The following is a 72,089-nucleotide window of genomic DNA, read 5'->3' as shown; positions in this document are numbered from 1 at the left end:
GCATTCATGGTAAATATTTTCTGTACCCTCTTTAAAACATCCACATCCTTCTGGTCGTGTGGTGACCAGAACTGTATACAAATGTTCCAAGTGTGGCCAAACCAAAGTTCAGCAAAGCTGCAGTATAACTTGTCTATCCTAATACGCAGTGCTCCTCCCAATGTAGACCAGCGTGCCATTGACCTTTTTTACTGCCTTAGGTGCTGGCACCTTCAGTGATCTGTGAACATGTACACCCAGATCCCTCTGTATATTATGTTCCTTTGAGACTGGGAAGGAGTGAGGAAATAGACGCAATTGTGGAAGAGTCAAGAAGGAGTAAAGCAAGACAGAGAGAGAGTTTTGGAAAGGTATTAGTGGAGAAAATATACCTTTGCCACCCAACGCTAACATACTCTCCGTGTATCACATCATGAATAAAACAGCACACTGTGAGGATAATCAAAAGTTACAGCAAAATACTTCTTTTTGATATATCATAGCATGCAGAGCATTTTCATTGTGGTGCAATTAGGTATCCTGCTGCCAAAGATGTACTCTCTCTCTCTCTCTTTCTCTCTCTCTCTCTATCTCTCTCTCTCTCTCTCTCCTCATTTGTACAGATGGAGCCAGTTAGACTCTCACGGAGCCCCAGTTTATTTGGACTGTTCAGTAATGAGGAAATGCCGATGCTGGACTGGGGTACACCTGATGAAGGAGCAGCGCTTTGGAAGCTTGAGATTTCAAATGAACCTGTTGGGCTAGAACCTGGTGTAGATTGTCCTCTGGCCAGGCACAGTGAAACAGCCGCTTTGTAGTTACTATGGAGGATTTGCACAGCTGCTAAAGAATATGGGTAGTGACTCCTTCCATTAGCCACAAACACACCAGTAGTCATTCCAGTGGATTCCAGTGGGCATGACCAATCAGTTGCTTTGACCTAGTTTCCCCAGTTAATCAGGCCATGGCTGACCTGGAATACATTCTCCCTTTGTCCTCTAAACCGTACTGCCCTGAGTAACTAAACATTGAAACCCAACCTCAACAGCTTTTTAATTTTGGATTGAGGGTTCCATATTTCCACATCTCTGTCAGAAAGAATTTTTCCTGAAATCATCTGAATTACAATTCTAACAACCCTCTTGTCCTGGACTCTGCCACTGAAGAAAGCAACTTACATCAACATTATTCATCATCTCTGGGGAAAAGTCTCCTCTTGCAATCTGTTCTCTTTCATTAACAGTTTCTGATCTGAAGGTGACATGACAGGCTGGATACTGAGAGGATGGATCCTGTTATAGGCAGACGAGAACTGGAGGGCCGGTTTAACACAAACCAGTCTCCCGTTTAAAGGGAAGGAGGGGTTTTCTTGCTGAGGGTTGATACTCTGTGGAATTCACTTCTCTACAAAGGGAATGGAGGTTCACTCATGGAGTTGGCACAAGTTTGCAGTAGACAGATTTTTTTGATGAACAAGGAAATTAAGGATAATGGGAGGGAGTGGGGAAGTAGAATGTAAGGTGAGATCATAACCAGATGTGCAGTGATCTTCTTCATTGGCAGAGCAGCTCCCAAAAGACCTGCTCCTGCTCCTGGGTCCTATGTTCTGGCAGAGGCTGCAGCAATCCTGGACCCCCATCTTTCCTTTGTCACTCATTGACAAAAATGTAATTTTAAAATGAAAGTTATTTTCTTGAACAAGACCAACACAACTCTTGTTGCAGTCATTTTCTTTGCTGGCTTTTAATTTCAACAGGGTTTGGGAAACACGTCATTTGTCTAATGTTGCAGTGGAGACAGACACAAGGCAGTGAGGCTTCAGAGCTTTCACTCTGCACAATAAGGTTGTCAGCAGAAGCATCTGGTGACAGGATTGTAGGGGGTTGAAAAGGAGAGAGTCACGGAGAAAAGAGACCTTATAGTTCAAAATAAAACCTCTTCATATATTCCCACACTCAAATGAATTAATGTTAGAGGATTAGAAACCCATAACGGTGAGAGTGTGCTGGCTCAGAGGCTAAAAGGCAGACAGCAAGGAGCTGCATTATTCCTTCTTGTTATTATTTCTGCTTCATCATTGGCGAGCTTCATAATTATTGCCCACTCCCAGTTGCTTGGACTAAGTTCTTTGCTAAGTAAGATCAGGGGGTCATTAAAAATGGATCATGTCACAGTGGGGCAGGAGTCACAGATCAGGCTCCCTCGCCGAAAGAACATTTGTGAACATCACATTGAATTTCATGTCTATTTTGGACAGATTCCTGCGCCTTCCTTTCCAGATATTACATGGTTTACCACAGCCCTCTCCAGGATAATTAGCGGAAGGCAACCGATAACCAACATGTCAACGCCCGCCCCATCCCAGGAGAAATCATGAGAAAAGATGTAAAATTAAATGATCAAACTGAATTCATCTCTTTGAAAGTCTGGACTCTCAGCCAGAAACAGAGCCATGACAGGGTGACCCTGGTGTGTCAGACTGAAAGATGGATTGTCCTTTGGATTGACACTGGGATCAGCAAAAAATAAGTTACACTCAACGATCGAACAAACAGCTATCAAAGCATGTCACAAAACTGCAGAGTTCAGCACTTGCAACTACGCATCACCAACACTACCCTTGCTGTTGACCTTCCCTAACTGTCCTGGAGAGGGCGGTGGTGAGCCATGAGTTTCTCGAAGAGGATCTGACAGAGGGACAATGTCATGTCCTCGGCCTGAGCACAACTGCCTAACCTGCTGTGCTTTTCCAGCGCCACACTTTTCCACTCCGAGTAATCTATCCCTCAGGAAAATGAGCTGTGTCACATGGGAAAATCTGGGAGTATTGGAAAGGCACTGGCAGCCTGGTCAGCCTGCAGAGGGGCAGAAACAGATTTGATGAATGAGATGATATCCTTCTGAGCTGAAATACAGACTTAGGCTTTCAGAGCTACACAGTTTACATTGTTACTGACGGTGACTCCATGGGCAATGCTCCTGTTTCAGAGTCAAATGCTCATTGGATTGAAAGCCACCTCAGAAATGAGAACACAGAATCCAGGTTGAGACTGCAGTGAACTCTGACACAATGATATGGGATGTTCATTTAAAGCCCCACCAGCAACCCCCAGACCCCAATCCTTCCACCACAGGGGGCTCGATAAGATCCCATTCTGAATAGATTCCCTCAGGTATCCTGCTCAATATTCAACTAATGCCACCAAAAAGATTTGTCTCGTCATTCATTTGCTGATTTTGGGACCTCAGCAATTTGTCGTGTGAAGGTGATTACACTGCGCACGCAGCTTTAAATATCCTGAGACGATTAACAAAAAAAAAACACTGCACCAGCAAGTGTTCTTTCTTCCTGTCACCTAACAGGGGAGCAAATCAGTAACTGAAAGTCCACACTGAAGGCAAACACTGAAGCTTCAGCAGAAAGGCTTTTTGCACCATGTTAAACTGCGCCCTGGGCATTTTCTTCCAGTGTCCGAGATGATTATCAGGCTGGAATGGAGGCTTACAGGAGGCTGGAAGAACACAGCAAGCCAGGAAGAATCTGGAGGTGGAGCAGTCAACATTTCGGGTATCACCCTTCTTCAGAACTGCAGGTGGTGTCAGGGGAGCTGCAAATCAAGGTGGGATCGGTTGTTTGGGCGGATGGGGGTTATGGTGGAGTGGTAGGTATTGATGGATGAACACAGGTAGAGGGTTTGAAGTGGTTGGTTGATGGGAGGAATGAATCCATTTGGTGGCTGAAAGGGAGGGTCCGCAAGTGGAATAGAATGGAGGAGGGGGACAGGAAAGGGAGTCAAAAGTTGGGAAAGGGAGGTTTTTTGAAACTGGAGAACTCAATGTTGATTCCTTTGGGTTGTAAGCTACCCCGGTCAAAAGATAATTATTTGTTCCTCCAATTTGCAGTCTGATTGCTTGTGGCAATGGAAGAGGCAGAGGATGGTCATGTCAGAGAGGGAATAGGAAGGGGAATTGAAATAGGCAGTGACTGGGAGGCCAGATCAGCCTTTGTGAGCCTGGCTGAGATGATCATCAAAACATGTCCTTAGTTTACGTTTGGTCTCACTGATGCAGAGAAGACCACAACAGGTGCACTGGATACAATAAATTAGGTTGGAGGAGAGGCAGGTGAACCTCTGTTGGACCAGGAAGGACTGGGGACCTGGATGGAAATGACAGGGGTAGTATGTTGGCAGGTTTTGCATCTTTTATGGTTGCAGGGGAAGACACTAGGGTTTTGTTGGGAGTGGGTAGGTGTGAAAAGTGGTGAAAACCAAGGATTGGCAAAGGGAACAGTCCTTGTGGACGGCCGAGAAGTGTGGGGAGGGGAAGATGTTCTTGATGGTGGGGTCTAACTGGCGTTGGCAGAATTGTTTGAGGATGATACGTTGGATGCGGAGATTGGTAGGATGTAAGGTGTAGACAAGGGGTCCCTGTCTTTATTGCATTTTGGAGGGGGGGTGTTTAGATTTGGGGAGCAGAGAATGTAAGAGGTGTGGTGGAGGGCTTTCTGAATGGAAGAGGTGGGAAAAGTACATTGTTGAAAATAGGTGGAAATCTGGGACACTTGGGAGTGGAGCATCTCCTCGTTCGAGCAGATATGACGGAGATGGAAGAATTGGGAAAACGGGATGGTGTTCTTTCAGGATATTGTTTGGGAGGAGGAGTTGACCAGGTAGTTGTGTGAGTCTGTGGGTTTACAGTAAATGTCTGTTCCTCGACTGTCACTGGAGATGGAAATGGGGCGCTCAAGAAAGGAGAAGTATTTATCCAAGATAGACTACGTGAATTTAAGGGCAAGATGGAAAGTCAATGAACTGCTCCAGTTCAGCCTGGGTGCAGGATGCAGCACTGATGCAATCACCGATGTAATGGTAGAAGATTTGGGGAACGGTGCCTGTGCATGTACTGGTGAAGTGTTGTTTGATGTAACCGACAAATTGCAGACATAGCTGGGACCCATGGCTAACCACTGGATTTGGAGGAAATGGGAAGAGTTGAAGGAGACTGACAGATCACACGGAAATGGTTGGAAAAGGTTCACAAGGGCACAGTCCAGGCTTCCTGCAAATATCAGCCTTCCTTCTGTTGAAGTGCTTCCTCATAGGAGCTTCTCTACGGCGGTTTCAAGTACACATCCTCCGTGGAAATATCACAGACTTTACTGAAATGGAATGTACTGTAAGAAGAGAAGGAAATGGAAAGAATTAACCAGACAAGGGTGAGCATCAAGAGAGATGGGAGTGTGTGGAAGACTCTGTGCCATTAAAAAAATCCCAAAGGAGTTTCACAAGAAAAGCTCAAATCTTTACAAGGATATAACAGGGAGATGACTTACTGACATCAAATAGGTTGAGTGTTAGGGACCATGTGCCTCTGGTGCCTAACTCTATTTGAGAGATTACAGTTAAGGATGGTTGATGTGTAAATAAAGGGTGACTTGATGATGTGGACTTATTTCATGATCAATGACCGGGGCCAGAAGTTTAAGAAAAATGGCTGAAAATTAAGAGGGAATATGAGGAAACATGTTTTCGTGCAGAAAGGTGGTGGTCATTTGTAACTCGCTTTCTGAAAGTGTATTTGAGGCAGAAGCGCTCTCATAACATTGAAGTATTTCGGTGTGCAGCTGTGATGCCAAGGTATACAGGGCTACGGGCCAAGTGCTGAAACATGGAATTAGAATAGTGAGGTGGTTGTTTTGACTGACTTTGGCTCATTGGGTTGAAGGGGTCTGTTCTTGTAGACCTATTGTAGATGTCTGACTCTGCCAGGACTCCAGCAATGTGGCTGACCCTTACATGCCATTTGAAAGGTTAGAGCCAGTCACTCAGTTTCAGGGCAGTTAGAGATGGAGAACAAATGCTTGTCTTGCCAGCGATACCCACATTCCAGGAAACAATAGACGGCCTCAGTGATAACACCATCACCTGACCCTGCAGGTTTCAAGCCCCACTCCAGACATTGGAGCACTATCCTGAGGCTGGCAAAGGTAAAGACGCCATCTGCTGGATGATCGGTTAAACCACTGCCCTCTCAGGTCAATGTGAATATAAGGGCTTTGTGACCATCTCAGGGAAAATCTCCCCAGTGTGCTGGCCAATGCGTCTCTTATAACCAATGGCATTAAAACAGATGCAAGAGTAAAATACTGCAAATCTCAAATAGAAGCACGATGCTGGAGAAAGGGAACAGGTGGAGCCGCTTCAGAGAGAGGAGGGAATAATGTTTTGGATTCAGTGATGTTTTATCAAAAAGACACCACAGTTTTTGATGATTTTATTTAATTTTAAACTGCTTTATGTGATTTTGTTTTATTTAAATCTTGCTTATCAAATTTCAGCCAGCTTGATTGGCACCACATAGACATATATCCATTGCCTCCACACTGACCCTCAGGAACAGCTGTGTGCACTATCTACAAGAAACATTGCAGAGGTTCAGCAAAGATCCTGAGAGAGCACCTTCCAAACCCATGACCACGTCCATCAAGAAGGACACGATAGCAGATACACAGGAACACCGCTCTTTGCACATTCCCCTCCAAGCCATTCAGCATTCTGATATGGAAATATATCGCTGATCCTACATTGTCACTGGGTCGGAATCCTGCAATTCCCTTCCTCCGCACATTGTGGGTCTACCTACAGCAGACAGACTGCAGCAGTTCAAGAAAGCAGCTCAGTGCCACTGTGCACATGACAATGAGAGATGGGCAGTAACAAGGCTGGTGAGAAGTAAGAGCAGGTGTGATTAGGGATCTGAAAGTGAGAATGTGATGTTTCAGTTCTTCCTGGACACCTCAAAATTTGTATGAACTTTTGTTCTCCTAATTTAAGAAATAATATAAATCCATTGGAAGTGTTTCAGAGGAGTTTTACCCGATTGATCCCTGGTATGAGGGGGCTGTGTGGTGAGGAAGGATTGGAAAGGCTGGCCTTGATGTCACTGGAGTTTCGAAGAGTGGGGGCGGGGTTTCCTGTCCCACTATATTCTCCAAACCCTTATCTGACCCCCTCATGGTTCATACCCTCCTGCCCCTTACTAATATGGAATTGGACTGACCAGTCCTGAGGCTTACACCTTCCATCTGGAACAAAGTCTCCAGGTAGCTCTGACCCTCCCTGATGTATCAGGATTCTTGCAACTCAGCTTCCAATCCAAACCCCCTGAGTGGGAGTTGCTGTAGTTTTATACAGTCACTACAGATGTATTTACCCTGAATCATTTCAGTTTAATGAAAAAATGCTGATCTCACTTACAAATGAAAGAAATCAATTCTTTCATTAAACTAGTAATTGTCCTCAGTCTCTGGATCAATGTTTCAGTACTTTTCATTTCTTGAATTTCCATAATGGAGGTTTCGTAAGCATACTATTTATATGGTTCCTTACACAAAGCTCTTCCCAGCAGATATGGTCAACAGACTCCTGTGCTCTTGTTTTTTTTTTATGTTGCTATTATCAACCAAGTGCATGTGCAGGCTCCCATCAGCTGAAGTGACAGTTCCAAAACAGTTTGGAAAAGCAAAGGTAGACCTCTTTCCCGAGTTCACCGAACTCCCACATTGACCAAACTTCCCAGCATCGCCGTCTGTGCTAGCTGCACTGAGTGCCAACTGCAGGATATAGGCTTCCCTGTATGAATACTGGTGCTAATTTATATCACTTTGTTCTGTTGTGCTATTCAGAGTCATAGAGATGTGCAGCACGGAGACAGAACCTTCGGCCCAACTTGTCCACGCTGACCAGATATCGTAACGCAACGTAGTTCCACTTGCCAATGCTCAGGATCTGAGTGAAGCTCGGTCATTTCTCAGTCTGAAGCTTCCTTCGTTCAGCCTGAGAAATACATTACTTTTACAACTAACGAATGTGACTTTAATGATTGAATCTGTTTGAAGATTAATGGACTCAATGGATTGATTCCATGAGGTAAGAATGAAATACCTGTGACACTTGTTGTAATCCAGTCTTCTCTAACCAATCTCTTCAGGGGCCAGGATGAGTGTGATGAGGTTGAGTGTTGATGGAACTACCCATAGACTCAAGTCAAAAGAAGCAAAGAAAGAAAGACATGTGGATCGAATACAAGAGAGCACATTATGAGGGAAAACCAATTATGACCAAAGGAGAGAGCGACAACATTGACTTGCTTCTGGTGTCATCCTCTGTGCACTAATGTTTTGCAGTGCCAGCTCCACATCCTCCCATTGGCTTTGTCATTGAGAATCAACGGTTCCCTTCCCACAGCCATTTTTAAAATGACCTGCCCCAGGGAATCACTCAGACAGAGAATATTTCACCTTTTCTGGGAAGGTTGGAGAAATATTGGATGTCGATGAGCTGCTTTCTCAGACTTCAGTGTCTGACAGAAGGATGTGTGTAGGCTGTGGATTCTGGAGACAGATCACTGAGATGTTCCTCAATCCCATCAAACCTGACTTTATCCTGACATCAGTTTCTATTCTTCATTATAAAGTAGCCCCACCAGTTTCAGACTAGACATTTCACACCCAGCCCCCATTTCCTCACATTGGTGTTAAGAACTAAACTTGCCCTATCTCAGAATTGTCCTCTGAATGTGGAATCAGTGTGGTAATGCTGTGTTTGAATTAAAGAGCCATGGTGGAATCTGGGACTGAATCCAAGGGGTTTCTGATCCACCGGCAGCGTCCCCGCTATGTGAGATTCTGTTTGGTTATGATTTCAGCGCCAAGGTTCCCACTGATACGAGAAACATGGAGCGAGATTGCTGGAGCCACGTGTGGACTGAGGAACACAACAGTCAGGACAATGAGCTTCTCTGGAATCCACCCTGTCCCATGGATGGTTGTCACTGAGATGGTCCAGGGGCTACAGAATATGACAGCAGAAAGTGGAACCAGTTTATCATTGACTGTCCTCCCCAGCCATGACTCCCAGACTGAACATTCTCAATCTGACTCCAGGGACACACGGGGCAATTCCATCTCATTTGAAGAGTAAAGAAAACCCAGTTCTAATTTATGGAATATTTATTACCCAAACCCTGTGGAATTGTTATTCTGAGTTCCAAGATTCTGCTGATCATATTGATCAATAGTGTCTCCCCAGTGACCCTGATCTGAATTGCTTGGCTCAGGATCTTGCTGTCCCTGATGGATGGGTTGGTGTGGAGGGGGAATTGCCATCAGGATATTTAGTACCAGGGATGGATCAAGTCAATATAGTGGGTGCCATGGTGGCTCAGTGGTTAGCATTACTGCCTCATAGTGCCAGGGACCTGGGTTTGATCCCTGCCTCAGGCGAGTATCTATGTGGATTTTGCACATTCTCTCCAAATGCAAATCAAATACCATATGGAATATTTACTTTGCAAACCCTGTGGTATTGTTATTCTGGATAGCAAGATCCTGCTGGTCAAATTGATCAATAAAATGCGAACTGAACTGCTTGGCTCGTGATCTTGCTGTGCTGAAATGATGTGTTGGTGTTCAGGGGAATTCCTATCAGGTTATTGTGTTCCCCATTGCCCCCTCTATTCTCCCCTTCCTGCTTCATACCTGGGGGTGGGGTGGAACTTTTCACTTCGTACACCTATCCCTGAGGACTCCGCTATGGCCATTTCCAAAGCACACACGAGACAGAGACTGAATCTTCTTCATCTTTATTCCCTTTTCCAGATTGACATTGACAGAAAACAGTCAGCAATTAACAGCCCAGACAGAGGAAGCTGCACAAATTCACAGCCACAATGGAGCTTGAGGAAAACACTTGTGGAGATTTTCTCAATAACCTGATAATCCTGTCCCTTTAAACAGTCACAAAACCTTAAATTGGAACTGGCGGCTGAGCAGGAAGGAGGTCTGTCTTACTGAAACAGAGACTTATGAGGTTCATATTGTTTTTTGCACAGCGGACAGTCTTAAGCATCTTCGAGAGTTTTTACGTGACATCGCAAGTTAACACTGTCCCCATGAAACATATCCAGGTCAGGGAAAGCATGGGGCTAGATAAAGATTGAAGTTTTCTCTACACTATCCTAATGACCTGCCTTAACCCCTGAAGTTTAGAATTGTCTACAAACCAGTCCTGAGAAGGAAGAGAGTTGAAATTCAGTGCTGACAATGGCCTTTGACCTGCCAGCTCAGCCCTGTTCTATTTCAAGTTGTGTCTCCTCTGTGGACTGTCTCCAACACTCTATACACATTCTGATCTCCTGATGTTCTTGTTGACGGGAGGAGGGAGGGTCGCGTGGGCGACGGCACAGGAGAATCGAGCGTTGGACTCCCAGTCAGACCCAGAGAGGGTCAGCAGGCTGTTGACACTGTAGGTTCTGTCCGAAGCTCGTAGGTAGTTGATGGTCTGAATTCTACCCAAAATGACTGCACCATCTTTCTTCCACTGCACCTCCAGCTCATCAGGGTAGAAGTGATTGGCAAGGCACACCAGAGTGGCAGTGGCCTTGGCATTGACCTACTCCGGGGAGGGAGGGCAGCAGGGTCAGCTTGGGCTGAGAGTTGTCACAGCCTGAAAGACAAGAGAAACAATTTTAATCCTTGCCTTTTGAAGGTATATCCACTCTCTGAACATTAACTGGTAAAACATTTGAACATTTGTATCCAGTACCTAGCATACCTGACAAAAGCATTGGCATTTTAAAAATTGCTTTTACGGACATGTAGGGCACTGGCAGAGCCAGTTGCTGCCCATTCCTAATTGTCCTTGAGAAGGTTATGGTGACGCAGCAGAAAGATAAGGGACAGTCCTGGACCACCATTTAAGGAATGAATGTTGGCAGCTGGAAGGGCTATCAATGTGGGAGCATTTTAGTGACAGTGATCGGAACGCAGTGAGATTGAGAATAGGGATGGAAACGGAGAACTATGGCGCAAGTGTAAAAGTTTTCATTTGGGAAAAACCTATTTTATCAAACTGTGTAAAGAGTACTGGAACCATCGACTTGATGGGAGATCAGTGATAGGACAGTGAGAGGTCTCCAAGGATGAGACAGAGACAGAGATCATTCAAAATCTTTTCCCTGAAGAGAAGGAGTGGCACTCCAAAAGAGAGAGTCTCAGCAAAAATGAGAAACTATCGATATGATGTGGAGGCTCTGGTGCCCGACAGGGGTGGACATGTTCAGGAGTCAAATAACCCCAGGTTACAGTCCAACAGGTTTATTTAAAATCACAAGCTTTTGAAACGCTGCTGCATCTTTAGGTGAAGCGACTTCAATGCGGAAGGAACAGAGCTCTGAAAGCTTGTGATTTGAAACAAGCCTGTTGGACTATAACCTGGTGTCATGTGACTTCTGAAAGTTTCTGACCTCAAATGAAGCCCAGTTAGAGCACAATGAGAGAACTGTGTGCAGTTCTGGTCACCACGTTGCAGGAAGGATGTGTTTACCCGAGAGATGGAGACAGTGGAGTATTTTGTCCGGAATGAGGAGTATTAGATTTGAGGAATGATTGGTTTGGCTGGGACTGGTTTCTTTGGAATACAGGAGGCTGAGGGGAGATTTGATCGATGGTGTGTAAAATGATGAGGGGTCTGGATAGAATGAGTAGGAAGGACTGATTTCCATTGGCAGAGAGGGCAATAACCATGGGGAGAGATTGAAATGATTTGGGGACAGGGTTAGAGGGGAGTTGAGGAGTGATTGTTTTCACCCAGTGGCTGGTGGAATCGGGACGTCACTGTCTGAAAGGGTCAGAGCGGCAGAAACCCTCATCACATTGAAAAAACACTTGGCTAATCACTTGAAACACCAAAGCCTCTAGAACTATGGAGCAAGAGCTGGTATGTGGGGTGGAGCTCGACACCTCTTTAACACTCACAGCTCGGGAGAACTTTATCCAAAAACATTGGAGCAGAGTTGGGTCAGCACACTTCAGGAAGGAGTCACGTTGGGTGTCCATGAAGAAGGTTCTAGATTTTGTTTCAAATCTTCCAGCTCAGCGCTGGGGTAAGGTCGAAGCTAAGGCTGCAAAGAGTCTCAGTGTCCTTGGATCAGAGAGTGTCACTGCTTTTAATGATCCCATGTTCCCTGGAAGATGGAAGTGTGCATCCAATGGACAAGAGTCAGGTTCAGGAAACTCCAACCTCAAAGAAAGATTTGCATTTATGTTGCACCTGCCTCCATCTAAGGATGCTGCAGCTGCTCTTTCCATCAGACTGTGCTCACAAAGATCCCAGAGAGCTGGGTGACAATGAGACGAGGATCAGATTTGTAGTGATGCTAATTAGGGAATCAATATTGACCAGGACACCAGGAGACACCGTCCTGCTGTCTGTCTAATAGAGCAATGGAATGGCATCTCTGATATCTGAAAGGCTCCCAGTGCATCAAAAGAGTAACTTGTATGTCAGGCTCTCCCAAAGCATTTATAGAGAGTGAGGGACTTGTCTGGACACTGGTCACTGTTGTAATGCAGAAAACACAATTTGTACACAGCAATATCATACAATCATAAATGAGATTACGAAAAATGTTCAGTGATGCTTCAGGGATAAATATTGACCTGACGTCAACCCAAAGAAAAAGCAAATGGGTTCAGTTGCACAGAATGTGAGAAAATGAAAGGCACAAAAGGAGGGAGTCGTGGTTAGTGATGGGTTTGATTGTTACCAGAAAATACGAGGAAGGGTCAGAATTTGTGAATGTCATATTGTAACAAGGCAATACAGATGTGCAGGGAAACTTGACAATAGAAATAATTAAAAAGTCTTTGTATGAAAACGCATGCAGCATTCAGAATAGGATAGACAGTGTGATGCCACAAATTGAGATAATTTGAGTTCCCAAGAACTTTAAAATCATGAAAGTGACGCAGGGCTCAGGAGAGGTTAGTAAAGTTGCCAAAATAATTAATAGGACAGAGATTATGGAACAGGTCAGAAAATTAATTTTACGCACAGTGTATAAGAGGACAACTATGAAAAGGAGGGGAGTCAATGCAGGACAGATGGTGTTGTACCTGAATGCAGGGAGTATCCAAAATGAGGTAATTGAGCTTGTAGTGCAGTTTGGAATTGGCAGGAATGATGTTTTGAGTATCACAGAGACCTGGCTGTAAGGGCTTGAGAGCTGAGAATGAAATACTCAAGGATGCACATCCGATTGACAGGACATGCTGATGGGCAGATGGGGGTGGGGTTACATTCTTGGTAAGAAATAAAATGAGATCAATCACAAGAAGGGATTTAGAGTTGGAATGCATTTAATCTGTGTATAGGTGAGGAGTTGCAAGGGAGAAAGAGCATGATGAGAACTTCGCACAGGACCCCCAGCCGCAGTCAGCATATGAGGAAAAAAATAAATCAGGTAATAGAGAAGGCCCTGCTACAATCGTCATGAGGGACTTCAATATGTAGGTAGACTGGAAAATTAAGTTGTATGGGGATCTCAAGGGAACAATTAATGAAATATCTACGAGATAGTTTTTGGAGCAGCTTGAGGTAGTGATCACCATGGAATAGCTGAAAATGTGTTGCTGGTCAAAGCACAGCAGGTCAGGCAGCATCCAAGGAACAGGAAATTCCCGTTTCGGGCCACAGCCCGTCATCAGGAATGAAGGGCCCTGACCCGAAACGTCGAATTTCCTGTTCCTTGAATGCTGCCTGACCTGCTGTGCTTTGACCAGCAACACATTTTCGGCTATGATCTCCAGCATCTGCAGACGTCACTTTTTACTCGATCATCACCATGGAATAGTCAATTCTGGATTGGGTGATGTGTATTGAAGCAGTCCTGATTTAGGGAACTTAGGGTGAAGGAATCCCATGGGGACATTGCCCATAATATGACAGAATTCACCCTGCAGTTTGTGACAGAGAATCTGGAGTCAGATGTACCGGTAATGCAATTAACTTAAGGTAACTACAAAGACATGAGGGAGGAGCTGGCCAGAGTTGGTAAGTAGGTAAACTCAGCATAAGAGAGAATGGAGCAGCAATGGCTGGAGTTTCTGGAGGTAATTTGGGAGGCAGAGCAGGAATTCTACCCAAGGAAGAAGAAAGGTGATGAGTGGAGGCCAAGGCAACCATGGTTGCTGAGGGAAGTCAGGGTCAGCATAAAAGCAAAAGAAAAAAACATGCAATGCGTTGAAGATTATTGGGAAGCCAGAGGATTGGGAAGCCTTTAAAAAACAGCAGAGAGCAACTAAAAAAAAAAGTAAGGGTGGGCATGTAAATAAAATATAATGGTATTTGAGCTAGCAACATAAAAAAATTGCAAGAGATTTTCTTTAGATATATGAAAGGCACGTGGGAGTCAATAATAGAAATTGTACCACTGGGAAAGGCAGGAAGGCTAATGGGGAACAAAGAAATGGTGGAAGAAGTGCATCGGTGCGTTAGATCAGCTTTCACAGTGGTGTGACAATGCTGCTCATTTCACAAGGTTAAGTTATCCTTGGATTTTTTTTCAACAGGGGTTGAACAGGCAGCGGTTCCAATTTGTCTGGGTTAGGGACTTTGCTCATGGCTAACAGATACAGCCTAATGCAACAGTCAGGGAAAAGGCTTTTAGGTTTTATATTAAATACTTGTCCAATAAAAGGAGAATGGCCAGTTCTTCCAGTTTGCTGTTTTTGACAAACAGTCGGTTGGAAGCTCCTGGATAAAGAAAGCTGTTGGTGGGAATGGTTCCCCAATTCAACATTTTCCAGTGTGCTCACTGTCTGAAATTCCTCTCCTGTGAGAACCTTTGTGCATATATTTACTTTTTTAACAAAGAAGTTGCAGCAAATTGCAACAGCACTTTGTCAAGTTGCATTTTCTCGTCAGTTGGGTTTTCAAATCGTTAAGTTATTCTAAATTCTGTTTTCTTTTGATGGTTTGTAAATAAATTCTCTTTTCCTTCAAGCTGAGTGGTTTGACCAGTTGTATCAATCTTGGAATATCCAGGTTACATTTGCTTAACACAATTCGAAAAGGTAAGGTCTGGTCTGCATTCTTAAAATGTTTCGAAGGGTCTGGCCTGGTCCATAACAATGCCACAGAGTCCGACAGCATGGAGACTGGCCATTTGGACCAAACTGGTCCATGCCAACCAAAATGTCCATTCACGCTAATCCTGCACTTGGCCAATATCCTTCTGAGTCCTTTTCTTTGCTGTATTTGTCCGAATGCCTTTTAAATGTTATTAATGTACCCGCCTCAACCACTTCCACTGGCATCTCATTCCATATACGAACAATCCTATTTGTGAAAAGGTTGCCCCTCAGGTTCCCTTTTATTCTTTCCCCTCTAACCTTAAGCTGATGCGCTCTAGTTGATATTCGCAAACCGTCGGGAAAAGACTGAGTGAAGTCACCCTATCCGTGCCTCAGTCTCCCACACTCTAAAGAAAAAAAGTACTCTCCCTTTAACCCAAACCATTGAATCCTGGAGAGTCCTTGAAATTTCTTCTGCACTCTTTCCAGTTTTATAACATCCTTCCTGTAACAAGGTGAGCAAAACTGAACACAATATTCCAAGTGTGGCTTCACCAATGTCCTGTATAACTGCAACATAACTTCCCAACGTCTGTAGTCAATGCCCTGACTGATAAAGGGCACTGCAGAAAAAGCTCTCTTCTCTGCCCTATCTACCTGTGACACCATCTTCAGAGAACTGCTTACCTGAATTCTAAGGTCCCTCTGTTCCACTATATTCCTTAAGGCCCTATCATTCACCAAGATATTGTAGATAAGTTTGTAGATGACACAAAAATTGGTGAAAAGAGATTACAGAAGGAATTAGTCAGGCTGGGAGAATGTGCAAAGAAGTGGCAGGTTGAGTACAATGTGGGAACTTGTGAGGCTAGATACTTTGGTGTAGACTGTTTGCTAAGTGAGGAAAGATTTCAGAAATCTGAAGCACAACGAAAATTGGGAGTCCTTGCTCAGGTTTCTCTGAAGGTTAACATGCAGGTTCACCATTGGCAGTTTGAAAGGCAGTTACAATGTTAGCATTAACTTTAATGTCAGAGGTGTACTGCTGAGTTTGTATCATCTGTAATCAGACCACATTTGGAATTTTGGTCTCCTTATTAGGACGGATGTCATTGGAGAGGGTCCAGAGGAAAAAGACAGAAAGAATCAGAATGATCCTGGGAATAAAGGGGTGTCATATAAAGAGTGGTTGTGGATTCTGGATCTGTATGCAATTGTGTTTAGAAAGATGATGGGGGAATCTTCTTGAAACTACAGAATGTTGAGAGGCCTGGAGAACGTGGCGAAGGTGTTTCCACGATTAGAAGAAACTAGGACCCGAAGGCACAGCCTCAGAGTGAAGAATGATTCGTCAGAACTGAGATAAGGAGGCATTTCATCAGCCACAGTGTGGTGAATCTGCGAAATTCATTGTCACAGAGGTCTATGGAGGCCCCGGTGTTGAGAGTATTTAAAAGAGAGACAGATAGGTTCTTGATCTGTAAGGAGATCAAAAGTTAAAAGGAGAATGGGGTTGAGAAACACATCACACAAGGTCAAATGGCAGAGCGGACTCTATTCTGACTGGCCCAGTTCTGCTCCTATATCTTAAGTATTTTGGGTTTATGTAGAAGTTCCTTGAAACCCTGCAAAAGTGGAAGTACGGTCACTTAGTGGTTAGCTCTGTGCCTTACACCGATATGGACCCAGGTTTGATTCTAGCCTCGGGTGAATGTCTGTGTGGAGTTGGGTTCTCCCTGTGCTTGCGTGGGTTTCCTCTGGGTGCTCTGGTTTCCTCCCACAGTCCAAAACTGTGCAGGTTCGGTGAATTGGCCATGTTAAATTGCCCATAGTGTAGGTTTGGTGCATTAGTCAGGAGTAAATGTAAGTCAAAAAGGTAGGGAAATGGGTCTGGGTGGGTTACTGTTCGGAGGGTCAGCGTGGACTTGTTGGACCAAATGGCCTGTTTCCATACTGTAGGAATTATGTCATTCTATGGACATTGAAAGTACTGGATTGTGAGTCTTGCTGGTGCTGTTTCTCAAACGAACTTTGACAAAAGATAATCAGGGAGTGGTGAGAGTGAGCATCAGGCTGCATGAGGGAACTGCTTGTCCTGCTTCCTGGAATACCATGAGCACAGGAAGTATGGTCAGTGGCAGTAGATGCAACTCCGGGTTTTGGAGCTTGAGCAGCAGCTGATGTCTGTGTGGAGCGTCCGTGAGGCTGAGAGCTCCGTGGAGAGCACGATTCTAGATGTGGTCACTCTGCAGTTTCAGAGTATGCAGGGAGAGAGGGAATAGGGAAGCAGCAGACAGTCCAAAAGGATCAGGCAGCTAGTACAGGAATCCCCTGAGTGCTTCCCACTCTCCAACCAGGATTCAGTTTGGAATCCTGATGAGAATGAGCCAAGTCCCTAACACCATAGTGGGGGAGGGGCTCAGCTGTACGGGGTGGTGTGGTGTGGGGCACAAGGATGACTGGAAGAGCGATAGTGAGAGAAGATTCGAGCATAAGGACAATCCATAGGTGTTTCCGCAGCTGCAGATGGGAATCAAGGATGGCGTGTTGTCTCCCTGGTGCCAGTGTCAAGGATGTCACTGAGTAGCTGCAGAGCATCCTGAGGCGAGAAGGGGAACAGGCAGCAGTGGTGGTCCACATCGGTCCCAGTGAGAGAGGGAGAAAAGGGATGTGGTCCTCCAGTCATAATTTAGGGAGTTCCAGAGGGAATTAGCAACAGGAGCTCAAAAGTAGGAATCTCCAAGATTGCCCCCAGTGCACTACGCAACTGAGAATAGAAAGGGGAGGATAGCACAGGTGACGGTGGAACTGAAAAGACAGTCCAGGAGGAAGGGCTTTAGATTATTTTAACATTGGGACTGGCTTTGGGGGTAGATGGACATATACAGACCAGATGGATTGCTCCTGAACAGATCTGGGACTGAGCTCCTTTGAGGTGATTTGCTAGTGCTGTTGGAGAAGGTTTAAACTATCTTGGCTGGGCTGTGGGATCCAGGAGGCCATACCAGAGAGGAACACAGAGGTGCACAGAATCCTGGGAGAGATAGACAACACCAAAATAAGGAATAGCACTTCTTACCCAGCTTCAGAGTGAGGGAGAGAGAGTAATAAATTCTAAATCAGGGTCACTGTGTAAGCATGGGACTGCACGGAGTGTTGGGAATAAGACTGGGAAGGTACAGCCACAGAGTGCTAAGTGAAAATTTGATGTGTGTCTCTCACGTAGAAACATAAGATAATAAGAATGTTAGAACCAGGAACAGGAATGGGCTAACTGACCCATCGAGGATGAGGGATGTTAGCTATGAAGATAGACTAAAGAAGTTGGGACTGTCTTCCTCAGAGAAGAGAAGGCAGAGAGGAGATTTGATCGAGAAATTCAAAATCAGGAGGGTCTGAACAGAGTGAACCAGGAGAAAATGTTCCCACCTGAGAAAGAATTGAGGGGGAGAGGCCATGGATTGAAAATAATTGGTAAAAGAAGCAAAAGTGAGATGAAGGAAAAACATTTTCAGCCAGTGAGTGGTTAAGGTGTGGAATGCACTGCCTGAGAGTGTGGTGGAGGCAGCTTCAATTGAAACATTCCGAAAGGAATGAGGCTGTTATTTGAAAAGTGACAATGTGCAGGGTGAAAGGGAGAAGGCAGGAGAATGACACTCAGTCAATTGCTCATTTAGAGAGCTGGTCCATACAGGATGGGTAGAATGGCCTCCTTGTGCAATGTAACAATTCTGCAATTGTGTGATTGAGCAGAGTTAAAGCTGGGGGAGGTGGGAGCTTGGTGTCTCACTGTGCTGCTGCTGCTGCTGCTGCTGCTGCTGCTGCTGAGGTCAGTAAGATCAGAGACTGGGACAGGGAGCCAGAGCTCACATCAAACCCTGCCCGTGTCCGTAACACTGAGATTGGCAGGAGGCTACTCACTAATTTCACTGCATGCCGCAGGAATGAGACCACAGGCTGCAAATGGACAGAGCTTCTCCACACAGTGAGTAAAACTGACTGACTTATACCTTGCTGCTTAAAGGAGGCAATGGACCTAAAGAAATACAGCTGGCCACCCTGTTAGACACAATGATTCTCAATCAACCATTTCATATCTGCAGCTCCCCACTGACACCTGCATCAATTCAGCATTTGTGATTTAGAAAGTTTCAGTATTGAAAGGGTTAATAACGGAGGATTGAGGTTTACTTACTCAGTCTGAGTTTGGTTCCGTTACCAAACGTAAGCCGCAGTGAGAGCTCCCAGTGCAGAGGCTGTACAAAAACCTCAGCTCTCTGCTTCCCACGGTCACTCTCACCCTCTCCCTATTTCCCAGTCTGTCGGTCACTCTCACCCTCTTTGTGCCCCTATCAGTCTCTCCCTCATTCATGTGTCTTTCTGTCTCTGCTTCTGGGTTGTGAACTTTATTTTTTGTTGTTAAATCTTTCAGCTGCTCTTCACATGTGGCCATGGAGTGTAAGGGGGAAACCTGAGACCTACAGTGAGCGGTGGACACCACAGGGACTGGAGTGTGTAGGGAACACTGACAATTCCAGCATTGGGTAATGTGTTTAGTTTCATTTAGATCTAACTGTGGGATATGTCAGTTCAGGCGGTGGGATTGTGTGTCCATTATTATGCATTTTATACACCTGTGGATGTGTCAATACAGGAGGTGATTCTGTGTGCTTTAAGGTTTTTGTACGGCTCTGCATCACTCTGTGGGGGAGCTGTTACGTTGCTGACAGTAATAGTCAGCGACATCCTCATTCTGAACGTTGCTTATTGTCAGGGTGAAACTGCTCCCTGATCCACAGCCGGTGAATCACTTGGAGACTCATGTGAATCGATTTGTTGCAGCATAGATCAGGAGAGAGGGTTTCTGACCTTCTCTCTGCTGGTACCAAGCAAGATAGTTGCTAATGCTTTGACTGGCCGTACAGGTGATGGTTGCGGTCTGGCCCAGTGCCGCTGACAGCACCAGGGGAGACTGAGTCATGATGATGTCCCCACTGATACCTGAGGGGTCAGAGAGAAACACAGTGAAGTCAGAACTGTCACAGAAAGTGCCTGTCAAATGAGAGATTGTTGGAGACACTGAGCATTCCTCTGTTTTCAGTATTTTCCATTCAATCACAAGTCAGTGGAATTGGAATGAAATGGAGAGCAGCTAAAGATTCAAGGTGGAAAGAAAGAGATTTGTACCTGCGACACAGAATGGCAGGGGCCAGATCAGCTGCATGTGTGAAATCATGGTGTGTGCTCTTGTTCCTGTGCCTGGTTCCTGATAAACTCTCCCTTCACTGGGGTCTGCTTTATAAAGCTGCAGCCTGTGAGAGTCTGACTGGGTGATCCTCAGTATGTAAGTAGCATCAGGTAGAGAGAGCCACGTCAGCCCCTCACACTTCCTCTTTTCTCTCTCTCTGTCTGTCTGCGTCTCTCTGTCTGGGTATCAGAGAGTCAGTGATGTGAACAGCACTGAATGAGTCCATTTGGCCCATTGCATCTGTACTGGTCAACAGCGATCTGATGACACTAATCCCATCCTCCAGCTCTTGGCCCGTTACCCGGAAGCTACAGAAACATAAGGGATTATCTAAACACTGCTCCAATGTGACGAGAGTTTGAAACTCAACCAGCCTTTCAGGCAGTGAGTTCCAGACTCTCACCACCCTCTGGGTGAGAACATTTCTCCTCAACTCTCCTCTCACTCTCCAACTCGACTGGGCCTGGACTCACTCGAGTTCAGAACAATGAGAGGGGATCTGATTGAAATATGTAAAATTCTAACAGGACTGGGCAGGGAGGAAGTATCCTCTGGTTGGGGAGTCTGGACCCAGGGACACAATCTTGGGGGATATGGGGTAGACCATTTAGGGCTGAGACAAGGAAACATTTCTTCACTCAAAGGGTGGTCAATCTATTGAATTCTCTATCACAGGCAGCTTTGGATGACAAGGAACGGAGGATATTCAAGAAAAAGAGAGAGATAATTGTTTTGCATTTTAACAGCATGAAGGGAATGGAGAAAAAAAAAGAATATGGCTGTGAAATGGAGGGTCAGCCATTATCATACTGAATGACAGAGCAGACGCAAAGGGCCGAATGGCCTTCTCCTGCTCTGAGTTTCTAAGTGTCCATGTTTGTGTTAACTTCAATCTCTGTTCCTGGTTATTGAGTCCCTTACTCTTGTAAAAAGTGCCTTCCTACCCACCCTATCACTCGCCCAAATATTCTTATCTCCCTCTATCAGGTCCCCTCTCAAACATCACCGGTCCAGGGAAAACAACCCCAATTTTTCCAATCTTTCCTCACAGCATCCTGGGAACTCTTTGCACCCTCTCAAGTAAAATCACATCGTTCCCAGAATGTGGCGACCAGGACCTGTCCACCTCTCTCTCTCTCTCTCTCTCTCTCTCTATTTCCCTTTCTGACTCACATCTTCCACTTCTTTCTCTTCACTACTGTCTCTTTCTCCCACTGTTAATCTCTTTCATATTCTCTCTCTCTCTCTGTCTCTCTCTCTCTCACACACACACACACACTCTGTCTCATAGCCATTCTCTCCAACTCACTCACGCTTCCTCATTCCGCCGGATAACCTCTATTTCTCCAGCTGTCTCTGTCTCTATCACCCGCTTCAATTGAAAGACTCCAAATGTTATCTGCCCCTCTCTATTCCTCCCTTTGTCTCTCTTCCTCTCTCTGCATCCCAATCTACAGTCTCTCTCCCTCCCTCTCTGCCATTCTGTCTATAACCATACTCATCTCTCTCTCTCTCTCTCTCTCTCTCTCTCTCTCTCTCTCTCACTCACACACACATTCAAACCTATACTCTCTCTCCCGATTCCCTTCATTCTTGGTCTCACACCCACCTTTCCTCTTTCCCTCACTCCATCCCTCTCAGTCACATCTTGTTTCTATCCTTCAACCTTACCATTTCTACCTCCTTCTACCTCTCTCTTGTTCCCCTCACATATCTCACACTGTCTCAGATGTTCCTCCCTCTATCACACACACACAGACACTCTCGCTCTATCTTTCTCTCTCTCTGTCTCGCTTCTCTCTCTTACTCACAGTGTCCCAGGTGGTGACAGTTGAATGCAGGATAAATCTCCCTCTGCTCTACCCGACTAATGGATGTTAACACTTGACGCCAGAAGCCCTATTTCTCACATTGACCAGGGTTTGACCTCTCTCAGGAAAACGGACAGATTCTTGTTAAATGAAGGGCAATTTTGTGCTGTTAGCCTATTCTCACTGGGGATTGGTTTGGACACAAACCTCATTCCATCAAGGCCCAGCAGAGAGAGGAAATCCTCAGACCACCAGTGTGAGCTGGAGAGACAGGACAGGCTCTGACCCAATGACCCAGCCTGTCCATTCACAACATGTTCTAATCCTTTCCCCTGTCCTTCCCCTTCCATGATCAGTCTCTGAGTCAGGGTGTTTCACTGAGATTTGGGTTGGACCATCACACAATTACAACAGAAAGGAACTGGACCACACACCAACCATGATATCCATGAAGCACTGGACTCTCCAACAGAGTCCAGTAAACATGAACTTCAGTTCACGGGATTGAGAGAGACATGGGCCTCCTTCACACTAAAGCTCCCTGTAGAGACCAGTAAACATTGACCTCCGTCTGACTGGACTCTCTAAAGGAGACCGGTAAACATGGGCCTCCTTCCGACTGGATCATCCAAAAGAGACCAATAAACATCGGCCTCCTCTTCACTGGAGTTTCCAATGGAGATGAGCAGTTTTTGAAGAATTAATCAATAAGATAGATCAAGGTAGAGCAGTACACACCGTCTACATGGGCTTTAGCAAGGCTTATATAAAGTTCCCTATGGTAGACTGCTGAGTAAGATTATATCACATACGATCCAGGGAGAGCTCGCCAATTGGATATAAAATTGGCCTGATGATAGGAGGCAAATGCTGGAGAGAGACAGTTGTTCTTCAGACTGGAGGCCAGTGACCAGCCATCTGCGACAAGAATCGATCCTGGATCCATTGTTGTTCATCGTTTGTGTGAACAATTTGGATGAGAAAATAGGAGGAATGGTCAGTAAGTTTGTGGCTGACATTAAAATTGTCATAGTGAACAGGGAGGAAGGGTATGCAAGAGCGCAATGTCATCTTGATCAACTGGGCCAGTGGGTCAACAAATCCAGATGGAGTTTAATTTCAACAAATGCAAGGAATTACATTTTGGTAAGATAAACCAGGGCAGGAATTACACAATTAATGGTAGAGCCATGGAGAGTGTTGTTGAACAGAGAGACTGAGGGGTGCAGGTACATAGTTCATTGAAAGTGGTGTTACAGGGAGACATGATGATGAAGAAGGTATTTGACATACGCACCTTCACTGGTCAAAACGGGGAGTACAGGAGCTGGGACATCATGTTACAGCTGCACAAGACATTGGGAGGGTCACATTTGATCACTGTGTAAATTTCTGATCACCCTGCTATAGGAAGGAAGCTATTACACTAGTTTGGATAAAAGAAAGATTAACAGGGATGTTCCCAAGATTGGACGGTTTGAGTTGTAAGGCAAGGATGGATAGGCTGAAATGTTTTTCCAGGGAATGCAGGAGATTGAGGGGTGATCTTATAGAGGTTTATAGAATCATGAGGGTCATAGATAAGGTGAATAGTCAAAGTATTTTCCCCAGGGTAGGAGAGCCCAGTACTAGAAGGAAAGGTTTAAGTTGAGAGGGGGAAGAATTAGAAGGGAACTGAGAGACAACCTTCTTCACACAGAGGTTGGTGCGTATGTATAATGAGCTGCCAGAGGAAGTGGTAGCAGCGAGTATAATTACTACATTTCAAGGACACTTTTACAGGAACATGGATAGGAAGGATTTAGAGATATTTGGGCCAAACATAGGCAAATGGGATGAATTCAGTTTTGGAAACTTGGTCAGCATGGATGAGTTGAGCTGAAGGGCCTGATGCCATACTGTAAGCAACTATGACTCTTTGATGATGTATACATGGGCCACCGTCCCACAGGACCAGTAAACATGGGCCTGATTCTCACTGGAACCTCCAATATACACCATTAAACATGGGCCTCCTTCCCACTGAATGCTCCAGAAGAGACCAATAAACAAGGGCTTCCTTCGCAATGGACTGCCCATTACCTAAGCTGCAAACTCCACATCCTCCCTATCACGTAGGCTTCTTATTTCAATCTCAACGACATTGTCCGACTCTGGACGACATCAGCCCCTTGACCATAGAAACCCTAATTCCTACTCATCCCATTTTCTACTCTATGATTCCAATGTCCTCTCCCAGCTCCCTGAATCCAGAAACCCTAACTTGTCTGATATGGAGTAGTCCCTTCCCTGTCTTACTCATATTTAATTCCAGAATGACATCTGACCTCACTGCCCGCCAATTGCCTCCACGGCCTCCCTCCTCCCTCACTCTTTGTCCTGCTGCAGACTCACATTCCCTCCCTCCCCCTTCCATCTTCTGTCTCTGGTCTCCTGTCAATTGTTGCTTCCTCCATCCCACCATTGACAGCAGAGCCTTCAGACCCCGAGAGCATACTCACTGACCTCCTGCCCTTCATCGCTTCCCCTCTTGATGATAGTGCTATTGAATATACTGTTCAGTGTCATTACTTTTGGTTCGCTATTCCTTGCCAAAGCATTGCTGACTTATTTCAGTATATCTCGTCTGGTCAGTTCCCTGAGTTGGTTCAAATGTGTTTTCCTTGAGAAAACACTCTTCTGTAAACTGGGATGTCTGTTTCTCCAATTCTTTGTGTAAAGGTGAGACTAAGTGTGTGTCAGCACAGACAGAGGTCATTGGGCTGATTGTGACAGTTGGTCAAATTAGTCCAATGATTCCCATTTACCCAGACCTTCCTGTATAACCCTGCAATTGTTTCCTTTTCAGCTGTTTCTCCAAATGTCCTTTTGAAAGTTGCTGTTGAATCCACTTCCACTCACCTTGCAGACAGTCGTCATGAACTCGCTGGATGAAAATGCTCCTTCCTTCTCTCTTGTCCTTCAGACCCTTTCTGAAAAGCGTGCCCTCTGGTTGCTGACCCTCCTGACTGGAGAAACAATTTGTCCTGTATTTACTGCATCCAAACTCTCTAATTGTGAACCCCTCATTGAGTGAGACCTATTTCCAGCACAGGGGCCGAACATTCAGCCTGTCAGGTAAATGCTATCATTTCATGGAGCAATCCAGTCAGTCCCACCCCCTCCTCTACTCGAGCCCCAGAGCCTTGCAGGTTTACTTCCATCAAGAGCCCATCCACTCTGCCATTGCAGTCACTGAGTGTCTTCACCTGCCTCTCCCGAATGGACACTAATTTCCAAGCCATGAACTAATTGCTCCCAAAACTAAGTCCTTCCTGCTATCCCATATCTCTTGCCCAACAAAATGTAAGGTAATGTCAATGTGAAGATGAGGTTTTGTCTCCACACGGACAGTACAGTGGTCACTCTTACTGATACTGTCATGGACAGATACACCAGCAGCAGGCAGATTGGTGAGGGCGATAGTGAATATCTTTTTCCCTCTTGTTGGTTCCCTCACCACCTGCCCCAGGTCCAGTCTAGTAGCTGAGTCAGATGGACCTTGACCAGCTTGCTCAGTAGTGATGCTTCTGATCAGCTCTTGATGGTAAACTTTGAAGTCCCTTACTCAGGGTATATCCTGCATCATTCTCACCCGCAGTGCTCCCTCCAAGTGTTGTTCAACATGGAGGAGGACTGACTGCTCAGTTTAGGTTGGAGGGGAGGGCGGTGCTCTGTGCTAATCAGCAGGAGGTTTCCTTTCCCTTGTTTGACCTGCTGTCATGAGGCTTCACGGGTTCCATAGTTAATGGTGAGGACTCCCAGGGCAACTCCCTTCCGACTGTACACACCACTGAGTTGCCTCCCCTGCTTGGTCTATCCTGCCAGTTTAAAACTGAATGAGGGAACAATTCTGTGCAGGTTTCACAGCTTGGAGACAGAGCTGCTGCTGGATTCTGTTTCTGATCTCCGAGTGCAGGCGTGTGTGTTTGTGAGAAAGTGAGTGACTCTGTTTCCATCATTATGCAGCTTCTGCAAAAACAATTCCCCCAAACCAGCCTCATGTGCTGTTAGATTCCAGGGAGGGCAGATGGTTCACAGTTTTCTCCCGTCTCAGTAACAAACATCCAGCTGCTCCAAGCTCCTTCTTTCACTTCCTCTCTAGGTGAAGTTTCAACCTTGCGATCTGACAGTCTTTGCAGTTATTTTTTACACTGGGGCTTTCTGCTGTGGTCAGAATCTCTAATAATAAGTTTCCAATCAGTGACAATCACAGCAGCTAAGAGCAGTCAGGACTGAGGAGCCAGGCTCAATGGGAAACACACTGGGAAGATCAAAGCCATCCTCTTCAGCTCCCAGTACTAACTCCATCCCTCTCCCTGAGCACTGTCTGCTGCTCAACCAGACTCTTTCCAACCTTGGCATCGTCTTTGAGGCTGATCTGAACCCCATGTCCCCCACATCACAAAGATCAGCCACTGACAATCTCAGCCATGTTGTTGGGACTCCAAACATGACCATTCCAATGCTGTCCTGGACCATATCAGAGCCACCACATTCTGTAAATGTCAGCTCATCCCAAATTCTGCTGTCCAAACTCCCCACCCCCACCCCCGCCATGGTCACTGACCTACATTGGCTCCCAGTCTAGCAATACTTCATTTTTCAAATTGTCATCCTTGTCCTCAAACCCTTCCCTGCACTCCCTTCACAGCCAGAACATCCTTCCTCTGATAAGAAGACCAAAATTGCACAGAATAGAGTCATAAAATCACACTGTACAGAAGAGGCCATTCGGCTCATTGATCCTGTACCAGCCAAACAACACTAAACTTAAACGAGTCTCACTTTCTAACATTAGGCCCATAGCCTTGAATGTTATGACATTTCAGTGTTCAGACAAGGACATTTTAAAGATTAAGAAGTTTCCTCCTGCAACTACCCTCCCAGTCAATGCTTGCAGACCCTCACCATCTTCTCCTCAAATACGCTCTGAAGCTCCTGCTTTTCACAATGAATGTGTGCCACCATGTTATTTACTCTCTGCCTCCTGTGCAATGTTCTCATAACATTATACATCTCTATCAGGGACCACCGCAACCTTCTCTGCTACAAAGACAATAACCCGAGCTTATCCAGCCACTCTTCATCATTGAAATGCTCCATCCCAAGCAACTTCCTGGTTAATCTCATCTGCACCCTGCCCAGTGTAATCACAACCTTCCTATAGTGTGGTGACCAGAACTGCACACAATACTTCAGCTCTCGCCTCAGCTAAGTTCTGAACAGTTCCAACATAACCTCCCTGTTTTTATCACCCATACCTGAAATGAGAAAGGTATGTGTCCCATATGGCTTCATTCCCGCCCTGATAACCTGCTGTGTCTTCCACAGTGCTTCCCCTCACATTTAGCAGGGTTAAACTCAATTTGCCTTTGCTCTGCCTATCCGACCAACCCACTTATATCCTTCTGTAACCTAACACCTTCTTCCTCACTGTCAACCATCCACCAATCTTCATGTCATATACAAACTTGGTTTCATTCACTGACCCCACCCCTCACCCCATCACATTCTCATCCACATTCTTTCTAAGTATCACAAATAATAAGGGACCCAGCAGTGATCCATGTGGTATCCCACTGTAAACTGGATCCAGTCACGCAAACAACTTTCTGCCTCTACCCTCTGTTTCCTGTCATTGAGCCAAATCTTGATGGAATACTCCAGGTGTGATCTCACTATCGCCCTGTAAAATTGCAGCAAGACATCCCTGCTCCTGTACTTGAATCCTATCGCTATGAAGGCCCTCAATACCATTGGCCTTCTTCACTACTTGCTGTTCCTGCAATGCTTACTTTTAGCATTGGTGTATATTGCACCTTCCCATTCTCAGTATATCCCGATTCAGATAATAATCTGCATTCCTGTTTTTTATACTAAATTGAGTGACTTCACATTTATCCACATTGTACATCATCTGTGACTTACTCAACTCAATCAGATTCCACAGAAGGATCTCTACATCCGCCTCACAGCTCCTCCTCTCCACCAGCTTTGTGTCATCTGCTAACCTGGAGATATTAATCGTAATTCCATCATCTAAATATTAATATATCACGTGAATCATTGGTATCCAGACATGTGATCCAGATCTGAGCACATCTAGCCCTTTCGGAATAAGGCCCGTTTATTCCTACATTACATCTATATCAATGATTTGGATGAGAATGTACAAGGCTTGATTCATAAATTTCCAAATCACAATAAAATAGGCGGTATCGTGGACAGTGAGGAAGGTTATTAGAAATTGCAGCAGGACTTTGATCAGCTGTGAAAGTGGACCGAGAAATGGCTAATGGAGTTGAATGTAGATAAGTGTGAGGTCTTGCATTTTGGAAAGTCAAATCTAGGTAGGGGGTTCATGGAAAACGGTAGGGCCTGAAGGGGTGTAGTGATGCAGAAGGACCTTGGAGGTGCATGGTTCTCTGGAAGTGGAGTCACTGTTAGACAGGACAGTGATGAAGACTTTTGGTACACTGACCTTCATCAGTCAGGACATTGACTATAGAAGTTGGGAAATTGGTGAGGCCACACTTGGAGAATTGTGTTCAGTTTTGGTCACCTTGTTATGGGAAGGATATTATTAAACTGGAAAGAGTGCATTTAAATTTTACAAGAATGTTGCCAGAACTCAAGGGTCTGAGTTATAGGGAGAGGTTGGACAAGCTAGGACCTTTTTCTTTAGAGCATGGGATACTGAGGGGGAAACCTTATAGCAGTGTCTCAGATCATGAGAGGCATGGATAGGGTGAATGCACTCAGTCTTTTTCCCAGGGTTTGTAAATAAAGGAGGAGAGGGTATCAGTTAAAGGTTAGAGGGGAAAATATAAAAGGGAACTTGAGGGGCATTTTGTTACACAGAGGGTGGTACACGTATGGAATGAGCTGCCAGCAGAAGTGATTGAGGCAGGTACATTAACAATATTTAAAAGGCATTTGGCCAAATACATGGGTAGAAAAGGTTAAGAAGGAGATGGACCAAGTGCAGGGAAATTGGGTTAGTGTGATCCGACATTTTGGTCGGTGTGGGCTAGTTTAGGTCGAAGGGCCTGTCTCCGTGCTGTAGGACTCAATGACTCCATGACTTTGTTTCCTGTCTGCAATCAGTTCTCTATCCATATCAATACACTGCCCGCAATCTCATGAGCCTTAATTTTATATGCTATCCTGTTTTGTGGGATTTATCAGAAGCCTCTTGAAAGTGGAAATGAAGCACATTAATCCAGAATTAAGAATCTAATAATGATCATGCATCCACTGTTGATTGTTTGAAAAACCTATCTGGTTCACTAATGTCGTTTAGGGAAGGAAACTGCCATCCTTACCTGATCTGGACAACGTGTGACTCCAGACCCACAACAATATGGTTGACTGCCCTCTCGGCAATAAGTGCTGCCTATCCAGTGACACCCTCTTCCCATGAATGAATAACTAAAAAAAATCTACTAGCTTCACCTTATTAAATCCATTCCTTACATCCTCAAACAATTTCAATTGATTTGGTAAGTATGATTTCCCTTCCCTCAATCCATGCTGACTCTGTACAATCCTGTCACTGTTTTCCATGTGCTCAGCTATTACATCTTTTATAACAAACACAAGTATTTTCGTCAATACCAACATCAGGCTGACTGGTCTAAAATTCCCTGTATTGTCTCTCCCTCCCATTTTAAGAGTGAGGTTACATCAGCAACTCTCCAATCTGAAGGAATTGTTCCAGAATCAATAGAATCTTGGAAGATGGTCACCAACGTTTCCAGAATGTTTTAGCCATTTCCTGAATGCCTAGTATGTCGATTATCAAACATTAACCCCATCAATTTTCCCAAATTCATTTACCTTTAAAAACTATCCCTCTCTCGGTCCAGACCAGAGGTGAGGAAACTTTTCATGTTGGAACGCTGCATTATGTTAGTTGTAATCTAATAAGGCTGCACCAAGAAACTTCAATTATATCTTCTTGAAAATTCACATTTTTTAAATTGTGGCGGTCAGTCTGTGGGGATTATATTGTTGAACTTTCTTTTACCCTCTTTTATTTTAAATACATTAATTTTAAGATTAAAATAAAAAATAATGAAGAATGAAAAAAACATATTAATAAAAGATTTGTTCTGCAAAATTTTGATTCATTCAAAAGGCCACACACAATGGCCTAGAAGGCCACATGCGACCTTAAAGACGCAGATTCCGCACACCTGATCTAGACCCTGGTGACACAACAATTTGGGAATGTTTTCGAGTTTTCCTTCGTGTACAAAAACCCTGAATATATATTTAATTATTCTGCCATCTTTTCGTTCTCATTGTAACATTATAAACTTTCTGTGCAAATTTTCTTAATGCCTTCTGGAAGTTCATGTGAACAGCACCCATCGACATTCCCTTTTCTCACTCTTTAGTGACCTCTTTGATAAAAGGTAACTAGGTCAGTTCAAGGTGTTTGACCCTGAGAAAATCCATGCTGACTTTCGTGTATCAGTTCATGTTATTCTATCTCTTAAAAACAGATTCAATCACTAGCCAACCACAGACATTCAACAGAGATGTTCATTGTGAGTGATGTTAGTAACCAGCTAGCACTGACACAAGAGCTAAACACCCTCCTCCTGTGCTGCAGCCTTCTCTGTCTCCTTGATTGAAATATTCAGATAGGAACAGGAGCTGGCCTGCAGCTTCAACAGTGAGTTCAATGTGGACGGATGGAGTGTCATTTGTGGGGAATGTACAATGTACATTGTGTGCAGGAGCTTCTCGAAAAGATATCTTTCTCTTTCTCCCTTTTCAGCTCCAGGGCCATCATGAAAAGGAGCTGAAAGAATCTTTGGTGACGAAGTTTCCGGACAGTGAGGGCTATGTGAAGGGTTTCAACAGTGAATGATGATTGCAGCTCCTTGTTCAGTCTGCTCCTCACAAACCATTGACCAAGGCATCTAACCTCCTGTCACACTGAGTGACATTGCAATCAATATCATAGTGTCGGTGACAGCAAATAACAGCATCACAGTCTGACACACTGGGACAGGCATCACTGCCTGATGTCAAAGAACAGTGCCTGATATCCCCCCCCACCACACTCATGAACCCTACAGCATCAAAAAGCATGAGACCCAGCCTCTTCCATTAAGCATTGAATCCCAGAGAACCCCTTTAGAGGTAAAAGTCAGCACCAAGACTGAGGAAGGGCCGGGGTGGAGGGGTTGGGGGGAAGAGGAAGGGGGCGGGGTGTGGGGGGCGAGAGAGAGAGAGAGAGAGAGAGGTGAGAGAGAGAGAGACAGAATGACCTCCTATTCCTGTTCCTTTGGTTCTGATTATGGTGTCAGTGTGTGTTGATGAGAAATGGTGTTCCTCTCCTGATTTAATCATGGAGCTGGAAGCCAGGAGAAGCTGCAGAAGCTTCAGTTTCTCAGCAGAAACTGCCCACTCGGCCTTTTGGACACCATGAGTTGGTTTACCGTGCCCAGCGCCTATACGCCCTCCCGTCTTCTCTCCCTGACAAGGCTCTGTCTGCTTGGATTCTTAAGTTTGATGATGTAAATGTGTACCATTGCAGCAAAGACATTACAGATGGTTTGTACAGACGCCAAAGCCCAAACCAGAGCATTGTGTCGATCAACACAGAATTCTTGAAAACTTCAATAATACAAATATTAATGTGATTCTCGGAGATGTGTCATAATTCTCGTTTAAAACAACTCTTACCTAGTGAGGGTCCTGAAAGGCCTCTTCCTGTTCCAGAGATCTGTAGAATGTGTTCTAAACTCAAGTTCTCATACTTGAAGTAATATTCTCAAGTCTGAATCCTGGGATCACTTAGACAGTTTCAACACACACACACGCACACACAGACACACACACAGACACAGACACACACACACACACACACACACACACACACACACACACACTCACACACACACACACACACACACATGCACACACACCACAGACACACACACAAAAGGCATCAACATTGGCAGTGGTCCCTCCCAGACAAGGATGACTCTCTTCCACTCTCAGGGTGAGTCCATATGTGGCTGGACAGACTGATGTGGCTACAGCGGTTTCTGCTGTATGTAGTGCAGGTTGTGATCATGGGAATGGGTAGATGGGGCATTGGTGAGGAAGTGTGTTCCTTTCGCTGTTTTCAGCTGGCTTCCATTGTTTTTCCCGGTGGCGAGTCTCACGGTGCTCGATGCTCCTCCTCCACTTTAGACAGTTTTGGGCCAGTGATTCCCAGTTATCTGTGGGAATGCCGCACTTTGCCAATGAGGCCTTGAGGGAATCCCTGAACCACTTCCTCTGTCCACCTGGGGCTTGCCTGCCATTTCAAAGCTGGGAGGAGACCATTTGCTTGGGGAGGCTTGTGTCGGTCATGCAGTCGACGTGTCCAGCCCATTGTGGCCAAGCAAGATTGGTCAGTGCCTCAATGCTGGGGATGTTGGCCTGTTTGAGGACTAACTGGCGTTAGTGCATCTGTCTTCCCTGCTGACTCACAGGATCTTGTGCAGGTAGCATTGGTGATACGACTCCAATGCCTTGAGATGTTTGCTCTGTCAGTCCATGTCTCAGAGACCTATTGGAGGGTGTGAACCACCACAGCTCGAAACCATGAGCTTGGTGTTGTATCTGATGCTGTTGTCCTCGAACAACCTTTTGTTCAGGTGGCTGAAGGCTGCTCTAACACATTGGAGGTGATGCTAGATCTCTTCATCAACAGCTGCTTTGTCTGACTGAAGACTTCCAAGGTTTTGGAAGTGGTCAAGATTCGCTGAGGTCTCCTCATGAACCTTGATGATCGGGCATATTGGTTTAGGACCTTCATCTTGTGGATGTTCAGGGTGAGACCCATGCTCTCATGTGACTCAGTAAAGATGCTGACAATGGTCTGGAATACATTCTCTGAGATTGCACACACACAAGCATCATCTGCATATTACAGCTCGATCACACTGGGTGGGCTGACTTTGGTTTTGGCTTGAAGGCAGCAGATGTTGAATAATTTCCCACAGGTTCTGTAAGTTAGCTCCACCCCAGCTAGGAGCTTGTCAGCGGTGAGGTGAAGTGTTGCAGAGAGGAAGGTCGAGAACAGTGTTGGGCGATGACACAGCCCTGCTTGTCCCAGTCCCAATGGGGAATGGGTTGGTGGTGGAGCCATTTGTCATTATCATGACTTGTGGAGCAGGCGATGAATGGTGACAAAAGTAATGGAGCAAACAAAATGGAGAAGGTGGGGGTCTCTCTCTCTCTTGCTCTCTCTCTCTCTCACGCACACACGCACACGCACACACACACACAAACAAAACACCACGCAAACACACCTGCACAAACCCATTCATGCACGCACACACAGTCACACACTCTCACACAGTTTCATACACACATACACACACACATGCACGCATACATACACGCAAACTCTCCTAGATTCTCTCACACTCTCACACACATACAGTGGGATGAGTGGAAGCAACTGCTTGATAATGGACCTAAGGATCTTTTTCAGCTGTAAGACGCGATAAATCCAGTGATGACCATGAAATCATTGACAAACGTCATAAAAACCCATCAGGTTCACTAATGTCCTTTAGGGAAGGAAATCTGCCATCCTTATCTGGTCTGGCCTCCATGTGGTGCCAGAGCCAATGATGAAGCAGGAGCTAGCTGAAGTGGAATGGGAGCAGATCCTTGTAGGAAAATCTACAACAAACAGTGCGAGTCTTTCCGAAAGGAAATAGTGACAGTGCAGGGTCAACATGTCACTGCAAACATGAAGGGTGGGACCAACAAAGCTGGAGCACCCTGGATGTCAAGGGATGGACTGATTTGGAGAAGGTAAGACAGTAAAGGTTTGGTAGAGACTGAGGACTCAAAATTGTACTGAAGATCTGGGGAACTCAGTGAGCATATCTACAAATCTGTGAAGGTAACAGGACAGGGAGATACGGTGGCTCAGAAGACAAATGAGATGCTTGCCTTTATCAGAATACAAGAGCAGGGAAGGGTATGCTGGAAGTCCATAAAACATTGGTTAGGCCACAACTGGAGTATCGTGTGTAATTCTAGTCCCCACATTATGGGAAGTGTGTGATTGCACTTCAGAGGGTGCAGAGCAGATTTCCCAGGATGTTGCCTGGCCTGGAGGGTCTGAGCTATGACGAAAGATTGGACGGGCTGGGTTTGTTTTCCTTGGAGCAGTGAAGATTGAGAGGGAACCTGGTAGAGAGGTATAAGATTGTGAGGGGCAGAGGTAGAGTAGATAGGAATGTATTCTTATCGTTAATTGACTAAAATGGGAGGAACCAGTGGCTAATTTCACAAACATTTGTTGTTTGAAAAATTTTAAAATCAATCATTAATGAACAGTAATAATAAACAAAATATTAAGACTGACTAATTTGTTTGAGTTTATCATGAAAGACCCACCAGAGTGAGTAGAGGGGATCCAGTCGATGTTTTTGATTGTACTTCCTGAAGGTGTTCAACACGTACCTCATAGAAAATTAAATCATAAGAGCTCATGGAGTTCAAGGGAGTATATCGGCATGGATAGAGAATTGGCAAATAGGCAGGAAACACGGAATGAGAATAAGTGGATTCCTTTTCAGGTTGGTGACCTGTAACCAGTGACATTCCACAGGGATCAGTGCTGGGGCCACAACTGTTTACAATATTTATCAATGACGTGGAAGATACAAGTGAATGTACTGTAGCCACAATTACAGATGCACAAACATAGGGGGAAAGGCAAGTTACAAGAGTGATACAACAGTTAATAAAGAGATATTTATTGGTGAGGTCAGTGAGGAAAGATTGGCAAATGAAGTTTCATGTGGGAAAATGTGAAGTTGTACCTTTTCGTAGGGAGAACAAAACAACAGAATATTGTTAAATGGAGAAAAAAATGAGAAAGCTGCAACATGAAAGTGCCAGAAACACAGAAAGTTAGCGCATGGGAGCAGCAGGGAATCAGGAAAGCTATTGGGATGTTGGCCCTTATTTCAAGGGGGTTGGAGTCTAAGTGTAGGGTTTTCTCACTGCCAATGTACAAGATGCTGGTGAGACTACAGCTGGAGTACTGTGAACAGTTGTGGCTGCCTTATTTGCGAAAATATACTATTTCACTGGGATAATCCTCAGTGTGGAGGGGGCAAAGGTCAAAGGTTCGAAATCTAATTGCTGGAGTTTCGGAACATGAACGACAATCTCATTGAAACATATTGGATTCTTAAGGGGCTTGACAGGATAAAGGGTAAGAGGATGTTTCCCCTCATGGAGGTTAAGGGCTACATAGACAAAAAAGTATGAGGTAACATCCAGGGAGACATAAGCAGGATACGGAACATGTGAGGATCAGAAAGTTAAATTGTATCTATTTTAATGCAAGGAGCTTGACTGGTAAGGCAGATGAACTTATGACATTGATCAGCACGTGGGAATATGATATTGTTGCAAACACTGAGACAGTTGTAAGAAGTACAGGACAGGCAGCATAACATTACAGGGTAGAGAAGTTTCAGGCAGGATGGAGGGCATGCAACAGGGAGGCGGGGCCATTGCATTATTCAGAAAGGAAACCATCACTGCAGGAATGAGGGAGGATGTCTTAGAAGGGTCTGCAACTAAGGCCATCTGGGTTGATCTAATAAATAATACAGGTGCCATCACTTTGCTAGGATTGTACTACAGGACCCCAATAGTCAGACGGAAAGAGAGGAGTAGATATGCAGGAAAATCACAGAGAGGTGTGAGAGGAATAAGATTATATTAAGAGAGAATTTCAACTTTGTGAACATTAACTGGGATCGCCTTTGTGTGAAAAGGTGAGACAGCACAGAATTTTTAAAGTCCATTCAGGAATCTTTTTGTACCAGTCCGTAGATAGTCCCAGTAGAGATGGGGCAGAGCTAGACCTTATGCGAGGGAATGATGCTGGTCAAGTGGTTGATATGTCAGTTGGTGAGCACAGTGACCACAACTCTGTAAATTTCAAAGTAATTATAGAAATGGATAAAGACAGTGCCAAGTCAAGTGTCTTAATTGGGGGAAGGCCGATTTCAATGCCATTAAAAAGAATCTGGCAAACATGGACTGGGAGCAGCTACTTGCAGGTCAGTCTACATTTGGAAAGTGGGCGTCTTTTAAAAGTGGTATCGTGAGAATTCAGGAACAGGGCGTTCCCCTAAGAGTGAAGGGCAACGACAGCAAGCCCAGGGGCCCCTGGAGGTGAAGGGATAGTGAGGTTGGATAAAGAAAAAGAACGAAGCGTATGTCACATGAAGAGAATTAAAAGCAGTTGAGACCCTTCAGAAGTAGAGTGTACTGGGTGGGGTGCTTAAAAAGGAAATTAGGAGGGTAAAGAGGGACCATGAAATATCTTTGTGAGACAGGATCAAGCAGAACCCCAAAGAATTTTATGTGTCTGTTAAGGGTAAGAGGATGACCAGGGAAATAATGGAATCTATTCGAGACCAATGGACATTATGTGGAGCCAATGGACACAACAGAGAAAGACATTGTAGCTGGAGATTTTACTTCTGGTAATGAGGTTCTAGAGCATGTTAAGATTAGTAAGAACGAAGTATTGCATGTTTTAGCGAGCATAAAGGTGCGTGAATGCCCAGAGCACCTCCTCAGTAGGGAGACTCAGAACCTGCGCAGCGACCCAGTGCATCTTTTGTCCCAGAAGAAGTCGACCAACGTTCTCTGGATGTCAGCGACAAAGCCAGGAGGAAGGACCAAAGTGACCAGCCAGTACCACAGCATGGCAGCCACCAGCTTGTTTATGATCAGAACTCGGCTCCTGTAAGATAGCACTCGGAGCAGTACTGCTCAGCGGCCTAGGCGAGCCGAGACTTTGGCCTCCAGCTCCTGCCAGTTTGCAAGAAGAAGGTTTTAGATGGCAGTAAGATATAATCGGATTGGTCAGATGGGAAGATCAGAGGCGGATGGAATTTTGCCTTGATAAATGTGAGGTGATGATCTTTGGAAGGTGTAACCTGTCAATAGAACAGTTATGTGGGTGTACAGGGCACTTGCTTTTATCATTTCAGGCATAGAACATTGTGGATATGTTGGAGCTATACAGACCTTTGCTTTGGCCACAGATGGAGTGCTGTGTGCAGTTGTGGTCACCACACCATAAGAAGGATGTGAATGTACTGGAGGGAGTGCACAGGAGATTGACCAGGAAGTTGCCTCAGATGGAGCATTTCAGCGATGAGGAGAGGCTGGATAAGCTCCTGCTTTGGAGCAGAGAAGGTTGAGGGGAGACATGATAGAGAGGTAAAAGATTACGAGGGGAATAGACACAATCAACGTGAAAGGGCAGGAGCTTCAGAGGGGATTTATGAAGCAAAGTTTCACTCAGAGGGTGGTGGGGCTCTGGAACACACTGCCTGGGCAGGCTTGTTGAGATGGGTAACCTCACAGCCTTCAGAAAGTACTTGGATGAACATTTGAAATGTCATAGTTTTCTGGGCTGTGGGTCTTGTATTGGAAAGTGAGGCTACAATAGGTTTAGTGTAGTTTAGCTGGTACAGGTTTCATGGGCTGAAGGGCCTCTTCTGTGTTGGGTGATTTTATTATTCTGTTGTGTGCATTTTTGGTCTCCTTATCTGAGGAAGGATGTTTTGTTTGTGGAGGGAGGGCAGCGAAGTTTTACCAGACTGATTCCTGGGAAAACAGCACTTAGATCTGAGGAGAAACTAGATCGATTAGGATTATATTCATTGGAATGTAGAAGATTGATGAGAGTTCATTGAAACCTATAAACACCTAACATGACAAGGCAGGATAAGCATAGGAAGGATGTTCCTGATGACGGGCAAGTCTAGAACCAGGGATTACAGTCGAAGGAAATAGAAAAGGTCATTCAGGGCTGAGATTGGGAGACATTTGCTCATCCAGAGAATGCAAAGCCTGTTACATTTTCTGTCACTGAAAGTGGTTGGACCTAAACCATTGACCGTTTTCAAAAAGGAACTTGATATAGTTCTTAGGACTAAAGGGATCAAAGAGGATGGGGAGAAAACAAGAGCATTGTCTGAGTTGGATGAGCAGCACGGTGGCACAGTGGTTACCACTGCTGCCTCTCAGCGCCAGAGACCTGGGTTCGATTCCCACCTCAGGCGACTGTGTGGAGTTTGCACATTCTTCCCGTGTCTGCGTGGGTTTCCTCTGGATCCTCGAGTTTCCTCCCACAGTCCAAAAATGTGCTGGCTAGGTGTTGTTGGCCATGCTAAATTGCGCATAGTGTTAAGCGAAGGTGCAAATGTAGGGGTTTGGGCCTGGGTGGGTTTCGCTTCGGTGGGTTGGTGTGGACTTGTTGGGCCGAAGGGCCTGTTTCCACACTGTAAGTAATCTAATCAGGCATGGTCAGATAGAATGGTAGAACCGGCCTAAAGGGCTAAATGGCCTACTCTTGCTCCTAGTTTCTATGCTTCAATGTTTGCTGAACAATTGGAGCTTGGGAACATGATTTACCTTGGGTCAGGAATTTGGAGTTTGGAGGCAGGTAGGAGGATAATGTGTGTCCTCCAATGAGCAATATGTGAATGTTGGTGTCCCCAGGGTTCTGTGCTGGGACCTCAGCAATTCATGTTCTTTCTCAATGACTTGGATGAAGGAATAGAGAGTCACATATCCAAGACTGCTGACCACACTGAGTGAGGTGGCTCGGCGGAGGTCGCAGAGGTAGAGAGGGTGAAGGATAATCAGGGATTTGAGAACAAGCAGGAGAATTTGAAAATTGAGATTTTGTCGGACCAGAAACCGAAGTTGGTTACAGAGGAATGGAGAAACAGGACTTGGTGTGAGTTCAGAGACTGGCAGCAGAGTTTGGATGTGCTGAAGTTTTGCTGGAGTGGTGGCAGTGATATGGGCCAGTTACATGGATGGGATACGTACGGAGGGATATGGACCAATTGCGAGCAAATGGGACTAGATTAATTGTGAAAACTGGGTGACATGGACAGGTTTTGCCAAAGGGCCTGTTTCTATGTTCAAAACCTCAATGATTCTGTGACAAGACCGGAATGGCCATATTTCGAGTCCCCATGACATGGCTGAGATTTTCAGTGGCTGATCTTTGTGATGTGGGGGATGTGGGGCTCAGATCAGCCTCAAAGATGAGGCCAAGGTTGTAAAGAGTCTGGTTGAGCAGCAGACAGTGCTCAGGGAGAGGGATGGAGTTTGTACCGGGAGCTGAAGAGGATGGCTTTGATCTTCCCAATGTGTTTCACAGTGAGCCTGGCTCCTCAGTCCTGACTGCTCTTAACTGTTTGATTGTCACTGATTGGACACTTATTATTAGAGATTCTGACCACAGCAGACAGCCCCAGTGTAAAAAATAGCTGCAAAGACTGTCAGATCGCAAGGTTGAAACTTCACCCAGAGAGGAAGTGAAAGAAGGAGCTCGGAGCAGCTGGATGTTTGTTACTGAGATGGGTTAAAACTGTGAACTGTCTGTACTCCCTGGACTCTGACGGCACAGCAGTACAGAATAAGGCCATTCAGCCCATTGTGCCTGTGAGTGATCCAATTAGTCCCATTTACCCTCATTCCTCCCATAATCCAGCTAATCTTGCCTTTACAGCACAATCACAAATTTCCTCTTGGAGACCCGTGTCCACAGAATGAGACTGCCCTGAACCTGGGCTCCAAATTGGCATCTCATTCATTCATTAGGAATGCAGCCAGGGCTGGGAAATGGAGCTCAGGACCCTGAACATTCCCTCTCCCCTCCTGAGTGGCACGTTATGTTGGGGCACAGTTCCATGGATCCCGACAGAACATTCCTACCTCATCCACTTCCCCACTGTGTTTGTGTGTGAGATGGAACCTGCAGAAGCCATTGACATTTTAGAACAACTGGCAGAAAACATAGAACTTAGAACAGTGCAACACAGTACAGGCCTTTCAGCCCACGGTATTGTGCTGAGCATTAATCTTAATCTAAGTTCAACCTAACCTACGCACCCTTTAATTTCTTTTCATTCGAGTGCTTCTCCAGCAGTAACTTAAATGTCCCTAGTGTCTCTGACTCTACTACCACCGCTGGCAGTGCGTTCCACCCACCTACCACTCTCTGTGTAACGAAACGACCTCTGACATCTCCCCTAAACCTTCCCCCAATCACCTTCAATCTACGCCTCTCATTACCTTGTACACCTTTATCAAGTCACCTATCTTCCTTTTTCTCTCCAGTGTGAAAAATCCCAGCTCACTCAACCTCTCTTCACAAAACAAGCTCTCCAATTTGGGCAGCAGTCTGGTAAATCTCCTCTGCATTGTCTCAAAAGCATCGACATCCTTTTTATAATTAAGCAACCAGAACTGGAGACAATATTCCAAGTGTGGTCCAATCCGAATTTTACAGAGCTGCAGCAAAACCTCGCAGCACTTAAACTCAATCCCACTGTTAATTAAAGCCAAAACAGCAAAAGGCTTCTTAATAACCCTATCAACTTGGGTGGCAACTTTGAGGGATCTATGTACGTGGACTCCAAGAACCCACTATTCCTCTACACTACGAAGTATCCTGTCTTTAACGCAGGATTCAGCATTCAAATTCAAAATTCCAAAAAGAATTACTTCACAGCCCAGTTCTACATCCTGTTAATGGTTTGTTGTGATCTGAAACAGCACTTGATGCTATCTACAACACCACCGACTTTTGTGTCATCAGCAAACTTACTAACCCACCCTTCCACTTCTTCATGCAAATCATTTATAAAAACCACAAAGAGCAGAGGCCCAAGAACAGATCCCTGTGAGACACCACTGGTCACCGACCTCCAGGTGGAACACTGCCACTCTCTGTCTTCTTTTGGCCAGCCAATTCTGTGTACAGAGAGCAAATTTCCCTGTATCCTGTAACTCTTAACTTTCTGAATGAGCCAACTGGGGGGAACCTTATTAAAGGCCTTACTGAAATCCACATGCACCACATCCATTGCTCGACGTTTGTCGACTTGTCTTGTCATACTCACAAAAAACTCAATAACGCTTGTAAGGCATGACCTGTCCCTCACAAAGCCATGTTGACTATCTTTAATCAAACTATGTTTTTCAAAATAATCATAAATCCTATCCCTCAGAATCCTTTCCAGTACCTTGCTTACCACAGACGAAAGACTGACTGGTTTGTAATTCCCAAGGATTTATCTATTCCCTTTCTTGAACAGAGGAACAACATTTGCCTGTCTCCAATTTGCCAGTATTACTCACATGGAGAGTAAGGATGCAAAGATCATCGCCAGAGGTACTGCAATCTCATTCCTCGCTTCCTGTAGTAACCTTGGATACATCTGGTCTGGGCCTGGTGACTTATCTATCTTGATCCTACCCAGAATTTCCAGCACATCCACTTTCTTAATACCAAACTGTTCAAACCTATTAACCTGGCCCACAGTGTTCTCGCTATCAACAAGCAGCCTGTCTCTAGTGAATACTGAAGAAGAAAAAGCTATCTTAGGGCCTCCCCTACCTCTTCCAACTCCAGGCACAAGTTCCCTCCACTATCCCTGATCAACCCTGCCCTATCTCTGATCATTCTCTTATTCTTCACGTAAATCTAGAATGCCTTTGGATTTTCCCTAACCTTTCTGCCATGGCTTTAACATGCCCCCGCCGAGCACTCCTTCCTCCATTTTTGAGTTCATTTCTAGCTACCCTGTAATCATCTAAACCAGTGCCAGATTTTCTTGCTTCCTCAACCTTGAGTAAGCTTCCTTCATCCTCCTGACAAGAACCTCCTCTTCTTTTGTCATTCAAAGCTCCTTCACCTTACCATTCCTGTCTCGGTGGGACAAAGTTATATAGCACTCGCAACAAGTGCTCCCAAAACAGCCTCCAAATTTCTGTTGTGCAGTTCCCAAAGTACGATTGCTCCTAATTTATACTCCACGGCTCTTTTCTAATAGCAGTATGACTTCCCCAGTTAAATACCTTCCCATACAGTCTGTTCCTATCCCTCCACATGGCTATGGTAAAGGTGAGGCAGTTGTAGTCACTGTCACTGAAATGTTCTTCCACCAAGACATCTGACACCTGATCTGACTAATTCCCAGCACCAAATCCAATATGGCCTCCCTCCTAGTCTGCCTGTCTGCATATTGAGTCAGGAACCTTCCTGGACACACCTGACAAAATCATCTCCAACCAGACTATCTGCACGAAGGAGGTTCCAATCAATATTGGGAAAGTTGAAGTCACACATAACAACAACTCTGTTACATCTGCACTTTTCCACGATCTGCTGTCCAATTTGTTTTTCCATCTTTCTGGTCCCATTTGGGTGTCTATAGTAAACACCCAACAAAATGACTACTCCACACATACTGACTGAATGGACAAACCCTCCTCAATAACATGCTTTTCTGCAGCTGTAATGCACTTGCTAATTAACAATGTTGCTCCCCCTCATCTTTTACACCTTTTACAACCCACACAGTTCTTTATAAAAGATCTGTACCCTGGAACATCCAGCAATCATTCATTCCTGCCACTGTGAAATTCATGTCTCTGTTATGGCCATAACATCATAGTTCAAAGTACTTATCCATCCTCTAAGTTTATCACTCTTATACCTGACACACCTTGCATTCGAACACACACACGTTAACCCATCAATTTGGCGATCAACTGTGTATTCTTCCTAACAGTCTCTCTGCATTCTATTTCGGCTTGTTCAATAATTACTTTCTCCACTGATCTGCAGCTCTGGTTCCCCCTGCCAAACTAGTTTAAACGCTCCCAAAGTGCTCCAGCAAATCTCCTGCCTAGGACATTGGTGCTCCTCCAGTTTAAATGCAATCCATCCTTCACGTACAGGTCCCACCTTCCCCAGAAAGTACCCCAATAATTTACGTATCTGAATTTTGACCAATTCTGACCAGACCTGCTCCCCATAAGTATTGAAGTTATTACTAATACACAAACTGTCCATCTCCTCATATTTATGAGAAAGAACCTGGAGGCAGGATGAGAAGGAGAGGTGAGTGAGCAGAGGCCCAAGTATTGAGAGATACAAGATTGAGAGAGAGCCAGAAAGAGAGGATCATAGAGAGAGAGGGACTGTGAAAGAGTCAGGGGTGTAGCGACACAGAATGGGTCAGAAATCTGAGAGAGGTACAGAGTGAGGGAGTGTGTGAAAGAGTCTGAAGTAGAGAGATGGAGCTGGAGAGAGAGAGAGTGGGAGAGTTGCATTGAGCGAGAAAGTGAAAATGGCATCAGTGAAGCAAGTGAGAATGGGTGGAGGAAGCTGGGCGAGGACATTGAAATCATGGAGTTAGCAGGCGGAAGGAGAAGGAATAAGGGTTTCTGTGGTCCTCGGGCTGTAGTTGTGCAGAGATGGATATTGTTGTGGGGATAGAGAGATTTTTGGGTTTGAAGCTCAAATACAGGACAGTCCAGTAGAAAAGAGGTCACTGATTACTGGCCTCTATTGGAGGGTCCAATGGGAAGGAGGTAAATGTTTATTGGTGAAAGACTCACATCCATTGGTGAGGAAGATTTTCCATGTATTAACCTAAATCCACCTGGGAAACAGGTGGATAGGGTGAAAGGAGACAGAGAAGGAGGGAGAGAGGGAGGGATGGAAAGACGGAGGGAATCAGAGAGGGACAGTAAGCAGGAAACTTTCAGTGAGACAGACAGAGGAGGCATTTAACTGCTGCCCCAGGACTCAGTGTTCCAATGTCCAGCAGTAAGACGGGGCATAGAGATCAGTTAGAGAATGACAAAGAGAGGCAGAGTGGGAGAGAGAGGTGAGCAGGCGCAGGGACAAGCATCAAGCGGTACAAGAATGAGTAACAGAAGGAGAGAGAAAGGTTGATAGAGACAGACGGACAGTGAGACAGAGTCTGCTAGAGATAGAGAGTAAGATGGGAGTGAGAGAGAGTAAGAGAAAGAGAGAGATGGGACGAGTCAGAAGGAGAGAGAAGTCGAGATGAAGAGAGGCATAAGGAGTGAGAGAGAATGGGGGTGAGAGAGAGAGTAAAAGAGTCAGGAATAGAGACAGAGATACAGGGATGGATAGAGAGAGAGAGAGAGAGAGTGAGAGGGTTGCTGTGGGAGAGCTTGAGAAAGAATTGGGTGTAAAGAGATAGAGAGGGTGACAGAGAATAGGCACAAATGGGTATTTTTCTGTTGGTCTGAATATACTGAGTGGATTTGCCACAGGGATCAGTGCTGGGCTATATTTTTTTTCGAATTTCTATCAATGACTTGGATGAAGGGGGAGAAAGAAAATTGTCAATAAGACAAAGGTTGTTTGGAAAGTAAGTTGTGAAACGGTCTGAAGGAGGCTTTACATAGATTAAATGAGTGGGTAAAGATGTGACAAAAGGAGAATAATGTGGGAAAATGTGAAATTGTCCATTTTGCAGGAAGGATAAATGTAATGATTTCCTGATGGACCTCAGTGAGTATGAATTCCCTGGTTGAGGCTGTGAACTGGGCCAAAGAAGTGTGTCCTGGCTGACAAATATAAATGAGAGTCTGAGGATTTCTCCTCACTCTTGGGCCTGGCTCTGAGCTGGCTGGTCAGAATCCATGTACTGTGAACATGTGAATAAAGGGTGACTTGGTAACAAGATACAGGCTGCTGTGAAGTTATTTTGACAAATAAAAATCATATTACCCTAACGACAAAACACGGGGAGGGAGAGAGAGAGAGAGATGATGCCGATTGGGGGGATGTGGAGTGGAGCGAGAGAGAGAGATAGATAGAGAGAGAGAGAGATGGTGGGGATTGGGGGGTGGGGATGTGGAGTGGAGAGAGGTAGACAGAGAGGGAGGAAAAGAGACAGGAGAGCAAACTGAGTGAGTGACGGTGTCACAGAGTCAGAGACATCTGCAACATATAAAACAAGGTCCTTTCAACCATCGTGTTTGTGCCAGTCAAAAACAACCACCTCACTATTCTCATTCCATTCTCCAGTCCTTGGCCCATCGCCTTGTATACCTTGGCAGCCCAACTCCATGTCTGAATACTACTTCAATATTGTGAGGGTTTCTGTCTCTCTCACCCTAACAAGCAGGGAGTCCCAGATTCCCACCAAACTCTGGGTGAAAATGGTTTTCCTCACATCTCCTCTAAATCTCAGGCCCATGACCTGAAATGTATCCCCATTGTCATTGATCCCACCATCAAGGGGAAAGACGCATACACCTCATGATTTTACACATCTCAGTCATGTGCACCATCAATCTCCTCTGGTCTAACGGAAACAACTCCAGTCTGTCCAATCTCTCTTCATAACAGAAACTCTCCAGATAACATCCTGGTAAATCCCCTCTTCACCCTCTCCAGAGCTACCATATCCCACAGACAGTATATATTCCGCAACTGCATACAAAAGTGTAACTGTGGCCGAACCAACATTTTAAACCGATCCAAAAACAAACATCCTGTCCTTAAAATCCTCACCTCAGCTAAAAACAAGGAAAATCATAGAGTCACAAAGATGTACAGACCCTTCGGATCAACCTGTCCATGCCGATCAGCTATCCTAAATAAATCTAGTCTAATTTGACAGCATTTGGACCATTTCTCTCTAAAGCTTTCCTATTCATATAGCCGTCCGGATGTCTTTGAAATGTTGAAGTTTTCCCATCTGCCTTCTTAACCATTTTATCCGACATTTTTGAAGCCCTAAAGGACCAGTACACATGCACAAAAGGTCCTTCAGATCTTGGGTGCTCCCCAGGGTCCTACTATCCATCATGCATTCTCCTACTTTGTGTGTTCTGCCCAGGTGCAGCGCCTCACATTTAACTGGATTAAATTCAATTTGACGTTAATCAACCCATCTGAACAGCCCGTCTCTATCCTTTTATATTCTAAGGCTATCCATCCCTTCAAATTTTCAATCATTAGTAAACTTCCAGGTCAGCCTTCCTACAATCAAATTGAAATAAATCACATGAAGCAAAATCAGTAAAGGCCCCTAATTCTGATTGTTATGGCTCAATCGTGGAGACAAGACATCCAGTCAGAAAACCACTTGACAATCAGTATCCTCTTCTTCCTGGCAAGGAGAGAGAGAGAAATGGAAAGAGAGAGAGTGAAAGCTGAGAAAGGGAAAAGTGGGGACAAGGAAGAGAGGAGGAAGAGAAGACAGGTGAGTGAGTCACAGAGAGAGAAGAGGAAGTGTGAGGGGCTGACGTGGCTCTCTCTGCTTGATGCCATTTACATACTGAGGAACATCCATTCAGATTCACACAGGCTGCAGCTTTATAAAGCAGAGCCCAGTGAAGGGAGAGTTTATCAGGAACCAGGCACAGAGACAGGAGTACACACCATGATTTCACACATACAGCTGATCTGGCCCCTGGCATTCTGTGTTGCAGGTACACTTCTCTCTCCTTCCACCTTTAATCTTTAGCTGTTCTCTATTTCACTCCAATTCCACTGACTTGTGATTGAAGGGAAAATGCTGAAACCAGAGGGATGCTCAGTGTCTCCAACAATCTCTCATTTGACATGCTCTTTCTGTGACAGTTCTGACTTCACTGTGTTTCTCTCTGACCCCTCAGGTATCAGTGGGGACATCATCATGACCCAGTCTCCCCCGGTGCTTTCAATGGGACTGGGCCAGAGTGCAACCATCACCTGTACGACCAGTAAATCTGTTAGCAAAGGGCTTTCCTGGTACCAGCAGCGAGAAGGTCAGAAACCCTCTGTCCTGATATACAATGCAGCAACTCGATTCACAGGAGTCTCCGATCGATTCACCGGCAGTGGCTCAGGGAGCAGTTTCACCCTGACAATCAGCAACGTTCAGAATGAGGATGTCGCTGACTATTACTGTATGCAAGATTATAGCTGGACTCTTACATTCGGCAAAGGATCCAAGCTCAGACTGAGTAAGTGAACCCCCATCCTCCGATATTCACCCTGTAAACACTGAAACACACTTTCTAAAATACAGTTGCTGATTTGTTGAAGGTGTTAGTGGGAAGCTGCAGTGAATGAAATGGTTGATTGAGGAGCACTGTGTCTAACAGGGTGTCCAGCTGTATTTCTTTACTTTCATGCCCTCTTTAAAAAAAGCAAGATATAAGTCAGTAAGTTTTACTCACCGTGTGGAGGAGCTCTGTCCATTTGCAGCCTATGGTCCCATTCCTGCAGCATGGAGTGAAATCAGTGAGTAGCCTCCTGCCAGTCTCAGTGTGACAGATACTGGGCAGAGTTTGATGTGAGCTCTGGCTCCCTGTCCCAGTCTCTGATCTCACTGACCTCAGCAGCAGCAGCAGCACAGTGAGACACCGGGCTCCCGCCTCCCCCAGCTTTAACTCTACTCAATCACACAATCACAGAATTGTTACAGTGCACAAGGAGGCTATTCTGCCCATCCTGTCTGTACTGGTTCTCTGAATGAGTAATTCACTGAGTGTCATTCTCCTGCCTTCTTCCTGTCACCCTGCACATTGTTCCTTTTTAAATAGCAGTCTCATTCCCTTCGGAATGTTTCAATTGAAGCTGCCTCCACCACACTCTCAGGCAGTGCATTCCACACCTGAACCACTCACTGGCTGAAAATGATTGTCCTCATCTCACTTTTGCTTCTTTTACCAATTACTTTCAATCTGTGGCCTCTCGTTCTCAATCCTTTCCTGATTAGGGGGATTTTCTCCCTATTTACTCCGTCGACATCCCTCTTGATTTCGAGTCCTCGATCAAATGTCCTCTCGGCCTTCCCTTTTCCAAGGAACATAGTCCCAAGATCTCCAATCTATCTTTCCTTGTCGACGTTCCTCATTTCTGAAACTTCCTTGGGATTGTTTTTTCCCTCTCTGCAAAGTATTAACATCATTCCTGAATTATTCACTTAATCTATACCCCTGAGTCCCTTTGCCACCATTTGACCCATATCGCTCTATACCTTTCCTGTTCATGTATCTGCGCAAATGTTTTTTAAATGTTGTAAATGTTTTCATCTCCTCCACTTCCTCTGGCAGCTCATTCCATATAACTCAGCTGTCTGGGTGAAAATGTTGCCCTCAAGTCCCTCTTAAATCTTTCCCCTATCACCTTAAACCTGTGCCATTCAGCTTTGGGCTCCCTTACTTTAGGGAAATGACCTTGGATAATTACTTTATCTAAAGTTATGGACCAGGCCAGACCCCCTCAAAATAACTTCTACAATATAGCCCAGATTCTCATTTTTCTCGTTGTTCTGAGCAGGTGAACAGTGGATATTCCAGGAATGATGCAATTGGTCAAAACCCCTTGGCTTTAAACAAAACATAATCTATTTACAGAATACCAACTGAAACATCAAAAGAGAACAGAATATAGAATAACAAAACCGATCTGAAAACCCAATTGCCTATCCCACTTAATGCCCACCAACAGGGTACTAGCAGATGGAAGGTATTCAGCCTGGAGCTCAGTGACGGGTGGTGTTCCGCAGGGATTTATTCTGGAATTTATGCTCTTTCTGATTTTTAGAAATGACTTGAATGAGGAAGTGGAAGTGTGGATTTGTAAGTTTGCCGATGACACAAAGTTGGTAGAGTGGTGGATAGGGTGGTGGGCTGTTGTCGTTTGCAATGGAATATTGACAGAAAGCAGAGCTGGACTGAGAAGTGGCAGATGAAGTTCAACCTGAAAAGTGTGAAGCAATTCATTTTGGAAGGTCAAATTTGAATGCAGATTACAGGGTTAAAGGCAGCTTGGAAAAAGTTCCCCCTTAGGTCTCTTTTACTTCTTTCCTCTCTCACCCTAAACCTATGTCTCTAGTTCTGGACTCCCCCACCCCAGGGAAGAGACTTTGTCTATTTATCTTAACCAGGCCCCTCATGATTCTATGAACTTCTATAAAATTGTCCCTCAGCCTCCTAAACTCCAGTAAAAACAGCCCCAGGCTATTCAACCTCTCCCGAAAACTGAAGTCCCCCAAGACTGGCAGAATTCTTTTCTGAACCGTTTCAAGTTTCACAACATTTATCCGATAGGAAGGACACCAGAATTGCACACAACATTTCAAAGGTGTCCTAACCAATGTCCTGTACAGCCGCAACATGATCTCTCAATTTCTCTACTCAATACTCTGACCAATGAAGGAAAGCATGCCGAACGCCTGCTTCACTACCTTATTCTACCTGCGACTCGACTTTCAAGGAACTATGAATTTGCACTCCCAGGTCTCTGTTCAGCAACACTCCCCAGGACTTTACCATTAAGTGTATAAGTCCTGCTAAGATTTGCTTTCCCAAAATGCAGCATCTCACATTTATCTAAATGAAACACCATTTGCCACTTCTCAGCCCATTGGCCCATCAGAAAAAGATCCCGCTGTAATCTGAGGTAAGCTTCTTTGCTGTCCATTATACCTCCAGTTTTGGTTAGATCTTCAAAATTACTAACTTCACCTCTTATGCTCACATCCAAATCATTTATATAAATGATGAGAAGTCGTGGACCCAGCACTGATCCATGTGGCACTCCATTTGCCACAGGCTAACAATCTGAAAATCAACCCTCCACCAACACTCTCTGTCTTCTACTTTTGAGCCAGCTCTTTATCCAAATGTATAGTTCTCCGTGTGTTTCACGAAACCTAACCTTGCTCATCAGCCTCCCATGGGGACTCTTGTTGAATGCCTTACTGAAGTCCATATAGATAATGTCTACTGCTCTGGCCGCATCAATCCACTGTTACTTTTTTTCAAAAAAAATAATCTATACCTATACTTATTACTATATCTTTCCCACACATAAAGCATGTTGACTATCCCAATCAGTCCTTGCCTTTTCAAATACATGTACATCCTGTCCCTCAGGATTTCCTCCAACAACTTGCCCACCACCGACATCGGACTCACTGGTCGATAGTTCCTTGGCTTGTCCTTACTACCCTTCTTAAACAGACGTCAGACGTAGTTTCTTTACACAAAGAGTTGTGGGTGCGTGGGATGCACTGACAGCAGTGGTAGAGTCAGATACATTTGGGACATTTAAGCAACATTTAGATAAGTACATGGATGATAGTAAAATGAAGGGTATATATGTTCTCTTGATGTTAGAATCACGTTTGATGTTTAATGATGCAGTTCCAAATTCCTGCAACAATCCCCATAAACCCATGCCGTGGCAAAAAAAAAGGTAAAATCAAACATTGGGTCTACAGGTCAGAGACGAGAGATGGCAGAAAGATGTCGCATGGAACACTTTCTTCCATGTAGCTGTTTCTTTGACCAGCAGCCTCAAAAAAGGGACTGCTTTCTCAAACCAAAGCAAACCAAACCAGAGTGAAGCTGAGGTGGGTGAGCTGGCCGGCCAATCCCCTTTCATTATATGAATGTTTGTTTGAAAACTTTAAAGCTTCTTCAAGTAGATAAACTCAGACATTTTGGAATCTGTTTGTTTATGACTCCTCTGAGAAAAAGCCAAGGACAACCTAACCTTGTTAAAGGAGCAGCATCGTCACACTCTGGCCCTCATGATTTTATAAAACCTCTTAATGGCCTCCCCCCAGCCTCCTGTTCCAGGGATAAAGTCCCAAACAATCCACCAACACCTTATAACTCAAACCTTTCCATCTCAGTAGCATCATTGGAAATCCTTTTTACAATTTTTCCAGTTTTATATCATCCTTATTATTGCAGGTTGACCAGAATTGTACGCAGTACTCTAAATGTGATTTTAACAATATCTTGTAGAACTGTAAATGACATGCTGTCTTCTGCACTCAACGTTCTGACTGATGAAAGCAAACGTATCAGCCATCTTCTGCATCATAGTAACATGGAGACTCAGTGGTTAGCACTCCTGCTTACACCGCCAAGGATCTTGACTCAATTCCAGCCTCCGGCAACAGCCTACATGGAGTTTGCACAGTCCCCTCGTATCTGTGTGGGTTTTGGCCGGGTGCTCTGCTTTCCTCTCACTGTGCAACAATGTGCAAGTTAAGTGGGCTCACGGACTCCATGGTAAGGTGAATTAGCCATGGAAAATGCAGGATTACAAGGCTGAATGGCCTGTTTCCACACTGTCGGTAGTTGTGGATGTAGGTTCGCTCGCTGAGCTGGAAGGTTCATTTTCAGACATTTCGTCACCATACTAGGTAACATAGTCAGTGAGCCTCCGAATGAAGCTTTATCCTGAGGAGCACTGATGATGTTACCTTGTATGGTAATGAAAAATCAGAAAAACTAACCTTCCAGCTCAGTGAGCAAATCAACATCCAGAACCACAACATGAGCTACAGATCTCCTCAAAACTCACAAACTTTTGATAGTCTATGATTCACCCTGTCAATCTGTGATACCACTTTCAAGGAATTATGCACCTGCACTCCTGAGACTCTCTTTTCGACAACACTCCCAGGGTCCTATCATTAACTGTATAAGTGCTGCCCCAGTTTGTCTTGCCAAAATGCAATTCCACACGTTTATCTGAATTAATCTGCCTCTGCCATTCCTCGGCCCAGTGGCCCAGGTGATCAATATCTCATTGTACTCTCAGACAGCCTTTGTCACTGTCCACTATGTCACCAAATTTGTTGTCACCTGCAAAGTTACTAACCATACCTCCTCAATTCTCACCCCAACTGTTTGTAGAAATGATGGATAAGAGTGGATACAGTGTGGAACAAAGATGGGCACAGCCTTCTCGTCTGAACAGGAACCTTCTACCATCACCCTCTGTCGCCTACTACCAAGCCAACTTTGTTTCCAATTGACTAGATTTCCCTGTATTCCATGGGATCTAACCTTATTATTCCAGCCTACCATGCAGGACCTTTTTGAAACCCTTGATAAAGTCCATGCAGACAAATTTCTACCACTCAGCCTTCAACTGTCATTTTGGTTACCTCTTCAATCACATTTGTGAGACATGCTTTTTCACACACAAAGCCATGATGACTACCTCTAATCAATCCTCACCTTTCCAAATGCATTCAGATCCTGTCTCTCAGAATCTCCTTCAAAAACCCACCTTCATGTCAGACTCACTGGTCTGTCATTCCCTGGGTTTTCCTTGCAGCCTTACTTGAATAATGGCACAAAACCATCCAGTCTTTAAGCACCTCACCCGTGCATGTGAATGACACAAATACTTCTGCAAGGGGCCTCACTGTCACTTCCTGAACTTTGTTTAAAGAACAAAAAACAAAGACAATTTACAGCCCAGGAACAGACAGTTCGTCCCTCCAAGCCTGTGCCGATCCAAATCCATTGTGTCAACCTATTGCCTAATTCGTAAGAATTTATATCCCTCTGCTCTCCAGATACTCATGCATCTGTCCAGACAAACCTTAAACCAATCTACCATGCCTTCCTCCATTACATCTGCTGGCAACACGTTCCAGGCACCCATCACCCTCTGTGTAAAGTACTTTCCACGTGTATCCCCTTAAACATTTCTCCTCTCACCTTGAACATGTGACCTCTCGTTATTGAATCCCTCACCCTGGGAAAAAGCTTCTCTCTTTCTACCCTGACTATACCTTCCATGATTTTGTAGACATCAATCAAGTCCCCCCTCAATCTCTTTTTCTCTAATGAAAAGAAAATTCTATCCTACACAACCTCTCTTCATAGCCAGCACCTTCCATACCAGGTAACATCCTTGTAAACCTTCTCTGTACCCTCTCCAAAGTGTCCACATCCTTTTGGTAATTAGATTAGATTAGACTTACAGTGTGGAAACAGGCCCTTCGCCCCAACAAGTCCACACCGACCCGCCGAAGCGCAACCCACCCACACCCCTACATTTACCCCTTACCTAACACTACGGGCAATTTAGCATGGCCAATTCACCTGACCCGCACATCTTTGGACTGTGGGAGGAAACCGGAGCACCCGGAGGAAACCCACGCTGACACGGGGAGAACGTGCAAACTCCACACAGTCTGTCGCCTGAGTCGGGAATTGAACCCGGGTCTCAGGCGCTGTGAGGCAGCAGTGCTAACCACTGTGCCACCGTGCCGCCCACAATGCCACCGTGCCGCCCACTATGTGGCGACCAGAACTGTACACAATATTCTAAATGCGGCCGAACCAAAGTCTTGTACAATATGACCTGCCAGATCTTATACTCAATATCCCGTCCGATGAAGTCAAGTAGACCATATGCCTTGTTGACCACGCTGCCCACCTGTGCAGCAACTTTCAATGGACCTGAACTCCCAGATCTCTCTGCTCATCAACGTTTCCCAAGGCTCTTCCGTTTACAGTATAGTTCGCTCTAGAATTAGACCTCCAAAAATGCATCACCTCACATTGGCCTAGATTGAACTCCATCTGCCACTTCTGTACCCAGCTCTCCAGTCTATCTGTGTTCTCCTGTATTCTTTGACAGTCCCCTATACTCGCTGCTACTCTTCATGTCATCTGCAAACTTACTGATCCGACCACCAATGCCCTCTTTCAGACCATTGATATATATCACAAACAACAATGGCCCTAGCACTGATTCCTGTGGAAAACCACTGGTCAACTTTCTCCATTTCAAGAAACTCCCTTCAACTACTACTCTCTGTCTCCTGTTACTCAACCGATGCAGTATCCACCGAGCTAGAACACCCTGCACACCTTGTGACTTCATGGGCATTCTGTTATAGACTAAATTATGTCTTGGGGATATATCTACATTCTTGAGCTTTAAGAACTGACGACAACTCCTTTTCTTCTGTAATATGGACTCTTTTCAAGACATCACTGTTTATTTCCTGAATTTCTTTTGCCTCCGTCTTTCTCAACAGTTAATACTGAGGCAAAATATTTGTTCTGTAACACACTCATCTCCTGTTTTACATAAAAATTTGAAAATTCCTAAGTGTGAAACATTTGGAGGTGACCCATGGGATGCGATCCATGATAATGACGTTTCTCTGGATCCTACTTTGTTCTTTTCCACTGCCTCCTTAAACCTTGTGATACAATGATCACTTTTCCCTAAATGTCCTCTCACTGACGCCTGATCTACTTGGACCTCCCCTTTCCCAAGATCTAGGTATAGCAGAGCCTCCTTTTTCATTGGACGGGAAACTCCTGACTGGACAAAATTCACCTGAATACAGAGTCACAATGCTGGCCCCTCTCTGCCCTTAACACTGCTACTATCCCAGTCTATATTCAGATATTTAATGTCCCCCCCAATTAAGGCAACCCTATCATGTTGCATCTCTCTCTAAGTTCCCTGCAAATTTGGCCCTCTCCATCCTTCCCACTAGTTGGTGACCTCTAGACTGCACTGAACAATCAGATTGCACCTTTCATGTTTCTTATCTTGAGACAAATGTATTATATCCTTGACCCCTCTGAGACGTCGTCTCCCACCAGCTCTGCTCTGATCTCCTGAACGAATCTCTTGACTTTCGTGAACACTTTGTATCTTGGAATATTTAACACCCCCTCCTGTCTTACTTTATGCCCAGTTTCTGTTGAAACCACAGTTGATTTCCACTTGGCAACCAGTGTCTGTAACTCCCCAATCTTATTCCCCACACTCCTTGCAGTCCCATACATGCACAGTCACCCTGATTTACACTTTAGTACTCTCATGGACGCTCCGCACTGACACCAGCTGCTGCTCAAGCTCCCAAACCCAGAGCTCCAACTGCTGTCACTAAGCGCAAATCCTGCTTTCATGGTATACCACGAGCCAGGACTCATCCAGAAATTCCGACATGGAACAGACTGCATATTTTCTCCACTCCCTGGTTATCGCTTGCAAAGTTTTCATAACAAATTGCTGCAGCAGGGTTTGCAATCCACTGTAAATGTCTTTGGGAAAGCCTGAGGTGTGGAATGTTCAATAGAAATGCAGGTCTTTCTTGTCTGTGGATGAAATGCATGCCCCACCTCCATGAACTGCTCTCCTGAAGGCACTATATCGGGCTGGGGAACAGCTCCAGCCTCCCCAGGTGGTCTCGAGCATGGAAGGGATAGCATGGCAGACTATTGGACGGGGAGCTGTCAGCAAGGCATAGTGTGGAGCACTCTCCTCTCAGATTCACAATGTTGTGGCTTCATGTCCCACTCCAGGGACATGAACATATCATCCAGGGTGAGAGTGCAGTGCACTACTGAGGGAGTGCTGCACTGTCGGGGGTAAGTGCTGAGGGAATACCAAACTGTCAGAGAGTCAGTACTGAGGGAGTCCTGCACTGTCAGGCGGTCAGTACTGAGGGAGCGCCATACTGTCAGAGGATCAGGAATGATGGAGTGTTGCACTGTCAGACGTCAGTATTGAGGGAATGCTGCATTATCAGAGGGTCAGTACTGAAGGAGTGCTGCACTATCAGAGGTACAATACTGAGAGAGTGCCGCACTCTCAGAGGGTAGGTACTGCGGGAGTGCCGGAGTGTCAAAGGATCAGTACTGAGGGAGTGTTGCACTGTCAGACGTCAGTATTGAGAGAATGCTGTACTATCAGTAGGTCAGTACTGATGGAGTGCTGCACTATCAGAGCATCAGTAGTGAGAGAGTGCGGCACTGTTAGAGGATCAGTACTGAGGGAGTGCCGCACTGTCAGAGGGTCAGTACTGATGGAGTGCTGCACTACCAGAACGTCAGTATTGAGGGAATGCTGCACTTATCAGTAGGTCAGTATTGATGGAATTCTGCACTACCAGAGGGTCAGTACTCAGGGAGTGCACCATGTCGGAGGGTCGGTGCTGAGGGAGTGCGCGATGTCGGACGGACCACCTTTCAGATGGAACAATCTGATGTCTGCCCTCTCAGGGGGCACGATTAGAAAATAACATGGCAGCTCCCCCTAGTGTACTGATTCTCTGCTCATGTCAATTTGCTATCTGGGATCTTGCTGTGTACAAGCACAAGTGAGGGGCACGAGTTATTCTGAGTTGAGGATAGATACTTCACAAATCCAAGTCTTTCTTTGAGGTTGGAATCTTTGTGTCCTGACACTGCCAATTCTCCATGTGCTCTCAGCTTCAAGGGGTCAGGAGGTCATGAGGAGTAATGAACTTGTCTGACCCTGGGACAATGAGACTCATTGCAGTCTCATCCTTTTCCTCAGCCCAGTGCTGGGCAGCAAGTTTTGAAATGAAATCTAAAACTTTCTACACAGGCACCCAACGTGATTCCTTCCTGAAGTGCGTTGATTCAAGCCTGCTCTAATGTTCTCTGATAAAGTAGTTCTGATCTGTGAGTGATCGGGGGTTCTTTAAAGAGATATTGAGACGAAGGACCGATGTCCTTTCGGGAAGGAAATTTGCCGTCGTAACCTTGTCTGGCCTACACGTGACTCCAGACCCACAGCAATGAGGTTAACTGTTAACCACCCTCTGTAATGGCCGAGCAAGCCCCTCCATTCTAACAATCGCTGGGAAGTCTCAGAAACAGAATGAAATTTGATGGACAACATGGCATCGACCTTGGCACCAGAAACAACATCAAATATTGCCCTGTCTACCCTGTTACATCCTCCTTACTAACATCTGCGGGCTAGATCAAATTCAGGAGAGCTGTCTCACAGACTACACTGACAAGCAACAGCCTGATACAGTCATACTCACATAATTATACCGAACAGTGTCCCAGGCACCACCATCGCCATCCCTGTATAGGTCCTGTCCCACCCACAGGAAAGACCCAGCAGAGGTGATGGCACAGTGATATAGAGCCAGGAGGGAGTGACCCTGGAAATCCTCAACATTGACTCCAGGCCTGATGACGTCACATGGCATCAGGCCAGACATGGACAAGGAAACCAGTGGGTGGCTCATCAGCGGTAGGGATACAATTGGAGAAATTTCTGAAGGTCGAATTAATCTCCATTTTGGGGTAGTCAGCGCGGCTTTGTCAAAGGGAGTCCATGCCCAACAAATCTTTTGGAGTTTTGTCGAGAAGGTGACCGGGTGTGTAGATGAGTGAGGTGCATTTGCTATGGTTTATATGAATTTCAGTAAGGCCTTTGATAAGTTCGTACTTGGAGACTGATAAAGAAGGTACAAGGCTATGGCATCCAGGGTAACTTGGCAAGTTGGATCCAAACTTGGCTTTGTGACAGGTGGCAGAATGTGATGCTAGATGACTGTTTGTGTGACAGGGTCAAGGATGCAGTCGGATATCACAGGGATCAGTGTTGGGTCCCTTATTGCTCCTGATATACAGAAACAATGCTGAAGGGAATATGGAGGTGGAGTACAACTGATGTGAATGTGATTGTGGATGATGTGAAGGTTGGTCGGATGGTTAACAGTGAAGAAGAAGATTTTCGGTTACAGCAGGATATAACCGGATTGGTCAGATGGGCAGATCAGAATCAGATGGAGTTTAAACCTGATAAATGTGTGGTGATGCACTTTTGAAGATGTAAAATGCTAACAGGGCAGTTATGAAGGCAGTCGGGGGTACTTGCCTTAATCATTTTAGGTGGAGATTAAAAGAGCATGGAGGATATGTTAGAGCAATACAGAACAGTAGTTAGGCCATAGCTGGAGCGCTGTGTACAGTGGTAGTAAAATCACTGTATGAGGGATGTGATTTCACAGGAGGGGATGCAGAGGAGATTCACCAGAATGTTCCCAGGGATGGAACATTTCAGATGTGAAGAGGATGAATAAGCCCCTGTTGTTTACTTCGGAGCTGAGAAGGTTTGGGGAGTGAGGGGGATCCTAATGGAAAGGGACAAGGTTATGGGGGGAATGGACAGGGTGATCGAAAATAGCTGTACCCTTGACAGGGAGGGTCAAGAAAAAGTTGGCTCACATTCAGTGTGAAAGGCAGTAGCTTTAGAGGGGATTTGAGGAAAAACTTTTACACCCAGAGGATGGGGGTCAGGAATGTCTGGGAGGAGAGTTGAGGTGGGAAATCTCACAACTTCCACAAAGTACTTGGATGAGCACCTGAAATGACCGAACATTCAGGGTTATGGGCCCACTTCTGGAATGTGGGTGTAGTGTTGATTTAGTTTTGGGTTGGTGGCATAGACGTGATGGGGCGAATGACCTCTTCTATTCTGTATGATTCTATGAATTCTCCCGCTGATTACCATGTACTGTTCTCCTTCGGCTGATGAATCTGTCTCTCGGCCACGTTGAACACAGAATGTACACTGGATGGGAGACTTCAAAATGCACCAGCAAAAGGAATTTTAATAAACGTCCATTCTTTTGTTAGGTTTGTTCTGTATTGGATAAAAATGTTCAAACTGATAGTTCTGCTAGTTAATGTTTGGAGAGTTAAAATCCTGCCGAATGGCAGGGATTAAAATTGCTTCTCTTGTCTTTCAGACCGTGAGAATTCACAACCCCAGCTGACTCTGCTGCCCCCCTCCCCGGAGCAGGTCAATGTCAAGGGCACTGCCACCCTGGTGTGCCTTGCCAATCACTTCTATCCCGATGAGCTGGAGGTGCAGTGGAAGAAGGGCGGTGCAGTCATTTCAGACGGGGTTCAGACCAGCAAATACCTGCGAGCTTCAGATGGCACCTACAGTGTCAGCAGCCTGCTGACCCTCTCTGAGGCTGACTGGGAGTCCGACTCTCGCTTTTCCTGTGTCCTCACCCATATGACCCTCCCCTCCCCTCTCAGCAAGAGCATCACGAGATCAGAATGTGTGTAGAGTGTTCAAGACAGTCCACAGTGGAGACACAACTTTAAATAGAACAGGGCTGAGCTGGCAGGACAAAGGTCATTGTTAGCACTGAATTTCAACTCTTTTCCTTCTCAGGACTGGCTCAGAGACATTTCTGAGATTCAGGGCTCACGGCAGTTCATTGGTACAATGGAGAACGCGCTTTACTCTGTATCTAACCCTCGTTGTCCTTGTCCAGTGAGTGTTTGATGGGGACAGGGGTTACTTGTGATGCCAAGTAAAATCACTTGAAGTTGCTGAAAACTGTCAGCTGTACAAAACATTGTAAACCTCAGAAGTCTCTGCTTCAGTAAACCAGATCTCCTTCCTGCTCAGCCGCCAGTTCCAATTTAAGGTTTTTTCTCTGTTTAAAGGGACAAGATTCTCATGTCATTGAGAAAAGCTCCACAAGCATTTTCCTCAAACTACACTGTGATTGTGAACGTGTACAACTTCCTCTGTTTGGGCTGTTAATTACTGTTTTTTTTCTGCTGGTGTCAACCTGGGAAAAGGGAATAAAGATGAAAAAGATTCAGTCTCTGTCTTGTGAGTGCTTTTGAAATGTTCCTCCACCCCCGAAGGTGATTGGCAGAATATCAGCAAAATGCTTGTCATGATTGGCTGCTTGGCCTGTCAATGAATGACACATTGGCTGAAATTTGGACTGACAGCCAATCATCAATCATTTCCAAGTGATCTCTTTGTTGGGGAATCTATTGAGTTTACAAGATTCCAAACAGAACAGAATCTGAAAGCTGCTGGGGCTGAATCATTACAATCTGAGGCATTTCCTCTTCACTCTGTTTGTCCAGACGCAGCTCGTGGGATCACACTGTGCCATCTCTGCTGCTGCTGGGTAACACCTGAACCGAACTTAGGCCAGTCACAAATGCTGGACACTGCAGTCGTGACATTCACTTCTCTCACCTGACCCTGTTCCTCACAGCGACAGCTCAAAACTGCACTGAGTGAGGTCTTAGTTCAGAGAGAGGATCAGTCAGGATCTCACAGGATACATGCCCCTATATAAGTGTGTCTGTTAGCCAACACTGTCTGTCGGTATGTGGTCAGTGTGGGTGTGACTGCCATTCAATGCTGTCTGTAGGTGTGTGTCTGTCAGTGTGGGTCCCACTGTTACTGTAACAACTGCACAGGGACCAGTATCCCGTTATGTGGAGGGTCCTTGACACTGATCCAGTTCCTTCCGAGGCAGCTCTCAGAGCAAACGGGATGTCTGACACTCCTGTTTCTTTCTGATGTAAAGTGTCAGTGATGGACGGGGTGGACAAAGTCAGAATTCACACGTCACCAGGTTATAGACCAACAGATGCACTTGAAATCAGAAGATTTCAGATTGCTGCTCCTTAGTCAAGTGAATAATTTCAAAAAAACCAGTTCGATTATAACCTGGTGTCATGTGACTTCTGACTCTGTTTATTTCTGTCAGCCATGTCTCCCTGACTGGATCAGATTATCTGTCCCAATCAGGGAATTCATATTCTGTTAGATTCACTTGGCTGACCTCCAAGCTTCCGGACAATATGATCGGACACTCGGACACTCTTTCCCAATCTCAGGTGGGATGGGTGGTAGCACATCTTGCTCTGGCAATGAAGCTGCGTTCAATTGCACAGCTCATGGGCACCCAATCAGTGCGCACACCATGCAGTATAACGGATCACACACAGAGGCCTTTCTGTTTGGGTACACAGCATGATGAGTCTAGGCTCTCTGCTTCCACCCAGAATTATGTAGGTTCAAGGCCTGTGCCAGAGATTTGGGAATGGTATTGAACTTTGTCAGTATGGTGGACGCAGTGAGGGGAATCCTGCTGTTACATAGCCAGTCTTTTAGATGAGTCCTAAATCGTGCCCTGGGACTAATTTCAAAAATCAGGGAAGATGCACACATGCTGGGTGTCACTTGTCTCTCACAGCCCACCATTATCCAACAGTCTCCCCCTCACTCCCCAGTCACGGAGCCTGGTCCTGGGTCTCCCCCTCATTCCCCAGTCACTAGCCTAAGCCCTGTCTCTCCCCCTCACTCCCCAGTCACGGAGTCTGGACCCTGGGTCTCCCCCTAACTCCCCAGTCACGGAGCCTGGATCTTCCTCTGTTCCCACCCCCTCCCCCTCTCACAGTGTCTGGGAGCGAGTCAAGAAGTAACTCTCCGAGCCTCGAATGTGCCATCACAGGACAGCAAGGAAAATCCCTATTGAAGGAGGGGATGACATGCTGGGCTACGTTGTCTCGAGGAAGCTGATCAATATTGAACGGAACCAGCAGGAAAGGGTTGAACAAACAAGTCTCTGGGCTGTAAGCAAATGGGAATGGGACATGGAACAGGCAGATACACAGAGACGGACAATCACACAGAGAGGAGCAAACTAGAAAGGTGACACTATTACGCAGCAGATGGAGTTTAAAGACAGAGAGTGAAAGGTCATGCACTTCAGTAGGCATAATCAAATACAGATTATTATTTAAATGGAGAGAGATTCCACAAAGTGCAGTGCAGAGGGGTCTGAGTGTTTTTCTGCATGAAACACAAAAAGTTAGTGCAGGTGCATCGAGTCATTGAGCATGTGAATGGAATTGAGGCTTTTATTGCTGGGGGTTGGAATGTTAAAATAGCGAAACCTTGTTATAACTGTACAGGATGTTTGAGAGCCTGCACATGGAGTACAGTGTGCACTTTTGGTCTCTGTATATAAGAAAGGATGGACTGGCATTGGAGTCCTCCTCCTTCTCCTATTTCCCATCGTCTTGTGTGCTCCAGTGTCATTCTCACACAGCAGAACTGGTTTGGACCCTACATGCAGTAGCAGCCTCCAGCCTCTGGGTGGTGCCTTGCCAAGCCTCCCGATTCCTCTACCCAGTCTCCTGCTGCAGTTGGTGGGGGAGGCGATACAATGGGCCATTCCGTTATCCTCAATCCCTCCCCCATCTCCCAAACTCTCCAACCTGGCCTTCCTTCTCATGACTGGCAGCTGTGCCTTCTGTCTCCCAGGCCCTCAGCACAGGAATTCCCTCCACAAACCAAACCTCTCTCAATTCTTATTACAAGCTCTTTGTCTCCTTCTGGTCATCAACAAAAACACCGTATCTTCCCAACTTTTGGATGGTTCCTACATTAAAGCTGTTTTATCAATAGAAATTGTTATTTTGTTATTACAGACCAGGAGGTTGTTGACAGTTTTCACTGATATAAAAGGAAATGGAATGACCACTGGCTGTGGAGAGGTGATCATTTTCAGCCAGCTGTACCATCACCGCCAGCTCACCAAGCTTCCTTAAGGTAGCACCTTCCAAACCCACCAGCTGTTCCATCTCGAAGGATAGGGGCAACAGTCATACGGGGACACCACACCCTGAAACTACCCCTTCAGGTCACTCACCACCCTGACTTGGAAATACATCATTATTCCTTCACTGTCACTGGGAAAACAGTTCTGGAATTCCCTCCCAAAGAGCATTGTGGGTCTTCCTACAGTACATGGACTGCAGCAGTTCAAGAAGGCAGTGCACCACCACCTTCACAGAGCAGCTAGAGATGGGTATAAACTGCCGGCAAAACCAGTGATGCCCACATCTCATGAATGAATTTTAAGAAGCCCCTTTGCTTCGTCATCTCCCTCCTACTCAGCCCAATACTCAAGCCTCACTGACTGCTTGGATTTTATTTTCCAGCCTCTTCCATTCTCTGCTCCTCGTCCTAGCCCCAATGTCCTGGTCAATAGCTCACTGTTATTGTGGGAGCCTGCTGAGATTAAATGGTCTGATGCATTTCCCACATTACAACATTGTCTCCACATCAGAAGTATTCAATTGGCTGTAAACAGCATTAAACATCATGAGCTCATGGATGGTGTAACAGAAATACAATTCTCTCTCCTTTTTGTTTCCTCTCCATGCCTTCCCATCTGTCTCTTCACAACATCCCTTCCTTGTTTAAAATCTAGACTGACTCCTACTTCCCTGGGAGACATTACACTGCGACTACATTTGAGACTGATGACCACCTTCTCGGTGGGCTTTGAGTATGAAGGTCAATAACACTCTCATTGGGACTTGATCTGGGTTGTCTCCAGTCAGTCAGTGTTATTGTTCTGGGGCCAGACAGTCCTGACCAACCTTTGACCCTGTGATCTGACTGACATGGAGGGTGAACTCTGCCGGGTATTGACACACGGGTCAGTATAGTGAAGCAGGGATTACCCATTTCTCAAGAAAGTAAATGGAATTAACAAACCGGGTGGCTGTCAAGCCCTTCCCTGATGCTAAAAGAGTTGGGGGACAGGAACAGTCACATCCTCAGACAGAAAGGATGCTCAAAATGGCTTGGCCCCAAAGAGGGAGGGGAGAGGAACAACGACACTCCCCTGAGAGAGAGGGGACAGTTACAGTGACACTCTCCAGAGACAGGAGACAGTAACTGTCTGTTAACCAATTTCTTGTTGTGTTCTGATGAATGACCTTGGAAAATTGGTTTGGTTTATATTTTCTCAGTTGTATTTGGCTTTGATGAGGTAATTTGTATCAATGATTCCAATTCTGTATTTCCTGTAGCAGCAGATCCACTGAAGGTCATGCTTTCATTTGGAGGTTGCCCAGGTTTCTGTCCAGGCTGATACAGCATGATCTACCAGTGGTATTCCTATTCGACTAAACCATCACACACGAGGGAATCTGACAGACACTTTCTCTTTGTGCTGGCAAAGGGAGGGATTTGCTTTTGCTGCAATGGCGGCCAAAGATATGTGTCAGTGGAGGTAATTTTCCTTGAAAGCTGGACATAGTGGGATGAGAATTCATACACCCACCCACCCCGTCACACGGTGTTGAAAACGCACTGTCCTCATCAAAACATGTTTGCAAATCTCTTCATAACACGTGAGGGGAGAGAAACATTGAAAACTGTATTATCACGCGTGAGTGCCCATTAACAACTAGGACCAAGATGTTAAATGATCCCGGGACTGACATATTTCCATCATTAGTTTGTTCAGAAATATTGAAATGTCTGTGATCAGAAAGAAAAACCAAAACATTGTGCAGATTTTGGAACAGGCCCCTGTGCAAACTCCACGCAGAGAGTAGCCTGAGTTGGGAATTGAATACTATGCCACCGTGCCGCCCACATATTGCCATCATCTAATGAATTAATGTGAGAGGATTAGAGACTCATAACAGGGAGAACGTGGTGGACCGGAAGCTAAAAGACAGACAGCACAGAGCCGCATTATTCATTCTCAGGGCATTAATGTCATTGACAAGCCTCATATTTTTTGCCACCTCCAGCTGCTCAGAGTGAGTTCTTTGCTAAGGGAGTTCATGGGGCTGTTAAGAATGAATCATGTCACTGCGGGATTGGAGTCACAGGCCGGATGATGATTGGGATCCCTTGCCTAAAGCACATTTGTGAACATGACATTGAGTTTCATGGTCTTTGTTTGTACCCATCCCAGCACCTTCCTTCCCAAAATGGGAAGGCCACGTTGGGTTTTGTGCTGGTTAATGAAACTGGCCAGCTGTTAGATTTGGAGGTAGGTGAGCTTTTTGATGATAGTGACCACAATTTGGTTTTGTTTACTTGAGCAATGGTAAGAGATAGATATATACTGCAGGGCAAAGGTTATTGGTGGAAGAAAGGCTTCTATGATGCAATTAGGCAAGATTTAAGATGAATAGGTTGGGGGCAGGGGATGGGCACAACGGAAATGTGGAGCTTATTCAAGGAACAGCGACTGCATGTACTTGATAAGTGTGTACCTGTCAGGCAGGGAGCAAGTGTTCGAGCAAGGGAGCTGTGGTTTACGAAAGAAGTTGAATCTTTTGTCAAGAGGAAGAAGGAGGCTAGGTTAGGATGAGACCTGAAGGCTCAGTTAGAGTGCTTGAGAGTTACAAGTTAGCAGGAAAGATCCAAAAGAGAGCTAGGAACAGCCAGGAAGGGATATGAGATGTTGTTGGTGGATAGGATTAAAGATAATGCAAAAGCTTTGTATAGGGTACACCGGGAATAAAAGAATGACTGAAGAAAAATTAGGGCCAATCAAAGAGAGTAGTAGAAAGTTGTACATGGAGTGCAAAGAGATGGGGAAGTGCTGATGAATATTTTTCCTCAGTATTCGCACTGGAAAAAGACAGTTGTCAATGAGAATACTGAGATACAGGATACTAGACTGATGGGATTGACATTCACAAGGAGGAGGTGCTAGCAATTCTGGATGGGATTTATCCTGGGATTCTCTGGGAAGCCAGGAGATTACAGAGACCTTACCTTTGATGTTTATGTTGTCATTGTCTGTAGGAATCGTGCCAGAAAACTGGAGAATAGAAAATGTTGATCCCTTGTTTAACAAGGGGAGTAGAGACATACCCTGGTATTTTCAAACAGTGAGCCTTACTTCGGTTGTGGGTAAAGTGTTGGAAAAGTTTAGAAGAGATAGGATTTATAATCATCTAGAAAGGGATAAATAGATTAGGGATAGTCACCACGGTAGATCGGGCCTCACAAACCTTAGTGAGTTATTTGAGAAGGTGACCAAACAAGTGCATGAGGGTAAAGTGGTTGATATGGTGTATAAGCACTTCAGTAAGGCATTTGATAAGGTTCCCCACGATAGACTATTGCACAAAATACAGAGACATGGGATTGAGGGTGATTTAGCGGTTTGAATCAGAAGTTGGCTCGCTGAAAGAAGACAGAGCGTGGTTATTGATGGATAATGTTCATCCTGGAGTTCGGTTACGAGTGGTGTAACGCAAGCATCTCTTTGGGCCACTGCTGTTTGCCATGTTTATAAATGACCTGAATGAGGGCATAGAAGGATGGTTTAACAAATTTGCGGATGACACTGAGTTTTGTGAAGTTGTGGATAGTGCTGAAGGATAATGCAGATTACACAGGGACATGGATAAGCTGCAGACCTGGGCTGAGAGGTGGCAAATGCAGAGCTTAATGCAGAAAAAAGTGATGTGATTCACTTTGGAAGGAGCAATAGGAGTAAAGAGCACTATTCTAGTGGTAAGGTGCTTAGTAGTGTAGATGAGCAGAGAGATCTCGGTGTCCATGTACACAGATCCTTGAAAGAAGCAATCCAGTTTGATAGGGTGGTTAAGAAGGCTTATGGTGGGTTAACTTATATTGCTAGAGAGATTGGGTTTAGGAGTCATGAGGTCATGCTGCAGCTGTATAAAACTCTGGTGTGGCCACAATTGGAGTATTTCCTACAGTTGTTGTCACCGCATTAAAACAAGGATGTGGGAACGTAAGGGTTCAGAGGAAATATACTAGGATGTTGCCTGGCATGGAGGGAGGCCTTATGAGGAAAGGATGAGGGACTTGTGGCTGTTTGCATTAGAGAGAAGAAGGTTGAGAGTTGTCTTAATTGAGACATACTGAGATAATCACAAGGTTAGATAAGATGGACAGTGAGAGCCTTTTTCCTCAGATGCTGAGGGGACATAGGTTTAAATTGAGGGGTGATAGATATAGGAGAGATGTCAGAAGTAGTTTCTTTACTCAGAGACTAGAAGGGCATGGAATGCACAGACTTCAACAGTAGCAGACTCGCCAACACTGAGGGCATTTAAATGGACACAGGATAAACATATGGATGAAAATGGAATAGTGTGGGATAGATGGGCTTCAGAATAGTTCCACAGGTCGGTGCAACACAGAGGGTTAAAGCGCCTGTACTGCGCTGTAATGTTCTATGTTCTCGATATGACATTGCTCACCACCGCCCTCTCCAGGGCAATTAGGGAAGGACAACAAATAGCAGACGGATCACAGCTTGCCCCATCCCAGGAGAAATCAAAATAAATGACGTACAATTCAAATGATTAAACTGGTGAGGCTTGAACTCATCTCTTTGAAAGACTGGAGCCTCGGCCATGACATGGGTGAACCTGCATTTTTAAATTGCAAGGTGAAGTCCCCTACAGATCAGGCACAAAACGAATTACACTCAAAGACCGAACAAAAGTCTACCAAAGTGTGTCACCAAACTGCAAAAAACAGCAATTTGTCAGGAAGAACTCAAGAGAAAGCCATTAGTGGGTGTAAGAGGGTAAGACAGACAAGAGTCAGATGTCATTGAATGCACCATAAATACAGTGAAGCAGTTGGGATCGAGCAGAGCAATGGGATTAATTGAATTTTGCTCTTGACAGCTCTCCTCGTTGTAATGACTCAGAACGTTAAAGGATAAAGTGTAGCTCATATTATGAACAATGTAATGCAGTGGACAAGAAACAATGTTGAGCAACATAAATGCTTATAATTGGGAAAGAAAATCGGAAAAAAGAAATGGGAAAGTTCTGGCGATGAGGCATTCTGCCAAATGGCTTTGACAGTCTGCTGAGGGAACCGCTTGATAGGATCCGCCTTCTCCTTTTCCCTAAGGGTCTCGAGACTGTCACACAATTGGGTCAGACTGCTCTATACCAACATCGTCAGTGCAGTCTCAATCAATGGGTGGGAATCAGATAGCTTCCAAGTCAGATCTGGAGTCAGGCAGGGCTGCCCTATCTCTCCTGCCTTGTTTGTGTGCTGCATAGAGCTATTTGCCGAGTCCATCAGGAAGGTTGCTGCCTGAGAGGGGTGACTATTCCTGGCAGCGGGAGCCTGCAGGTTAAGGCCTCCCGGTACATGAATGACGTCGCCGTTTTCTGCTCGGATACACTGTGGGTGCGCAGACTCATTTGCATTTGTGACCAGTTCGAACAGACCTCGGGAGCCAAGGTAAACAGAGGCAAGAGCGAGGCCATGCTCTTCGGGAACTGGGCCAACCAATCATCGATCCCCTTCATCATCAGGACCGACCACCTGAAGGTGCTGGGTATTTGGGTTGGGGGTGCTGGGGCGTGCGCCAAGTCTTGGGAGGAGCGTATCAGTAAAGTGAGGCAGAAACTGGGCAGATGGAAGCTACGGTCGCTCTCCATCACGGGAAAAAACCTGGTCATCAGGTGTGAGGCACTGTCATTCCTGTTGTACGTGGCATAGGTCTGGCCTATTCGCAGAACCTGCGCCGCTGCAGTCACCCGGGCCATCTTCCAGTTTATATGGAGTTCAAAGATGGACCGGGTCCGAAGGAACTCGCTATACAAAGATCTGGGCAACGGGGGAAAAATACACTTAATGCCACCCTCACCCTGATGGCCACCTCTGTGTGTGGCTGCATGAAGCTGCGCATGGATCCCTGGTACGCAAACACCAAGTGTCACTATGTACTGAGGTTCTACCTGTCCCCGGTGTTGCAAAGGATGGGCCTGGCCTCGCTGCCGCGGAACGCTCGAAGTAGTTGGACCGTTCTGTATCACCTGTCCTTCGTGGAGAAGTTTCTGAAGAAAAACACCTTTGACCACAAGTCCATCAGGAAGTGGTCAGGACGTAGTGTCCTCGAGGCCCTTAGGGAAAAGGCGAGGACGGATCCTATCGAGCGGTTCCCTGAGCAGACTGTGAAAGCCATTTGGCAGAATGCCTCATCGCCAGAACTTTCCAACATGCACCAAGACATGGCTTGGCTGGTGTTGGGAAGGGCTCTGCCTGCGAGATAATTTATGCACGCCCGGACTCTCAGCCGCACCGCACACAGCCCTCGAAGCGGTAAGGGGGGGAAGGCACCGTCACACACCTCCTTCTGGAATGTGCCTATGCAGGGGAAGTCTGGAAAGGAATGCAGTGGTGTTTGACGAGGTTCGTTCCGAGCAGCATGGGACTCTGTGCTCTACGGCCTGTTCCCTGGGACGCAAACTGAGTCGAACATCAACTGTGCCTGGAGGATCATCAACTCTGTGAAGGACACTCTCTGAGTGGTCTGAAACCTGATGATCTTCCAGCTGAAGGAGTTGACCCCGACTGAGTGTTGCAGACGGACACATTCCAAGGTCCAGGACTACGTGTTGAGGGACACGCTGAAGCTTTGGGCAGCTGCAGCCAAGGCACGGTGGGGAAAGACCACCGTGTAACATCTACCTGCCGAAAGAATAAAAGGGGGCCCATGCAGTCGTTTGGGCTCTGATGACGCCTCAGCTCAATATATGGGCATATGAGTGAGAAGTGCACAAGTCTGTATATAACAATGATAATTTCTGATCTGTGTATGTAAATGTTGACATATGTATGGCATGACCAAATGTACAGACCATCAAATTTTTTTATGATTACTTTACGAATAAAGTATATTTTTGAAATAAAAAAAAAGTGTACTGCCTGCAAGATTTCCCTGGGGCAGGCTACTTTTCTGTGACCTTCAAAAGTGTGAAGCGGTGTGAGCAGCTCCTGAAGGTCTTCAAGGAGAAGAAAGGGGAGCTGCTATTCTTCATCTTGTCGGCGATCCCATTGTGTGTGCTTCCTGCACAGAGGAGGCGGGTTGTTACAATCCATATGTACAATCCCTATGTTCCAGCGGCTGATGTCCTGACATTCCTGAGAATGTACATCCAAGTTGATGGAGAAGCCACCGATGTGATTGACCCCTTTGGGATCTGGACCAGTAAGCTGCAGGTCAGGGGAAATCTGAAGGTCGATGGTAATGGGAACATTCTTCACTCACCCTGGAGCTTCAGGAAGCAGAGGCTACCTGACATATGCAGTGCAGCCAAAAGTGTGCCGAACCTGCGGTAAGGCGGGACACATGGTGGCGGATTGTAAGGTGACCATCTGCAGGAATGGCAAACAAGAGGGTAACCTGACTAAGGACTGTCAGGAAGCAAAGAGCTGCAACCTGTGCGGAGAGGTGGGCCAAATGTACAAGTCCTGCCCAAGACGGGGGGACCCACTTACGCACAGATGGTTGAAGGTGGCAATGTGAGCCGTAGAACCCCAAAGACCAGCAAGGTCCACGCAGACAGCAGGGAAACGGAGACTGGTGGCACCCAGAAAAAAGAACAGGCTGGAGTGGAGGAGGCAGCAGCCAGCGGAGAGACACAGCAGCTGATCCTAGCTCTAGCTGGGCAGATGGAAGCAATGGAGGAGGAGGTAATCGAGATGGCAGAGGAGTGGATCGCTGTTAAAAACAGGAAGAGAAAATCCTGCCAGGCCCCAAAGACTCCCAGCAAAGGTCGAAAAGACAGCTGCATGAGAGAGAGACAGCCACCGCTTCGGATGGGGAAGACAGGCGCACAGAAGGTCACCACCAAGAGAAGAAGAGACAGAGCGTCGTAGATAAAGAGGAGGGCATTTCCTCCCAACTAGGAAACAGCGGACCCCCCCGAGGTCCACCCTCCAACAGTGAGAACCAGCGGGTACCCACTGCCCCACAACTACAGGTAACTGAAATTTGTGATCCTCTGCCAGTCCCATTGTCAGACACAGAACTGGATGGTGCGGACCCTTGGCTTGGCTCAATGACACCAAACCGGGTAAATGACCCCAGTGAGGAGCTGGATAGCTACCTCAGCCCAGCGAAGGTCCCGCAGTTCGAGCTCACCATGGGGATGCAGACAGCTACCCCAGAGACAGGACAGTCAAATGGACAATGTGAACCCCATTAACTGGGGATTAAAGAAGGTTCCTTTGCTATCGTGTAACAGGGCACCCACTCAGTAGGTGGGTTCTGCTGAAGCCACAGCTAAATAATAAGAGACTGGATGGTTAATAAAGGGAACTGCAAATAGGAAAACTGTAAATTTTATTAATTCAATCTGTTCATTGTAATGTTAAGACATGCAATGTATATATTTATGAACGAGATTACAAATTGTACAGGTTCCAAAGATTTATTTCTATGAATAAGGTATATTTTGAAATTTTAATAAAGTTAAAATTTGCTGTTGGTCTTTAGTTTTTAATCTGTAAAATATTTTTGTCAAGGAGACAGAGAAGGTGCCAGCACAAGAGGAGGCTGTTCAGCCCCTCGTGTCAGTGCTGGCTGTTTACGAGCCTCAGTCACAAAGAAGATCTCCATTGAATGTCTGTTTTCAGGAAGTGATAGAGTCTGTTTTTAGAGACAGAATAACGAACAACTATGAACTGGTCTGACAGAGTCAGCATGGATTGACAAAAGTTCAAATCTTCGTGGAGAAAGTGAGGTCTGCAGATGCTGGAGATCAGAGCTGAAAATGTGTTGCTGGAAAAGCGCATCATGTCAGGCAGCATCCAAGGAACAGGAGATTCGATGTTTCGGGAATAAGCCCTTCTTCAGGACACCTGAAGAATGGCTTATGCCCGAAACGTCGAATCTCCTGTTCCTTGGATGCTGCGTGATCTTCTGCGCTTTTCCAGCAACACATTTTCAGCTTTACAAAGGTTCAGACATCTTTAAATAACCTAGTACACTTTGTTAGGAGCTCACCAATGAGGGGTATAAGGGAATGTCGATGGCTATTGTCTATAGGGTGTTCTAAGAGACATTTAAGAATGTTCCACAAAAGAACAACCATCTGATGAAGGAGCAGCGCTCCAAACGCTAATGCTTCCAAACAAACCTGTTGCATTAGAACCTGGTGTTCTGTGGTTTTAACATTTACATGACAGTCCAACACCGGCATCTCCAAATCATGGAATTGGATGGAATTTGAGAAATGCATTTACCTTGGGTCAGGAATGGGTCTGGCTAGGAGACAGAGAGGAAGGATAATGTGCGTGTGTTCCAATGAGGCAGATGTGAGTAGTGGTATTCCCAGGGATCTGTGCTGGGACCTCAGCTTTTCACGATATTTCTCAATGGTTGGGATGAAGAAACAGAGAGCCATATATCCAAAATTATTGATCACACTGAGTGAGGCAGCTTGGAGGGGGTCACAGAGATAGGGAGGATGGAAGAACAGACAGCAGATTGAGAACAAGGATGAGAATTTGAAAATCGAGGTGTTGCTGGACCAGGAGCTTATGTCAGTCAGTGAGGATTGTGGTGGTTATGGTGGGGTGGGGAGATGTGGGCAGAGGTATGGGGTGGACTTGGTGTGAGTTTGAACACAGACAGCAGAGGTTGGGATGAGCTGATGTTTACTGAAGTCAGTGACTGTGATGTGGACCTGGATAACATTGGAATAGTCACAATTGGAGTCACAAAATCATGGTTGAGATTTTCAGTGGTTGATAAGAGTGATGTGGAGGATTTGGGCCTCAAATCAGCCCCAAAGATGAGGCCAAAGTTGTAAAGAGTCTGGTTGAGCAGTAGATAGTGTTCAGGGAGAGGGATGGAGTTTGTACCAGGAGTTGAAGAGGATGACTTTGACCCTGCCAATGTGTTTCACAGTGAGCTTGGCTCCTCAGTCCTGACTGCTCTTACCTACTGTGATTGTCACTGATTAGACACTTATTATTAGAGATTCTGACCACAGCAGAAAGTCCCAGTGTAAAAGATAACTGCAAAGGCTGTCAGATCGCAAGGTTGAAACTTCAACAACAGAGGAAGTGACCAGCGGTATGTTTGTTACTGAGACGGGAGAAAACTGTGAACCATCTGCACACCCTGGAATCTGACAGCACAGGAGGAGGCCATTCAGCCCATTATGCCTTTATTTGACCCAGGTAATCCCACTGTTCCCCTCGCTTTCCCCCCCAACCCAGCAAATCTTT

General features: G+C 45.5%; 1 pseudogene and 1 gene segment (V, D, J or C); both read left to right on the top strand.

Annotated features, from left to right (window-relative positions):
* Positions 1-46,266: 46,266 nt before the first annotated feature.
* On the top strand, positions 46,267-58,929 carry LOC132818577 (Ig kappa chain V region Mem5-like). The segment is given in 3 exon segments: positions 46,267-46,354; positions 46,541-46,870; positions 58,219-58,929. Coding segments are annotated over 3 exon segments (708 nt in total).
* A 10,022-nt stretch (positions 58,930-68,951) lies between these two features.
* The window catches only part of LOC132818887 (immunoglobulin kappa light chain-like), a 20,731-nt pseudogene continuing 17,593 nt past the window's right edge, over positions 68,952-72,089 (top strand).

This window comes from Hemiscyllium ocellatum, chromosome 9 (genome assembly GCF_020745735.1).
Source record: "Hemiscyllium ocellatum isolate sHemOce1 chromosome 9, sHemOce1.pat.X.cur, whole genome shotgun sequence".
Taxonomy (NCBI): domain Eukaryota; kingdom Metazoa; phylum Chordata; class Chondrichthyes; order Orectolobiformes; family Hemiscylliidae; genus Hemiscyllium; species Hemiscyllium ocellatum.
Note: the sequence above shows the minus strand (reverse complement) of the source record. Positions and strands in the feature narration are given on the sequence as shown.